Source organism: Anastrepha obliqua, chromosome 5, assembly GCF_027943255.1.
Source record: "Anastrepha obliqua isolate idAnaObli1 chromosome 5, idAnaObli1_1.0, whole genome shotgun sequence".
NCBI classification, from domain to species: domain Eukaryota; kingdom Metazoa; phylum Arthropoda; class Insecta; order Diptera; family Tephritidae; genus Anastrepha; species Anastrepha obliqua.
In genome coordinates this window covers 58,033,935-58,106,023 of record NC_072896.1, presented here as the reverse complement: position 1 = coordinate 58,106,023, position 72,089 = coordinate 58,033,935, and the positions used below count along the sequence as shown (strand labels likewise).

At 38.6% G+C, this 72,089-nt stretch overlaps 3 protein-coding genes across 3 annotated transcripts; 1 reads left to right on the top strand and 2 right to left on the bottom strand.

The window, feature by feature from the left end:
* Positions 1–47,500: 47,500 nt before the first annotated feature.
* On the top strand, positions 47,501–53,156 carry LOC129249500 (equilibrative nucleoside transporter 2). The gene is made up of 6 exons (XM_054889352.1): positions 47,501–48,006; positions 51,299–51,593; positions 51,649–52,122; positions 52,184–52,269; positions 52,337–52,536; positions 52,598–53,156. The coding sequence occupies exons 1-6, from the start codon at positions 47,689–47,691 to the stop codon at positions 52,707–52,709; spliced, it is 1,485 nt and encodes a 494-aa protein (XP_054745327.1). The 5' UTR covers positions 47,501–47,688; the 3' UTR covers positions 52,710–53,156.
* Positions 53,157–55,166: 2,010 nt separating this feature from the next.
* Positions 55,167–57,130, bottom strand: LOC129249499 (NADH dehydrogenase [ubiquinone] 1 beta subcomplex subunit 2, mitochondrial-like). The gene is made up of 3 exons (XM_054889351.1): positions 56,968–57,130; positions 56,791–56,914; positions 55,167–55,353 (listed from the first exon to the last, which is right to left on the bottom strand). Exons 1-3 carry the CDS (start codon positions 57,069–57,071, stop codon positions 55,279–55,281), a joined length of 303 nt encoding a protein of 100 aa, XP_054745326.1. The 5' UTR covers positions 57,072–57,130; the 3' UTR covers positions 55,167–55,278.
* Positions 57,131–64,627: 7,497 nt separating this feature from the next.
* Positions 64,628–67,766, bottom strand: LOC129249498 (vacuolar protein sorting-associated protein 11 homolog). Its single transcript, XM_054889350.1, has one exon. The coding sequence runs from the start codon at positions 67,575–67,577 to the stop codon at positions 65,259–65,261; it is 2,319 nt and encodes a 772-aa protein (XP_054745325.1). The 5' UTR covers positions 67,578–67,766; the 3' UTR covers positions 64,628–65,258.
* Between the last annotated feature and the right edge of the window lie 4,323 nt (positions 67,767–72,089).

Here is a 72,089-nt window from a genome sequence, read left to right as displayed (position 1 = left end):
GTTGTAATTGTCCAAAGGACACCAAAGCGAAAAATCCAGTCGTTATTCGAACCTTTCCAGTTGAACAGTGGCAGTAAACTTTCCTCAAAGTACAAAGAACAGCAAACTGTTTACCTGAGTGTGTTACCTGACAGCATCACTTGTAGTTCCATACCCTTTACTTGGCCGTCTGCTAATTTCTTATATTCGAACGGCAGACAGGCGTTTTCACTAATACATGTCATCAAATCCGTTACTGCTCCGCATTTTCCGTCCACGTTAAAAATTCGTAGAGCGACGTATAATATAGTCGAGCATATTGGCCTCCAAGGACAGACTAGTTTTTGCATATAAAACTCAAAAATTGCGATGAAAATGAAATATATTATAATTGTGATGCATGAAACGAAATTAAGAGGAGGCCTTCTATAGCAGGTATCAAAAAGCGTTTCTTCTATTTTTATTTTTTTTTGTAGGAAAATAATTAATCGAGGATTGCAAAGAGTGGAAAGAAAACAGAAAATTTCCGCTAGTCGTTTTTCTAGTCGTTCCGCCGCACTGCAACTACTTGACGCTCGTCTACTTTTTTTTTTGTATTTGCGGAAACACTAAGAATTAGACTCTGTAACTTTGTGTGTTTATTCTCAATATGCTCATATATATGTAGATACTAGGAATCGATTTAAATATAAAATATCCGGTAAAATTTACTGAAAATTGTTTTACATGTATCTATCGCTCAGCGATAAAGCGATAATCGCTGAAAATAAATTAGAATATTCAGAAAAATCCGCTGTGCTGGGCGGATGGCCTCCAATTAAAATTAAATCGCAAAACTCGCACTATGATTTTGAAATTTTCGCATCTAAGAAATTTTCGCATTCCAAAAGAATAGCGAATTTGTTCATCCTTTTTTCTGCCAATTTTTTAATTTTTTAATTAAGCTCCTGCAAGGTGATAGCGTAGGACAAAAACAACAATTTAGCAATTTGGTGGTTTGAATGTCCAAATCTGATACTTTCTACGGTCCATGAATTTCAATGAGAAAGTAAGCAAACTAGACCACTTTGACTTTATAAATGGCTTTTATTTCTAAAAACTAAGATATGATAAGATTTCCACTTGTTAAAAAACAAATTAACAGGTAACTGCAATATGCATAACAATATGGGTTTGAAGAGAGAGAAAGGTTGTACCTTGGAAATGTTTTTAAGAGGGCTGCCACATGTTTGAATAGTCGAATTCAATTAAATTATACTCAAGTTATATAATAATAAAATATAGGTGTGAAACGAAAGATTTTTACGAAACCTGCAGTCTGAATATTATAACATTTTTGAGTGTATGAATAGGGTTGAAGCCTTGCTAAGCATTTAAATTCAGAAACACGCAGACGAATATGCGTACCATCACACAAACGTACAAACTTTACTTCGCGTTGAGAATTCATTTCGAATCAAAATTTCAATGGATAGAGAACCGCATTAAAAAAAGTTATTCTAACACGCATGGCAAATCCCCATACGAATAACAATTCTCGTAACCCAAATTGCATTCAAGTCATGCCTAGTGCTTATTCGATTTCAGTATTTATACTTTTACTTATTGCTGGAGTTGGAACAAAATATCGAATACTGAGTAAATATCGGTAAAAAATATCGCGTGTGCTCAAGTGTCATGTAAGGGAGAACGCATAACACTAACTTTTTTATGTTTAGCATAACTTTTATATTAAGCATAATTGAAGTACAAAACAGTAGTTTCCCTAAATATATAATTACCTGATAGGCGGTTCCTTTTCTATGTAATAATATTTCCTGTTTTCGAAAAAAGTCTTTCCCAAGAGCGGACTACATCACCCTTTTCATACAAAACGGGTGATCAGATTGGAGGTACTTTTTCCAATAGGGTTTTTTGACAGATCACGCGGGACTATTAGCACTTTTTCAGTATTCATTGACATTTCATCATGGAAACTCTTACGTCTCAACAACGTTTACAAAACGTACAATTGCATTACAAAAATCGACGCTCTGTGAAAAGTGCTCATCGTGTGGCCTGATGCAGCCTACGAGCGATGTTTGATGCGGTCTATGAACTGCAGGAATTATCGGCCTATATTTCTTCAAAGTTCTGTAAATGGTGAATGCTCTCGCGCCATGATAAACGATTTTTTGATGCCGGCAACTTTTGGATCCAAAAAGACGGCGCTACCCGCCATATAGCCCGTGAAAGAATGGATTTACTGTTTAAAAATTAATGTTTACTATTAATAATCCGATACCCCTAAATTTATCACTCTTTATTTTACACGCTGCAAGTTTATTGGAGTCGATTTCTTCCAAGTTTTTCCAAACAGGATATGTTGGAGGTATTGCAAAACCTTTTTTAAAACAATTTAAAATCAATTACATGGTGAAACTACAAGAAAAGTAAAAAAATAATGGATAATTGAGATTTACATGGCCTAACTTTGAAAGTAATAACATGGCCGTGTTTCAAATTGGTCAACAAGCGATAAGATCACTCAGTATCTAATAGACCGTTGTGTGAGCATGCAATTATTTGGCGCATTCTTAGGTTAGGTTAAATGGCTGCCCTAGCTAAAGGGCTCACTTGGACAAATGTTAGGAAATTCGTCCGTTGTGGTGCCATACATGGGAATAAGGAGCCTTGGGATTAGAAACGATGATGACCATACATTTTTACGACGGCGCCAAGGAGGGCTGATTTGCGTTCGTAGTTAGCCGTAACAGGCTACTAATGAACTTCACCAAATTTATGATATCTACACCGGCTATATCCGCAGGCGTAGCGAAAAAGTGAGAGCCCAGATTTCTAAGTCTTTGCCAGATGAGAGGAGGGCAGCTGAGAAGAAGGTGTTGAGATGATTCCACCTCGTCCTCCAGACAGTTTCTGCAGAACGGACTTGAGGCAATCCCAAGTCTTACGGCGTGAACACCTAACGGACAATGTCCGGTAAGGATGCCCACCAAATTTGAGAGCTGGGGCTTTGTTAGCCTTAGGAGTTCCCTTGAGCGTCCCCGATCTACCCGTGGCCAGAAGGATCTCGCGACCTTGCACGTTTGCGCACTAGCCCAGCGCTCGCTGAGTTGACTCGAGGCCCATCTTTCCAGGAGCAGACCACAGGTTCTCAGGGGAACCCCAATTCTCTCATTTCGCGACGAAACCGTCTCCAAAGTTCCCTGTCTAGCCAGCTCATCAGCCCAGCAGTTTCCCTCTATGCCGCTGTGCCCGGGAACCCAAATGAGCCTGATGATGAAGTATTCGGATACAATCAAGAGAGAAGCCAGACATTCCCCGACCAATATCGAGCGCACGAACAGCGAGCCCAAGGCCCTAATTGCCGATTGGCTATCGGAGTAGATATTTACTTCCTTTACGGTAATTACCGAATTGAGCAACCAGTCCACCGCTTCCTTAATTGCGGATACCTCCGCTTGGAAAACACTACACTACTACACTTTGGCGCATTCTACGTATAATTAAATGTATATACACGAATGAGATGGAATCGCTGTCCATTTTGCAGTCCACCGCGTGTCAATTTCACGAATAAAAGTACGGCAAAAAAACTGCTCGACCGCTCGCGAGAATGTAGACTAAAACTCAGTTATAGCCAGAAGTGCCATCCGGAATACACGGAATACACGTACGAACTTTAATTTGTTATCAAAAACATTTCAACACAGCAGACAAAGCCAGCACCTGCAGGCAAATCCAATTATGTTTAAAGATATCCCTTTGGGACATACTATACACATATGTATGTACACTGTACAGCATCTACCTAACACTGAATGCTTTTGCTTGCGTTTGCTATTGATTAACGTTAAAGGTCCAATATCGTCTGCAAACTTGAGAACAGTTGATTGACGTTTGTGTGCAACTTCTCGAGAAGAGTGTCAGTCATTTTATTTACTGGAAAATTGCACATATTGGGATGATACATTGGGTGATGCATGTATTGCAGCAAGTTAACCTCAGATGTGCACGTTGTTCGCGATTGTAATTACAAAATCCAGTCATTGGACCCAACTGCATTGTGGACGTAGTACCGCAACTGCTTGGCTGAATACATTCTCAACAGGATTCGACGTACGAGTAACAATCCCGACATGTTTATCTTTCTGGAATTGTACAATGAAGTTCTCATTATTATTAAATACATTGCCCATAAGGCAGCATCAACTCAACATCAACGATTTGACCGCATTTATTAATGCCAATATGCCACAGTTCCCGATGCTCAGGAATGGCCAAAGTATTGCAACAATTGGATACTTAGTTTGGGATGAGTGCACGGCGGCACATAAAATATCTTTGGAAGCAGTGGAACGCATGATGAAAGATTTGAGCGGAAATCAACAACTAATCGGTGGTCCATTAATTTTACTGGCCGATGATTTCCATCAAACTATGCCTGTCATCCCATATTGCTGATCTGTTGAATGTATCGTCAATGATCATCGAGTTTGTGGAAAGGCGTTAAAGCTCGGCAAACTTACCATTTATGTACGCGTACAATTGAAGAATGGTACACCTGCTGAGCTATTTTCACGGCAATTCATGACGAAAAATTCCGACGTCAACGATCTCAGTTTTGCCATATAAAGTGCATTAGTTGCCTACAAATCGATCGGCATAGTCATCCAAGAAAACGATGTCGTACATTATCCAACAGAATTCTTAAATTTTTTTAATTTGCCAGGTTTAGCAAGTCAGACATAATATTCTCAGGGGTGAAATTTCACCCATTCATCGCTCAATTTAAGTATTCAAGTATTCAAATTAGTAAAAACACAAGTTTTATATATATTGTATTTGTATATACAATTTAATTGGCTCCTCCTCCTATTTATGGTGTGCGTCCTGATGTTGTTCCACAAATGGGGGGACCTACAGTTTCAAGCCGACTCCAAATGGCAGACATTTTTTATGAGGAGCTTTTTCATGGCAGAAATACACTCGGAGGTTTGCCATTGCTTGCCGAGGGGCGACCGCTATTAGAAAAAACTTTTTCTTCATTTTGGTGTTTCACGGAGATTCGAACCTACGTTCTCTCTGAATTCTGAATGGTCGACACCAACAAACCCATTCGGTTTTCATACTACTTGAACTACTAATACAATTTGGACGTTGAGAGTGGAAGTTGATCCGTGGAATCTTTAGCAAAATCAAGAATGTGGCTAAAGACATAATCCATCAATGAGAGCAAATAGCTTCCTCAAATGAAAACAATGAAATATTAGTTGAACTATACAATATCGCTAAAACTCTATTATATATGGTAAACCTATAACATATTTGTTGTTGTCTTCACCAATAAATACGAGTACATATGAATTCGAATGGAAAAATAATAATTACTGCAAACCGTGATTCAATTCTCATCAAACAAACGTATATGTTCCACTATTTTTTTGGTTTTGTATTCCAGCAATCATTAATTTCGAGCCATAAAGCATTTGCGTTAATGTCTATTGCCTGGCACTGTTATCGTTTTCGAATATTAATTAATAGTAGAATCAATAAATAGTAATCAATTGGAGAAGACATCTATATATTAATACGGAGAGCAAATTTTTTTTTGTATTTATTTTTGTATTTATAGTCAGAGAAAGAAGTTGAAACATATACCAATGGATAGCATATGTGGAGACGGTTTGCACAATGTATTAAAACAGATACATAAGTGAATAGGTTCAGGTAAAATTAATAATTATAATTCGAAGGCATGAGGTAAGCAGGTGCGTATGAGTACTGCGCAGAGGTAGACTGCAACTTGCTGAGATGTTACGTATACGACAAGGCAGATTTACATGAGCATGTTTTGGCATAAATTAATATTTGTTAATTATATCCCTGATTTCATTTTAGAATTATAATGCAAATTCTGCGCGTATTAAGATACTTACCCGCGCACTAAGAGATTTCAATGAGATATCGAGTTCTATTCCGCTTGACTTTTCGATGTGAGGAAAGGAGGTTTTGAATTTTTAGATTCACTTTTTTTAATTTATTTATATTTTAGTTAAATCTATCTTTAATAATTTAAGCTATATTACATTATTACTTAAACGAAACAAAATGAAATGAAATAAAAATGTAGACGGTGTATTTTAAGAGCTTTAGAATTTAAAATGATAATACAAAACCGAAATATTATTGAAAGTAGTATTTTTTTTTCTTATAATCTGGTTGATAATTTCATGGTGTTTATTTTTTGGATATGATATGCGGCTTGCGTCCGCCATGCAAATGAAATACACAAATATAGGATCGCTTAATACAGGTAAAATGGGATATTTTTCACATTATTTGACTACATCTATTTACATATATCATGTAAAAAGTTTCAACATAAGCTATCCATTTATATATGTTTCAACTTTTTTCTATGACTGAAAATACTAAAAAAAGCAATGACTAAATTTTGCTCTCCGTATTTATATAACGTCGAATAACGTCGAAATTTCAACGTACGGGCGATCCTAGTAGAAATATAATCATCCCTAATTATTGTCGCTGACGTTTGAAATCTACTATTTTTTCAGTAGTATCAGCATCGCTTCCTTCGTCGGAAAATGTGTCTAGCATCCAGGATCTGTGGATATTGATTTAATAACTAGACAACACAAACTGCCTTATACTGGATAAATACGAACGCAACCACAGCTTTTGTAACCATTTTATAGTCACAATGATAATTTTGAATATACATATGTAAGTAGTGTAAAAGTCATTACTTAACGTTAGTATCATCGCATTACCGAGAGATTTTAACAATTTGATATGCGTCTCATCGATGCTGTCAATTATTCTAGGGATACCAAATTCTAAGGATAAAAATGTAAATTGGACTAGCGCTCTTCACATTTCGTCCTTCCGAACTTGATCCACTTCTGGCATTATGTCCATTGTAAGATTTTTTTTTTAATTTAAGGCGCCATCATTCTATTAGGCGCGATATACAAGTATTATTGTATGATCTTTCTTCTGCATGAAATGTGAACGGTGCTGCTAATCTCAGATCAACAGGCATGGACGACGGTTTTATTAAAAGCTTATTTTTGTATCCTTTAGTTGAGAATATAGCTTTGCATATGCATTTACACAGGATGTAGAATGCCCAAAGGATTGGAGTGGTTTCTTAGACCTTGCTCAACATTCTCAAAGCCAAAAAAATAAAAAAATTAAAATTTTTTTAAATAAAAATTTCTATTGTCTAACAAGCAGCGGATTTAAATTTCATTTCATTGAAATGAATTTCACCACATCCCAAACTAATTCGTGTGAAATCGCATGATTTTCATCACATACTTGATATAGCAAAGGAAAGCGTAGTACCATGAATAATTTTTTTTTTTTTGACGGAGTAAATTCCTACTAGTAGATCTAAAATCCTTTGGTTTTATTGTAAAAATGCATCACTGCAGGTAATTTTTTTCGCCAAGTTAATTTCTTTGTCGTCATCATTGTACAAAAACAGAAGTAAAAGTGAAAATGTTAGCTCGTTGCAAAACGTGAGCTCTTTCATCAGAAGGAAAGGTTTCTAAATTCTTCATTGATGAGTAGATTAAGCCAAGCCACTTGGTTTCATCACGAGTCGTATTAAAACAAATACAATTGATTCAACAGTTCGTAAAAAAGTATATGAAGCTTATACTGTAACAAGCTCTGAAATGGGTGAAAAATCACCCGAAGACCGCTTCTAATTACTATCATCAGGGCGCCGAAAGAATCATTGACAGTATGCGGATTCAATTTGGAGTCACCATGCTTTTTTCACGGTCAACTTTACGCTGCGTGCCTGCGCGTTGGGAGGCCTTCGGTACTGTATATATTATATATTTACACAGTCACTGATAGGCAAACAAAACCGTGTACAGCAACGCACTCGAATAATATTAATATTTCAAAACCGGTCTTTCATTTTTAAAGTAGAACTTCTTTATTGCCTGTTTGAAAGCAAATAGCATGATACATATTTTATTAAATCACATAGTCCAGGCGGCGCAGCATCGTTAGCAGCATATTTCATAAAAAGCGTAAAACGCAGAAATTGCATACACTCAGCGAAGCAGATGTGGGCGACCTAGTAAATAAAACAAAAGTCATGAAAAATACTGAATTTATAGAATATCTCAAAAGAAACCAGGTAATCGTTGCACGAAATGCAAATTTTTGACTGTTTGTTGTCCAGAAACTTATCTCATTAAATGAAAATTTGTAAAAATACATATCCACATTCACATCGGTTTTTATTATACTTGCCAGCTCAAACGAAGCAATAAATTTTAATATGCATATTAAGCGCTTGAAGGAATAACCAACTTTTCTAATTGGTGCTGCTAATTCGTTTAATTCATGTAAATCGAAAAATTCAAAACCTCATTCCCCTTAAAACTCTGGCCTTGGCAATATTCCTCCCTGCATATTTAGTTAAACTAACAATAAGTTAACTTTTAATGATGAATTTCAGACTTCAAGAGAATATTTTATTTGAACGATGCTCTACTGCTTCACCACACCAATGTGAGCAACGTACTGTTAATATGTATATTATACATGTAGGTATGAAAATATCTACTATGGAGCAGCATCCACAACTTTTTCTTTAACAGAGCAGTGAAACTTTTAAATATTCATGAGTTGGCACCGGAATTCAACAACTAGATGTGACTTCAGAAGAGGGTTAGAAGAGTTAAATGAAATTCCCAACAAAACTTGGAACTTCAAAAATCCTACGAAAATAGACTGACTTACAACTACGGCGTTAATGCGTAACACTGCCTGCCATAGCCTGCTCTACTGGCGTATAAGTATGCACTAAAGTATCCACACATTGGCATAGGAAGGCGGTTTGGTGTATTGTGATGTAAATATTGAAGCGAAGAGTACATTTTTTCGGGTTTGTTTATTGAAATAGTCCAAGTATTCATCCGGCAAAACTCAAATTTCCATTAAAACTTTGTGCTTTTTGCTTTTTGTCAAACTGAATCTCGGTGCTGAATGCAACAGCCATACATTTAGTATTACATAAATATGCATGTACTTATGTAATATACTACATGTATGCACGTACAATTGACCGCATTTCGCAAACCGTACATTACGTTTCACATGCCTTATTGTCCCATTAGTTAATTTCAAAAATTTGCAAAACTACAATGCTAGACAAATAGTAGATTGGTTTCGCCCATTGCGGCAAGCCGGTGTAATTTTCGATCTAATTTCCAAATACCAGCAACTCATTGTTGCGGAAATCAGCAAACTAAAGGAAAGCAATGCATTGTGAGCAACGTGTCTGACATTGATGTGTGGCATTGCTTGCTCGGATTCGCAAGCTATTGGCACACGAGGCCAGGAATACAGGATATGGCCATGATCATGGTTTGTATGACAGCGATGTCGAGTATTTACTTAACGTGCCCCAGCTGCTAATTATTGGCTCAATTGTAAGTGACGAATTGCGGCAGTAATGCATGCACGCTGCAACACCAGACACACACACCTTTACCGATCTCTCGCTCATTCTCAAAATGAAATGTGTTCTATTGCGGTCGGGTGCTGCAGCGACGCCGATTTTCGAATGCGAATATGCAAAATATTTGCACATTGTTCAATTTCATGTTTAATTAGGCTAATGAGAATTTACGTAATTCGAAATTTGTTATGTACACATACACGTACATACATATATTCCCCTTTGAAGTTCTCATCACGGCTGAATGCCAGCCAGTTATGAAAATGAACCCATCTACTTGCCTATGTATGCTCGTGATATGAAGTTGAGTGTTATTTGGAATATTGCCAATTGTTAATTAATACGCCTACATTTGTGTGGCAATGTCCGTTGCAAGTCCGTATAATTTCCAGTTGCCATGATTGTAATTTGTGGTATACGAATTTGTAAATTACATATGTACGTATATGCAAATACTGCATCACTTCACTTGCATATTACACCGTAATTTTCACATTTAATATCATTAAAATGTCTGCTTACCTGTGAAGATATTTGTGCATCTAAAAGTTCATACATATGTACATTGTAAATATGAACTAGTGGATCGACTTGCTAAATCCCAGATTTTGTCATATTAAGTTAAAAAAATGAAGCGGGGAAACTTTAAACGAACTTTTACGTTTGCAATAAATTACTAAACCAAACTGATATTTTTATGCCCGACGCAGTACTTGAATATGTGCGATGCAAAGATTGAAGCGGGCCGTAAACAGCTTGGAGCCGTTAAAATCAGCTGGTGTTGATGGTATACATTTATGGACTTCATTTATAGAATAAGTCAGGCCCGTGCGCACGGGGCGGGTTTGCATATAACACAAAAATGGGGAATGTGCACCACAAATACCCCGATGGATCTACACAGCTATAATCAGACCTATGATTTCCCCAGGCGCAGTAGTCTGGAAGAATCGCACGACAAAACAAACAGTGAGAAACACACTAACAAATTTGGGAAGACTTGCTTGTGTGTACATAAAAGAAGCCATGTGTATATGTCGCACGGCATCAGGGGATGTTGTTCTAGAGCCCACACCTATTCGCGTTCATATCCAATCCCAAGCGAAGAAGGCTATCTTACGAACAACCAAAGCTAGAATTGCCAGGCTTTCATGAAAATTGCAGAAAGCTTGATATTCTTGCTGAACGAACCCCTGAGATGCCAATGCCGTGGGCCACGATACCACCGATATTTAGTTTTATGAAATCATCGCCATTCATCATTCGATAAAATACAGAGAAAAACTGTCCCTGGCTAAGGAAGAAGCACGATACTTGGCATTTGAAACTAACTTATTTATTTATTTGAAGTTAGTCAAAAAACACAAGTGTTCTTACTGATTATTGTCTTAGTGCTAATATAAACAATTTATTGATATAACAACAAATAACCTCATCATGTTGGTATCCTTGGCGCGGGGATGAGGCTTAAGTGGTGATTTAACCCCCATATCATGAGGGCTAACTCACCACGAACTAAGAGGGAAGCTCCATACGGGGTTTGGCTAACCATTCCTCGGCCGAACGGCGCAATTGGCAATCCAATCCCCATGAGGAGATCACCGTACCGACGATAGTCTTCTCATTGTTCCTAACCCTGGCGTCCCATCATATCCTTCCCTTACTCCCCCCTAATCCAGGGTTCTATGCGTTACCCTGCCCAGTGGATGGTTTGCAGCCAGGGCTATCCGGCTGTATTTTAACGGCGCTCTCCTGAAACCAAGTCACCTCAAGAGGTAGAATGACATTGCCATGGTAGAGGGGACTGTCATGGTCGACGTTTCCCCTTTCCCCCCCTAAAAAGTTTAGTCCGCCACGCTTGCCATGTCGAGCAACGCGGACGATTATGAATTGATCATGCATAAAAAAACCGTAGCCTCGGATAAAGGCACAATCAATACAAGATCCAATCATACGGGAAGGTCAGGCCTTTCGACAGGAAAGACCACACACACGAGTGGTGCCAAGCCTGTGGCTAAGGCAGGGCCTGGCTCTCACTCCGTCCCTTCAGTGACTGCCTCCACGGCAGCAAGGCCTACTACTGGTCAGCACCCCAACCCTGTCTCAAGACAAGTTGGTGACGACATTCCTCCAACGTCTCGTGCCAGAAGTAGACCCCCTTCGCAACGAAACTTTCGGGAAGCATCTACGGAGGAGACGACGGTTGCGGTAGACAACCAAACGGACGACGAGGTGGCATCCAGTTCCGGTATGGTAGGCGAACTCTTCCGTAGGGTCACCCTAGAGGATATGGGAGAATAGTCCGAGCTCTCAGATGCTTTGGAGGATGAGAAGTGTATTTCCACTTCTTCCGACGAGGAGATCGCTGACCAAACCGTGGTTGGCTGTCATCCAACAACGTATACCAGCGATGGTGGGGATTGTACAGATCAACCTCCACCACAGTAAGGCGGCTTCAGCCGCACTCATCCTCCGTCTCGCTGAAAGAGAAGAGGAAATCGCGCTCTTCCAAGACCAAGGTACGTAAAAGATCGGGTTTGCGGGTTGAGCAACAAAGAGTTTAAGCTGGTCTATGTTACCAACAAAGGTAAAGCCAGGTCGTGTATACTAGTGAAAAAACATATGAATGTATTCTTATTGATGCAATTTAGCGATGCGGACAACGCAATACAATGTACAATGTGGCTTGCCTCGTCATACATGGCACATGATGCAGTGCAACCAGTGCAACCGCGAGACGTGGTATTCCATTCATACTGGGCGCAGATGCTAATGCTCATCATCATGTCTGGGGTAGTACAGACACCAACGAACGCGGTGAGTTCATTTTTGAATTCATCATGTGTAACAATCTTCATATTAGTAATATAGGCGATACCCCTACCTTTGTAACAGCTCCTAGGAGGGAAGTTCAGGACATTACATGTGTCAACGAACGGGGGGCACAAATTATAAAAGACTGGACAGTGTCTAAAGACAGCTCCTTCTCAGACCACAGGTACTAAACGTACAGCATTGTGAACAGCAGACGCACAAACTGGGGAATGTTTGAAAACATAATAGGAAGTAACCTCCCTGGCTTGACACACCAAATTTACTCCGAGTTACAACTCGAGTCTTCTGTTGATGAACTGACTTCAGCATTTCAACGCGCTGCGATGCTGCTTTCGCCGAGGACGAAAACAGGAAAACCGAAACCTCCGTGGTGGTCCACTGACATAGCAGACCTAAGAATGGAATGCAGAACGAAGTATAATGAAGCGAGAAGAACCAAATCGTGGGTCGGATACAAAGACTGCCAACGCAGATTTAAGTATGCCATTAGGGCAGCAAAAACTGCGTCTTTGAGAGACTTCTGTCAAAAGATTGAAAGCACTTCTGAGACCAGCAGACTCAGGAAAGACGTATCAATGAGCCACAACAACCTTAGTTACCTCATGAAAGAGGACGGCAGTTGGACAACTAACAGTGAAGAAACACTAGAATTATTACTGCAGACACACTTTCCAGGCTGTCTCTGCAATGAAGACGGTAGAACTCATCCTATAGTTCACAATGAGGGTCCATAGATTTTATAACGGAGGACAATATAAAATTTGCAATTGGCAGTTTCAGACCTTATAAATCACCGGGACCAGATGGAATCATCCCTGCTGACCTGCAACACACAATTAGTATGATTGACTCGCCTCAATTTTTGAGGCAGCAGTACGACTTAATTATACCCCCAAGAAATGGGCTGAAGTAAAAGCGGTCTTCATTCCCAAAGCAGGAAAAATCACACATACGAAACCAAAGGACTACAGGTCGATTAGCCTATCATCCTTCCTGTTAAAAACGTTAGAGCGATTACTAGATGGGCACATCAAAAGAAAGATTTGCAACAAATTATGACCCTCTCAACATGCATACAGCAAAGGAAAATCAGTAGAGACAGCACCTCACTCGCTAGTCGACACGATTGAGAAATCACTTCACTATAAGAAATACACTCTTGCTGTCTTTCTGGACATCGAGGGTGCTTTCGATAACATACACCCGGAAGCAATTACCAAATCTCTAACGAAAATGGGAGTAAACAGAACGCTCGTTTCGCTCATAGAACGAATGCTAGTCGGGCGGACGATACGCGCAGATTTGGGTGAAACATCCATTAAGAAATTTCCGATCAGGGGTACACTTCAGGGTGGGGTAATTTCCCCACTTCTGTGGAACCTGACCGTCAATAATCTTCTTCAGGAACTGGAAAAAATAGGGAGCAAGATAATTGCATTTGCTGACGATATTGTAAAAGCAATCTCTGGCAAACACCTTCCAACTATGTGTGATCTTCAACAAAGAGCTCTCAACAGACTATCACTATGGTGCAAAAGTCGAGGACTACAAGTAAATCGGAAAAAAACGGAAGTGATACTGTTCAGCAGAAAACATCAAATACCTGCTCTTCAACAAATACTTCTAGGAGGAAAACCCCTCAGGGTAACAGAAAACGCTAAATATCTAGGACTTGTACTAGATAGGAAGGTAAATTGGGGGCTCACAGTCGCAGATAGAGTACGCAAAGCTACGACGGCGCTTTACTCCTGCGGAAGGGTCATTGGGAAAAATGGGGTTTGGAACCCAGAACGATACACTGGTTGTACACAGCAGTAATTAGACCAATTCTCTACTACGGTATTGCAATATGGTGGAATGCCCTGCAGAAGGGCGTGAACATTAAAAAAGTTGACAGGGTCCAAAAACTTGTATCCGTTCTTATAACCGGTGCAATGTCAACCACACCATCGAAAGCACTATGTGTGATATTAAACTTCCTTCCAGTAGACCTGGACTATGGCTACGGCAAAATCCTGGATAGCACGTTGGGGCTTCCCAGACAGGTGGACTAATTAAGAATCTTGTGATATTTTCAAATAGTACACATTGGTTTCAGGAGGGATAGGGGCTAATTCCTAACGCGGCACCACAATGGGCCATGAGCCTGAGTGTGTCCTACAATGGACAACCGCTTCAACTTAACCTAACCTAACAACAAATAAACGAACTAAAACTAAAATATAACTTAATTAAAAATAATACGATTATATTATCGAATTAAGAGTTATTGTAAAATTTTGCGATATGGAATTCGAGATTTCATTAAGTTCGCGAAGAATCCGAACAATAGGTGCATTGGACTCAAAATTCGTTTTGAATATTTTGAGACAAAAAGGGTAAGAGCTTCGTAAAGTTCTCGCCGGATTAAGAAAGTTAATGCGCTGCAACAAAACGCGCTATCAATGTCACCTTGAATTGAATTGACTTTAATCCAATTTATAACAAGCAGAATGTGGAACAGAGACCTTTAGAGATCTTAGGGCATATTTAAGAAATATCTTTTGTACACAGCATGTAAATTGTTAACGTGTACTAGGCGTAGCTAATAAATAACAAGACTGATGCTATAAAACCTTATAGTTTGACATATTTAGGTACGTACATTACATTCAAAATATACGTCTCCTCTATCCTGTAATGTAAGTCATCTTCTGTCAGCTACTTAGAGTTGCGCGCTGATCTTCCTTTTACAGCTTCAACGAACTCAAACTTATTCCTTTATTCCATATTAACTAAATAAATTTACACACGATGTACAGGTTGCAAAAGCGGCGTCCATCTCATGCCGCTTTCCGCTCTGAGGAAATTTGACGGAATCGCCATGTGTAAAGAGAAACCAATGCACAACTTACTTTATAATTATACAAGCCAGATCACTCTGTAGCGGCCGCCGTAGCCGAATGGGTTGGTGCGTGATTACCATTCGGAATTCACAGAGAGGTCGTTGGTTCGAATCTCGGTGAAAGCAAAATTAATAAAAACATTTTTCTAATAGCGGTCGCCCCTCGGCAGGCAATGGCAAACCTCCGAGTGTATTTCTGCCATGAAAAGGCTCCTCATAAAATATCTGCCGTTCTGAGTCGGCTTGAAACTGTAGGTCCCTCCATTTGTGGAACAACATCAAGACGCAGACCACAAATAGGAGGAGGAGCTCGGCCAAACACCTAACAAAAGTGTATGCGCCAATTACACACACACACTAGATCACTCTGTAACTGACCAGTGTGAGTACAAGTACGAAAATTTTCCGGCAACCGATTTAGAAAGCGGTTCCCGTCAAATCCCTTTTAAAGAATCAGTCGATGTCAGCTCCTTGGAGATTCCGCACGCCCAAGGCACTAAAATCATGTCTTAAATCTCGATTTGATTTCATGTTCGACCAAATGTTAAAACTATATATGTATGTATGTGTATGTAATATACATATAGCGAGAATGAAAAGTCCCTGAAATCGCAAGCTATCAAATGGTTGACACATTTATGAATTCTAAAATTGTTAATACCCTACCGCTTTACAGCACCTCAGAGACTACAGAGACTCACATTCAATAAAAAGAAATCTTAAGAAATACTGAGTCCACAAATAAAAAAGTAAGCGTAAATTATTTACATGAGGCAACATTACTTAGAAATAGGCCAATTATACTTGAGTTACAGTCTGCTCAAATTTATCGTTGATCAATAAGCTCAAAGCGATCACCATAAATTACCACCATATTCAATATTAATCAAACTATGCTAATCATAAAATAGCAGCGACCAACAAAATTCAAATTAGAGTTCCGTTATAAAATGCTGCTTAATAGGTGCATCATTTTCGCAATACGCGTTGTGCAATTTGTTAGTTTTGTGAGAAATTTAGAAAGCGTACGTTGTATTTAGGAAATGAGTTCCGTGTATGAAAAACCATTTGAGCACTATTCCTATACACCATACACACCCCAAAGCTAAAACATGGCACGTGCAGCTGCAGGAAAATATTTGAAGAAGTTCAAGACGTTCATAAATAAATGGGTGCAATGATATACCGAAGTTAAAAGCGTTGGCGATTTCTCCGGAAGAGGCCAAAAAACATCAGAAGATCATTGATTTGCTTGTGATAAAGACGAACTTATCGTTGCGTGAAGCGGAAGTATATTAGTTTTAAAAATACGTCGTTCGCTGCATACGTTAACCTCTCTTGGATTTTGCAAGAAGACAACAAACATCCAACAGCATGGAAGCCGAAGGTATGTGGAGTGGACCCAGAAAAATGGGATTGAAATGTTGGATTGGTCTTCACAGTCGCCTGACGCCAACCCTATTCAAGTTTATTAAACAAAAGCTCAAAGGAAAACAAATATGGCACTCAAACAGTTATCAAGGCAAATTCGGCTGATTTGGAGCCGATTGTTTCCACAATGTGCGCAAAAATCAAGAGCTAATTTACACAATGACTTTTCACCCTGGCATATCCTCTTTTTATGAAGTCTGCGTGCATTTACACGATGACTTTTTTGTGGCTTTCTTTGCGTGTTTCTGACGTTTAAGTGGACAATTTTCATTGGTCATTCACTTGAATATTGATGCACTTGAATAAAAATACGAAAATGTTAATACGATGAAAGTGAAATATAAAAACAAACCCTCTATTTCGCTGACCGTGCGTGCAAGCCTAGCTCATTGACTTTTCTACATTTTTTGCCAAAGCTCTGCATGCATGATTTTCCACCCTGGGCGTAAAGTCATCGTGTAACTTGGCTCTAATAGGGGTGACTATACAAAGATTTTATTGAATATATTGCGTATAATAAATATTATAAGCCCATACAATGCAGTTTGTTAGAATTGAATTGGTCAAATAGTTTCTAGGTAATGTCGGTCACGCTTTCATTAGACAGATTGTAAAATGCTATGCCATATTAATAAAACTCGATGGTAAGCCACCATTAGCAGTAACAGCCACAATACCAACAAACGACAATAGCGACAGCTGTCCGGCAGTATTCATCTTGGGCTAAAGATTTATTGGTCAGAGGGAATGATAACACAGAAGTATGTTATTAATCGTACTGAAAATAATCAAGAAGTTGAATTATTATAACGTGCAAGTTTCAAAATACCCAAATTTGGTCATTTTCAGATAAAATAAAGCGCATGAAATTATCCTTTAGGAACTAAATAGTGGAAATATGTCTTTCTCTGATCTGATCAGATTCACATTTAAAGATCCCAAAAGCCACCTACACCACTTTACTCTTTATTATATTGCATGTGTATCTATTTCACTTCAGTGCACTAAAAGCTGTGTTAACCAAGGATTAAACTTCTCTTAATTTTCATAGGAACTTAGAGATTGCTACTCAGCACATCATTACGGTTGCACGACCCATATTAATTTCTCATAGTAAAGGCTAACAATATTTTGTTTTTGTTTCCTTGTCTTTATTTTCGACAGTTTGTTTTGGCGCCATATGTGCCATATGCACTACATTTTTACGATAAATCCATAATCAGTCAAAATAGGTGAAAAATACGGTCACGGCTCTCTTTGCACTTAGAAGTTTCTAAGGACTCTAAGAGGAATTGTCCCTTACATCCTTTACTGAGTGATTGAACGAGTTCCTCCTCCCATTAATGGTGAGCTTGTTCACAAATGGGTGTATCTACAGTTTCGCGCCGGCTACGAACGGCTTTTGTTTTTTGTTATAAGGAGCCTTTTTATGGTAGAAGTATTCTCGGAGGTTTGCCATTGCCTGCCATTCGGCTACAGGGACAGATTTTACATAGCGTAGGTTTCACGTGAGTTGGCCCAAGTTAAGTAAGATTATGTCTAAGGCCAAAATAGCTTTAAGATATTCCGCTGTAATGAGAATGACATTGAAAATGTCAAACTTTAATGGAAAAATATATAGAACCATGATTGGCGATAAATATTGATACAGATATTTATTGTGAAATAGAAGTAAGAAGTAATAGAAACTTAAATACTAATTGCTTTACTGTTGCATAAAAATGCAAACTTTTTGCATACTTATAGTGCTTATAAGCAACAACTACTTGTACCTTAATTTAAAAAAAAAATACTTTCATTTACAAAATGTAAAAGTTTATAGGTACTTCTTTAGCCAAACCAGAGCTTTTTCTGAAGCTGGCTATCAAAGTTTTCAGCGACGACACAACTTTATATGAACTGTGTTTAACTAGAAATCAAAAATTAAATTGAATAATAATGATTGACAATTATAAAACCAAATTAAATATTCTCAATTTGAATTTAAATTTTTGTAAATAAGGAGCACATAAACAAAGTTTCCAAAAGGGTGGCATATGTATATGGTAGTCCTGCAACCACATAAATATTCCTATGCCGCGAGTTCTTCGCAGCCCTATTCGCCGCAATTCGTGCCCATTCTCATCGCAGAATTGATGCTGTCAGTTATCTTTGCAATGCATATCATGTATGCTGCAAATATGAACATACACATGGCCATATGTATGTTGTTTTTGTGCACCTTCCTGCCACTCAGATGCCAATCTTATGCAAATTTTTCATGTGTCTAATTTGCTTAAGTGGTAATTTTCCAGCGATCGTTAAGATTGCCGCTCGGCACTAACAAATTGACTTAAAATATGGCACCTTGAGTGCTTTCTTGCATTACATATGTATATACATACAATAAGTTTATACATATGTATATTTTACAGTATATTTATATAGATAAGCGAATGTACCTCTCCAAGTGATTGATTCAATACACTGATAGACTTAGCTATTGCTAATATAATTTTGGAATGGAATGAATTTCTGATGAATGGTACTTAGCGTTGAGTTATTGCAAATACTGCACAAACGTTCCAAACTTGAAAAGGCATGGTAAACAAACAAGCGAAACAACAACACAAACGCAGATCATTTTTACAGTAAAACCGCCAAATCGGAAGAAAAAAAGAAATTAGCTATTCTACTACCTTGTACGTATGCGCCTTGATTTTATTTATGTAGAAAATATATAAGGTGGCACCATCGCAAAACCAGTTCTTTATTTTTGGCCAATTCCACAAATGAGTGTCGTCCGTATAGAAAATAAACAAACCTTTGTGTGGAAATGCATATTCTGGTACACGATTTATCCTATGTGCATATATTCTTGCCTTTTCACTCACTTTTTCTTACCCTTTCCTCTTCTTCTTGTTTGTTAATTTTTGTACTGACGTCATGGCACCTGGGAAGGCGCAAGCTTGTCATTCATGCGTCCAGCAATTTGGCGTTTAGCAGGAATTTCTCAGATACTTGCAAGCTTACCATACGCAATGGTATCTTCTGTTTTACTTTACAATACTATTAATCGGGCGCTTTCACCTCCTCAAACTGGTTATATCAACTCAAGTAAGATATTTTGCATTCTTTTAACATGTAATTCGCTAGATCTTTTGAAGGTCAGATGTAAAGAATAGTAGCAGTAATGCCAGTAATCTAATAAAAACACAATCCTGGCTGAATTTGTGAAAAAGGAACACGCAGAACTCAAAACCTGGGCTACTTCCTCTTTTACCTTGGATATTACATAGCGAAAGATTGATATCCAAAGCATAAATTCACTCATTTCAATAAAGAATAAAAAACTGTCGAGAGATTACCGACCGATTTCATCTGTAGTATAAGTCAACTTAACTTGAACCAAAATTACCTTATGTATCAAATTTCGATAAATCATCTCAATTTCTACTCGAGCTAATTAAATGGGTTAAAAACTTTAGAAGATCCGTGATTTCCGCACAGCTGAGATCTTCCAATTCATTGAAGAATTGTCTACCCAAAGTGGTGAGTCTTCGTCTGGAATGCCGTAGCTAAGGCATGATAACGGTGTTGTTTTTGGCCCAATAATCTCTCACAAGTAAAGATCAGTAAGCAGGTGAATTATCATGATGTAAAGCCATGTATTTTTTCCACAATTCCGAGAGTTTCTTTCGTATTGCTTTACGCTAACTGGCCATAACTTCAGGTTAATACTCCTTTTTCTTCGCTGCCACACGCTTCATGTCCAAAGTTTCCGAAAAGATTGCAAGGCATGAGCTAACTGATATGCCTATATGCCGACATCCTCAGAAACTTCTCTAATTGTAATTCGACGATTCTCCATAACAATTTTCTTCACTTTCTCAACCTTTTCATCGGTTGTTGATGTGCTGGAGTGTCCAGAGGGAGCGTCGTCATTCACATCTTCTCGACCTTCTCTGAAAAGCTTATACCACTTGTAAACATTTTTTTGACTCAGAGTTCTCTCACCATATGCCACTGTCAGCATTTCAAGTGTTTTTGAGTACGTAATTCCATTTTTTACACAATCTGCATCTTCTTCGATCCATTTATTTCGATAACAGAAAATCGCCGAACACGCAAAACTCTTGTCTTATTTACGCCTAAACATGCTATACAAACAAACTAAACATACTATATTGCTAAAACCGTGAACACATCTTCGAGACGAGTGTACCAACATAAAAGAATAAAGTCGAATGTACGTAGCCCGAGAAATTTGAAAATTCACCTTATTTTTCGAACCTCCTATGTAAGTGTATACCTATATCATTGGAGCTGAGTTCGCTAATCCATCTGAGACTATGTGAAAATCGTCGGTTAACCGAAAGCTGAATGGACTCGTCCTATTACCAACATTTCGTTCCCACTACTTCCTTGAGACAAAGAGGGTCGTGAACGTTTGAATAGTAGTTGTGAGCGAGAGCGTATAGTCCTCCAGTCCGGAAGCTCCTAATTAGAGTTTTACCATGACTGTAGCTCGTCTTTTACCACTATCTTTAAGTGTTCAATCCTATTACCACATTGACAGCGACATATTTTGCCCGCAGATTTCTTAATTGTGTCAACCAGCGTTGTCTTCACTAATTTTCCTTTACCGTATACATGATATTGATACCAGAATGATGTTAAGCTAATCGGCCAGAAGTCATGCAATCTAGTATGTGTGGTTTTCGCTCCTTTGCTACAATATATTTGTTGGACTCCTATTGTGATCCATTACACGTTTTCGTCTTTACAAAAGCAGCCTGGAAAATGAGTTTGCTTTAGTAATTCTAGTGTTTCTTCACAGTTATCTGACCCATTACCATCCTCTTTTAAGAAAAAAGATAAGGTCGTTAAGACTTTTTGATAATTCTTTACGGAGCCTGCTAGCCTCCGAAATGCTTTTTATCTCTTGGCAGAAGACTTTCCATGGCGAAGTTTCCGCCGCCCCTATGGCATACTAGAATCTTCGTTGGGGAAAAACTGCTGGGAGGCACTCAAAATTTTTGACATTTGCAAACCATTTAGTCTCACACTCTCCTTTCCGTTGTTTCTTTTGAGTTTGTATTTTCACATAATCTGGAAATCAAAAACATTTTTATAAAACTTCAATTCTTCAATACTATGATAGTATTTAGATTTTAGACCTTAAATTTTAATATCATATAAATGCAAGTACCATTAAATTATTTTGTCAGATGCTCTAACCTAAAACCAGCGCAATACTTTAATAGTAGCCCCAAATTTTTCGGTCACATCTTATCTTCTGTGCACTTATTTTAGGATATATTTGCACATAAAGAATCTTAAGTATACTACATATAGAATACATTTTTTGTGATAATTTTCGTAATTTGGATATTGCATTTGGTATTTTTAGAAATGTATTATTTTATTAGATATGTATTATTTATAAGTAGATTCAAAATTATTTATATTTATATTTAGATATAGATAATTTGTTTTTACGTGACATTTGTATATTCTTTGGTGAAAAACCTAATATCATCGCCGACGAATTGAGACAACGGTTCTACTTTACTATATTTTTATCATGGTGCCAACACTCATCCAATACTGAAGTCAGCTTTTGAGTTGATTTAGTATGTCGCGCCAGAGAGATTGCTGACTAAAATTCTTTTCACAGGGGAAGTTAAAGTCTCTATACTTATAATGACGTGTTGACCCATTCACTACTCTTGTGAAATCGCATATCTTAAATACACTCACTCTAATTTGATTAAGGCCAAATATTTGATTTTGTTTTTTATCAAATTTCATTTCAGAGTCATCGAAAACATTTTCTCCGCCATTAATTTAATTAAGCTCTATGCTCCCTCAATCCGAGATAATACGTGTCCACCAGATCAGGAAAAGATACCAAAGTAGATGATAAAATTGGATTGGTACGGACAGAAACTACAAACTGGACGGAAAAATATGGAAGGAAAGTGCAAGACAGCTGTGTTCCAGGGATGGTTCAACAAAGAAGAGAACTATCCCATAGCCAAGCACGAGTTCTGGAAAGGCATGAAAGGTAAGTTCTGTACAAACTCCAAGCTTCGGAGGGGCAGGAAACTAAATAGTCTGAGTGGCGCAGGCACCAAATACAGGGTGGACCATATAGCGTTTGCTTTTTGAACCACCTATTTTTTTGAGAATGGTAACACAAATGACATGTCAAATGTAATCATAATTTACTTAAAGATTTGATATTTACGAAATGGGACGCTATACGCTTGAACAAAATTGTGAAATATTGAAAACCTATTTCCAAAGGGGTGAGTCTTCTTCTTCTTTTCTAATTTTCACATCGGTGGCTACGTCAATAAGCAAAATTTTTGGATTTGGGGCTCAGAAAATCCACACGTTACTGTAGAGAAGCAAATGCATCCACATCGAGTCACTGTTTGGTGCGGTTTTTGGTCTGGCGGCATCATCGGGCAACGAGTTGTTTCCAAAAATTGAAGAGGATGACATGGACGACATTTTGTTTCAAGAGGACGGTGCAACTTGTCACACTGCCAAAGTTACACTCGAACTTTTGGCTACCGTTTTTGAAAACCGAATAATCAGCCGAAATTCCGATATCGATTGGCCGCCTCGGAGCTGTGATTTAAGCCCGTTGGACTATTTTTTGTGGGGGGCCGTTAAGGACAAAAGCTATACGAACCATCCAGAGACGATTGATGCTTTAAAACACGAAATCGAAGTTGCCATTCATGAAATTGGGGCCAAAACAATCGAAAATGTGCTTTAAAATTGAATTGATCGAATGGCCTACTGTAAAGCCAGTCGTGGCAGTCATTTGAACGATATTATTTTTCATTCATAAATGACAATGTTCAATCTTCCAAATAAAAAAAAAACTTTGAAAAAATATTGATTAGTTTTTTTTTATAGCCGATTCAAAAAGCAAATTTTATATCGCCTACACTATAGCATCTACGCTACCTTAAAGAAGCCTTAATGCCGGACATCCCGAAGCAGAAGGTGCCCAGCCAACGAATCCGCTCATTGTTCCACCATCTACGATATTCGCCGCCACCAACGTGCAAAGGACCAAAAATCTTCCTCAGAATCTTTCTCTCAAACACTCCAAGGGACGCTTCATCGGATATTGTCATCGTCCAAGCTTCTACGTGGAGATTCCCAGGCTGTATAAATTGCTTCGAGCTACTAATAGCATTGCTCCGAGAAGGTATAGATTTTTAAAGCTCGTATCGCACTTGGGTACATACCAAAGTTATGGAGGAAGGCAAAAATGGTATTTATAACGAAAGTGGGAAAGAAAGACCCATTTCATACTAAATCCTTCAGTCCAATTTGTCTTGCGTAATTTACAGAAAATTTTGTAGCCAACTACATCATGACCATGATTCTTACAGATGGACAACTACACCCATATCAATATGCATTTAAGGCGATCAACAGAGACTACTCCGTATAAACTAAGCAATTTTCTTCGAGACAGTATAGAAAAGAAAGTGTAATACATATGTGCCTTCTTCAGATTTCTCTTTAAGAATGATTTCTGCCAATCTTCGCTATCTTGTATTCGCTGGTAGGTAGTTCGCGTTTGCCCAATTACATCAACTTCGGGACTCATATGGAAGTCTGCTATTCAGGCTCTGAACCTTATTCGGCTAAGGCTATCTTCCCGGAGAACTACGTTCTGAAAAGAACTCCAGAGCTCGCCTACTAGATTGATGTCCTAAGTAAATAGTTCAACGGAATCAGTAAACCCCCTGGTACGACATTTTTCCGCTATTTCTACGAAAGACCTCTTTGTTCGCTCTCTCGTAGGTCATCTGGAAGGGCGACCTCGTGGCACCCCGATGCCTCTTCACGCGATAGTTTCTGTTTTACTTACACATTTGAATCTGACTGTTTCTTGAATGGTGGGGGCGACAAGGTTTACTTGTCTTTTGACAGGGCTGCCTTTACCTCCCTAGTGCTCAAATGCGTGGAAGGGTCAGTTACTTATACCAGATATGGATGGAATACCATTACTAACTTTTCTTATGACAGCGTTAGATTGTTGACTTAGGTTTGGTCACAGGCGTCTCACCGCTGGTATTAGTGGTTTTGTTTTTTGTGTTTAAATTTAATCTCCCCTTAATAGTCCCCTCGGCCTTGGCAAGGTTTCACAACGTTCTGAGGTGTCTAGAGAGTGCCGTTAAAATACAGCAGGATACCCTTATCTGGAAACCATCCAATGGGCATTGTGACGCATAACATCCTAGATTAGGGGGGAAAAGAAAGGACGTGATGGGATGCCAAGAGAGAGAGTACTGGGGATATGATTGAAACGGTGCTCTCCGCATGGACGATGAAATGGGAACTATATCCGCCGTTCTGTGGATGGGTGATCGACCAATCCTCGTGCGGAGGCCACCAGGATGAGGTTCGAGTAACAAACTTTTAAATGATCGTATGTATAACTTTTTTTGTAAACCAAAGTTGAGCACTTTTCCATCAACAATTAAAAAAATCTCGCTCGTTTTGACAATCAACAACATGACAGGTGTCGTGGACATTCACACGAGTAAAGATACCGTCAGAGGTGAAAACCAAAATGATTTCAGAAAGTCTGTAAAACTAAAAAACAAAGATTAGTAAATATGCAATTTGTATCGCCTATAGATGTTTTGTGGAAACATTGTGCAAATGTTATTTTCACCCTCGCCGATCCTCATGAACCGTTCAACCATTTACATGAGAAACTCTATAAACAAAAAATATATTACTTTAATTTTACAAATTTGATGGAATTTAGAATGTAGAAAAAAGTGTTATCATACATAGTACACAAAGCATCGTAATGCCTTGTTAAAATCCACTTTGCCTGCAGCGCTGATGGGAGCGCAGTCAGGAACGGCATTCATTCATAAGCATTACCGAACACACCATGCATCTCTAGTAGCATCCATTCCAAAAGTAAACATTAACCCATTCTCTATTCCTTGTCCTTCTGGTAAAAAAAGCAAATTTATGTTATCGTCTTTGTTTTTAATACCACATCATAACGTCAATCATTCGCATATCAAGCATATCAAATTGACTACACCCGCATTTACCCTGTCGCACTCATTTTTCGTCTAGAAAGATGCATATACTCGTGCAACCGGATCATGGTATTCGCCAAGTCATGTTGCATGCATCACCATGCAATGGCTTTTCGTTCGTTGGCTGTTTTGCATAATGTATAAGTTTTCAAACTTTTAGGTTTTGCTTCATTCTACTTGGCCATATTTTTTCTTTATACCACTTCACATGTCTGCTTGGCTAGTCAGATACAATACAAATGTGCAGTACTGGAAAAATTACTAGAGCCTTTTAGCTAAAGTTCTAATGCAATTTTTTATGTTTGATCAGCTGCAACTTTTCCAGAATACATACATATTTTTCTTTGTGCCTTTCAGTAAAACATAAAACCTACTTTTCAAATTTCACAAAAAAATTAAAAAAATCTGTGTAGAAATTTTAAAAATTTGAACAGCAAAAAATCATAGTGACAAAATAGTATTAAAAAACTAAGTTGAAGGTTGTCTGATTGCTTATTCACATAATCGGTACATTTAATAAACCGAGATAGTACAAGAAACGTTCTTAATGGCACGCCAGTTATTTTAATTTTGCTCCTGTTATGCTTCAATAAACCATATTAGGATTTTAAATGAGTTGCTATAGTTAAACACATTAACAATAGCGTCGCTATATTAGCCATGATGTAATTAATTCAAAATTTCAGGATAAACCGTTTCAATGATTTTTTCCATCACTGTATAAATACGTAACAAAGTATGCTTGTTGTCTTTATACATGACTGCGTTGCAGTCTGCAGCTTTATTGTGGAAAAGAATATGAAATATGTACTTATATACTTATATATATGTATATCAGCCAAAACTGTTTCAAGCTCCCTTTCCAATGCCTTCCCCAATGCAATACCACTTCAGCTTTCATCAAAATTGTCCTGAAAAGAGTACCGAGTGCGTTTGTCGCTTTAATAATAAAAATTCTGTAACAATATGTAGAGCGCTCCACAATTACATAAATTTTAGGAAAACTAGTAGGTATTTCTCCCCCTCTTACCCATTTTCCTCACTTTTCTCAAACATGTGATTGTTTGCCAGCTGGCGTTTATTAAAAATATTTTTCGACATTAGCTTTGCCGGTAGGTCATAGAAAATGGCTTACGACAGCAAAGATGGATGTGAAATCACTTGAGAATAAGTTAGAGATCCTAAAGAGAAAATAATCAGAGTGTGTATATGCGAATAAACAATGCATACATATACGCGCATCCATATGTGCACTAGATGACTCAAAATTTTTTTTCAATTTGCATAAAGCAACCGGTGGTAACAGATTTGGATTTCTAAAAAAAATGTTCCTTACGTATACCGAAATTTCTATGACCTTTGGCAGAGTATCCCCCAAGATCCTAATAAATAAGATTGCTTGCCTACTCTTTCAATTATCTCTTCTGAAATAGATCAAAATGGCTCAAAATTAATCACACTATCAAAAGATTTATAATTTTTGCAAATGCATCGTACGTCAATCATATTTGATACTTCTGAACTAGACAGCTAAATTAAATAGCCGAGGGATCAAGGTCGAATGAAACGAAGAGATTGCTCCACTCGGAGAGTGTTATATCAATCGGGGTGTTAAAGCTATACATATTTATACTTAGGCTTGCCGTAAATTCTGTGAGAAATTTTATAATGCGAATGGCGAGAACAAATTCGCAGAAAAAAGTTCCGTTATTTTTGTTTTTGGTCGTATGTATTGTCTACTCATAAATTATACTCAATTTCGTGGCAAATTTCGCTTGTTAATAATGGAGGGGGAAGCTAAGAAAAATCGGATATGTAAGTGTAGTAAAAGTGCAAGTGAGATTTACGAAATGCTGACAAAACTTAATATTTCGAGAAAGTTTATTTACCGCATTATCAATCGTTTTTCCCAAATGTCTAATGAGACAGACAGGAGAAGAAGTGGTCGTCCTCGCGTGGCTCGAACCAGTGCAGCCATAAAAGCCATTAGAGAAAGAATTCGCAGAAAATCCCTCAGAAAGCAGAAAAGCATGTCCAGGGAAATGATTGTATCGACCAGATCCATACCGAGACCAATTAGAGACGATTTTTTGACAATATACTTGAAGAAGATCAAACTCGACAGATGCAAGCAGCTTTTCAGAGGCACGCGGTCAACGGCCATGAAAATATTATTTTCACAGATAAGAAAATGTTCACTGTTGAAAAAGTTTTTAAGAAGCAAAACGACAAAATCTATGCTAAAACTTCTAAAGACACAAAAATTGTTGTTCCAAGGGTTCAGCGTGGCCACCATCCAGCCTCCGTAATGATTTGGTGGGGTAGTGTCTTGTAAATGCGTTACATCTCTTGATCTCTGCGAAAAATATTCCTGGGTTTATAGCCGCAGAAGATTGGCCGCCTTGAAGTACAGATCTGAATCCATTTCACAACAGTTTGTGGGCAGAATTTGAGAATATGGCCTGTCGAAGACCTTACAGATATTTTGAGAGTCTCAAACCATATTTGGTTTGAGCAGCGACGTCAAAACCTTGCGTGCTGCAATGGTCTAAGATGCTTTCCATTTCAATTCAACCGGGCTATTCGGGTCATGTTCTTCGATTTCGATGTAACTCAAATATGTTGCTCTCTGGTCAAAATAATGAGACACGTATTTTTTTGTTCACCCGAAAAAATTTTTTCTCAAGAGTTATCGGCATTTTTGTTTTTCGGCTCAAACTCGATTTTTTTTAATTATGTAAGAAAATTTTTTTTTTAAATGCTCATAACTTAGTCAAAAATGAACCGATTTTAATAATTCTGGGTTCAAAATGATCGTAATTACTTACACGAGCGACTTCATGTAGAAACAATTGCAAAAAAGTAGTTGAAAATTTTTTATTTAGCAAAAAAGAAAAAAAATTAAATTTTTTCGAAATTCAATATTTCAAAAAGTGTATTTTTGTTTTTTTTATAACTTTTTCCAAATCAAAAGGACATCTCAAACTTTAATTGAGCTGAATGCCTAGTAGCTAAAATGCGTTGTTTTTGAGTAATGAATTTTTGAGTAAAAAACCTGTTTCGCACTTTTTGTTTTTTGCAAAATAAAAAATTTTCAACTACCTTTATGCAACTGTTTCTACATGAAATCGCTCGTATAAGTAATGACAATCATTTTGAACCCAAAATTATTAAAATCGGTTCATTTTTGACTAAGTTATGAGCATTTAAAAAAAAAAATTTCTTATATTATTAAAAAAAAATCGATTTTGAGCCGAAAAACAAAATTGCCGATAAAGCTTGAAAAAAAAATTTTTCGGGCGAAAAAAAAATACGTGTCTCATTATTTTGACCAGAGAGCAACATATTTGAGTTACATCGAAATCGAAGAACATGTCCCGAATAGCCCTTTTGAATTGAAATGGAAAGAATCTATATAAGAAATTTTTTTTATATTAATTATGAGTAACTTAGTCAAAAATAAGCCGATTTGAATGATTCTGGGTTCAAAATAATCGTAATTACTTACACAAGCGACTTCATGCAGAAACAATTGCAAAAAAGAAGTTGAAAATGTTTTATTTTGCAAAAAACAAAAAGTGCGAAACAGAGTTTTTACTCAAAAGTTCATTACTCAAAAACAACGCATTTTAGCTACTAGGCATTCAGCTCAATTAAAGTTTGAGATGTCCTTTTGATTTGGAAAAAGTTATAAAAAAAACAAAAATACACTTTTTGAAATATTGAATTTCGAAAAAATTTAAATTTTTTTTCTTTTTTGCTAAATAAAAAATTTTCAACTACTTTTTTGCAATTGTTTCTACATGAAGTCGCTTGTGTAAGTAATTACGATCATTTTGAACCCAGAATTATTAAAATCGGTTCATTTTTGACTAAGTTATGGGCATTTAAAAAAAAAAATTTCTTATATAATTAAAAAAAATCGAGTTTGAGCCGAAAAACAAAATTGCCGATAACTCTTGAAAAAAAATTTTTTCGGGCGAACAAAAAAATACGTGTCTCATTATTTTGACCAGAGAGCAACATATTTGAGTTACATCGAAATCGAAGAACATGACCCGAAATGCCCGGTTGAATTGAAGTGGAAAGCATCCTAAATGTTTGAAGGCTTGTGTAAAAGCAAAAGGTGGCCAATTGGAATGAAAATTTTAAATTTTTTTTGTTAATATTTACATGATTAAAAAAGTATTATAATTGCATATCTAAAACGTATTTAACTTGTAGCAGGACTTATGACAGGACTAAGTACAGTTTTGATAGTGGCAGCGTGAAACTGGAAAAAATGTCGCAAAACCTTACAAGGCACATTTAATCCAACAGAAAGGTACAATCAACGGAGCTGAAGACTAAATCAAATAAGATAGAGACTGATAATGAAATTCTTCTTTTATGCAGTTAGATTAGTCAATTGGCATCGAGAATCATCAACAGGCAAATGTTTGGAGAAATGTAGAGAGCGCAACGCAAATAACGGACATAAATTGAGTCCAATAACCTTAGATATATGGATCTGAGAAAGAAGAATTATTTCGTCATACGAAAGCTACCACTGCATGTAGACGAAATACATTATGAAGCACGAATTGAGTTATGAGATATTTTATGCACCATAGGTTTTACAAGTTGTCAAGTTCAGCTTGAAATATCCTCGCGTCGCGTATATTTCTAATCAAAGAGTAAATTTTTATATCATCAGCATACATTAGAAACTTAACTGGTGAGAAGCAAGCACTTACACAGACGGATAAAATTATTCACCCAGCCACTAATTTTTCATTCGATAAGCTGTATCTTCAGAAAAAATTAATGTAATTAAAAATGTTATTCTAGAAAAAATACACAAATTTATTTTTTATTTAAAACTAATATAAACTTAACAAAGCTTTACTCCATGAATGAAAAATTAACAAACATCACAGAATTCTTCATATTTTTAAGAGACAAAATTATACACAAAACTCAAATACAAATTTTACACAAATAAAATATTAAGTTCAATGAAATTTTAATATTTAGTAGGCATTCCTTTTTGCCTGATGACTTTATTAAGTCTATTTGGCATATAGTTAATTAATTTTTTAGTCACATTTGGACACTCAGGGTTGACATTCTGTACTTCAATAGGGCAGGGCAATCACAGAGAAAATGGAAGAATGTTGTGAGGGTGGCACACTTTGGCTGCTTGTTCCCCGACTGACCAAAAGACAGTTATGACTGCCGTGTGTCTCCAAGCGTCCTGCCGTTTCATGTTTATCAATAATGACGTTTGTTTGAGGTTATAGATGGGCCGTAACGTTCTGCTAATTTTGCAAATCGTCCGGTCTCTCCATGTACAATCCGAGATTCGGAGGAAATTGTATTCTTGATTGCACCCAGTGGTGTGAATACCGATACTGCAAGAACGTCATTCATGGCAGATCCCCCTCTGACCGAGATTAAGGTAACGTTGAGGTTTTCACTCAAGGTCATAGGGCTATTCCCACTTTGTTCCACCATTTTAGAGTATGTATGTAGGTATTCGTCTCAATTATCCAATATACACTTGCCAGATAAAGTATCCGTACACAAAGAAATGAAAGTAACATATTAAGAAATCCATTGTAAAAAAAACTAACTGTAAATCCATTGTAAAAAACTGGTCAGTAATTTTTGTATAATATAATTTCTATACATTTTTTCCTAAGTAAATCTTGAAAAATTAAATTTCACAAAACAAAAAAAATTAATTCAACAAAGCAGAAAAAGTATTCGTACATTGGAATGTACGGTTAAAATATTATTTTTTTACAAAAACATAAGGTTTTAGTAACTTGTGGGATAACCTTTCCGCTTGAGGGCCTTTGCAAGTCTTCGGTAATTTTGCTCCATACATTAATTATTACGTTTTTAAGCATTTAAAAAAAAAATAAATAATTGGCGCGTACACTTCTGTTAGGTGTTTGGCCGAGCTCTTCCTCCTATTTGTGGTGTGCGTCTTGATGTTGTTCCACAAATGGAGGGACCTACAGTTTCAAGCCGACTCCGAACGGCAGATATTTTTATGAGGAGCTTTTTCATGGCAGAAATACACGCGGAGGTTTGCCATTGCCTGCCGAGGGGCGACCGCTATTAGAAAAATGTTTTTATTAATTTTGCTTTCACCGAGATTCGAACCAACGACCTCTCTGTGAATTCCGAATGGTAATCACGCACCAACCCATTCGGCTACGGCGGTCGCATTGGGAGTTATACTGTGCTAACGGTTCCTGCGCTCCGGTAAATCCCACAAATGCTAAATGGGATTGAGGTCTGGAGATTGGGGCGGCATGCGCAATTGTTGATTTGTGTTATACAGCAACCATAGCTTAACATTATATGCTGATAATGATCCCTATCATGCTGAAATCAGAAATCATCACCAAGCTCCAACTGTTGAACGCGTTGCATCAACGCTTTAAAATATGTAAATAAGAAAATTGATCCATTGTTAACTCTATAAAAACAAGTTTGCCAAGTCCTTGCGCCGCCATACACCTCCAGCCCATCACACCTCCCCTTGCCGTGCTTCACAGTTGGTACAAGATTTACTTTTCGAGCACAGTACCGCTCTTACGTCATACTAGTTTTCTTCCTTTAATGCCAAATATGCAATATTTGCTTTCATCCGAAAACAGAACACAATCCCAAAATTCTGGAGGCTTGTTAACATACTACTGTGGGCAAAAAGGAAGGTGAATTTGGTGGTACCAAAATGAAAAATCTTTATTTATTCCTGTAAATCAATTTCATCCCCTTCAAAAGAGTCCTAGTCCAACGATTTTTCCAATCCCCGAAACATGCCAAACAGTCCATTTCCGGTATAGCCATCAGCACCTTCTTCGATTCAGCTTTTATCTCCTCAATCGACTCGAAACGCGTTCCCCGGAGTGGTCTCTTGAGTTTTGGGAATAGCCAGAAGTCACACGGAGCCAAATCAGGCGAATACGGTGGTTGCGGAACGATATGCGTGGATTTTTTGGCGAAATGGTCACGAAGAACGAGTGCAATGTGAGACGGTGCATTATCGTGATGCAAAAACCAAGAGTTGTTGGCCCATAATTCTGGTCTGTTTAGACGAATTGCTTCACGTAAATGAAGCATAACGCTCAAATAATGTTCCTTATTAACAGTTTGGCCAGGTGGAAGAAATTTATAGTGCACCACACCACGAAAATCGAAAAAAACTGTCATCATGACCTTTATTTCGGTCTGGCCTCGCCTTTAGCACGATATTCGCTTGATTGGTCGGTTGTTTCAGGGTCGTAAGCATAAATCCAAGTCTCATCTCCCGTAATAATGCATTTGAGCTTGTCCTGATAGTCTGAAAGCATTGTTTCACACACATCAACGCGACGACATTTTTCCAAGAAATTGAGAGTTTTCGGTACCAAACGAGATTTGACTTTTCGTAGGCCCAAATGGTCTTTCAAATGGTTTTCACAGATCCTTCTGATATTCCGATCATATCAGTAAGGTCTTTAACAGTCAACCGACGATTTATGAGCACTAACTCCTTCGCTTTATTGACGTGTTGGTCATCTGTTGACGTCGATGGTCGTCCGGAGCGCTCCAAGTCATCAACACGTTCTCGACCCTCTTTGAAGTCTTTGTACCACTTATAAACATTTTTCTGCGGCATGGTCAAATCACCAAATGCCTTCTGCAACATGCTAAACGTTTCCGCAGCCGAAATTTCATTCCGCAAACAAAATTTGATGGCACTTCACTGCTCAATCAAATCAGACATTGTAAAAATCGAAAAATGCATCTTGGTCGTTTGGTAAACACAAGCGTAAATATATTACTGATAATGGCATTCACATGAAAGTTAGCCCAGATGTTATTAACAGTGCTGCCAACTCATGAAAATAAGTAGAGCAAAATTTTAAACCCGCGAAGTTTGATAAATAAATTCACCTTACTTTTTGCCCACAGTATTACATATTTGTTTGTAAAATCCATGCGTTTTCTTCTGTTGATTTCGGACATTTAAGGTTTTCTACGTGCCACACGTCTGTGATACCCATCTTTTTTAAGTATTTTACGTTCAGTATCGTCAACTACCATTCGCAATTCACAGAGAGAACGTCGGTTCGAATCTCGGTGAAACACCAAAATTAAGGAAAACATTTTTCTAATAGGGGTCGGCCCTCGGCAGGCAATGGCAAACCTCCGAGTGTATTTCTGCCATGAAAAAGCTCATCATAAAAATATCTGCCGTTCGGAGTCGTCTTAAAACTGTAGGTCCTTCCATTTGTGGAACAATATCAAGACGCGCACACCACAAATAGGAGGAGGAGCTCGGCCAAACACCCAAAAAAGGGTGTACGCGCCAATTATATTTATATATCGTCGTGCACATGCTTGCCAAAGTAATTTGAATTGTTTTTACATAATTTGAGAAGCAGTAATTCGAGGATTATTTTTCACTGATTGCAATATGGTTCGTTTTTCAATTACGTTCAGCTTGCTAGGTCGACCAGAACGTGGCTTTGGCACAATTGAACCAGTTGTATTGTATGTTTGTACGACATACTACGCAGAAGAGTGATTTGCCTTCATTTCTAAGTTTCAGGATAATTTTTTTCTCGCCATTACTAATTTCCTTAGTTTTGATGGCCATCGCTATTTCTTGTACAAAAACTTGAAAATAACTCGAAACGTAGTCACAGCAAAATCATTACAAACTGAAATAAAACCGTTATTGGGTATGAATACGAGGTGTCTTCAAAAAGTATCGCGAATTTCGATTTTTTGCAGATTACGTATATTCGAATTTCGATTTTTTTGTGGCGATATGTTGATGCTCATGCCGACGAGTTCGGCCATTTTGAATGTTCAGTTAATTGTTGACATCTGCTTTACTTCCACGTGTTTCGGCTCGTCTTCGATTTTTACCTATTCAAAAAGATGGATCAAAGAACCTGTATCATATTTTGTGTGAAAAACGAACTTAAGAGCGCGGGTGCATTCCGCTGTGTCATACGGAGAAGCTACTTTCGACCAAAGCAACGTTTATCGGTGGTACAAAATGTTCTCAGAAGGCCGAGAAGATGTGAACAACGAAAAGCGTGCCGGACGTCCGAGCACTTCAACAACAGACGAAAAAATTGATGAAGTGAAGAAAATGGTACTGGCCAATCATCGAATCACCGTTAGAGAAGTTGCTGAGGACCTAGACAAATCGATTGGCTCGTGCTATTCGATTTTTTTCAATGCTTTGGACGTGAGACGAGTCTTCACAAAATTCATACCAAAACTGCTCAATTTACTAAAAGCTCAATCATCTCAATGGAATTGTCGCACGAACCAAGACCGAAAAAAGCGCGACAAGTCCCGTCGAATGTAAATGGTTTGCTTACAGTTTTCTTCGATTGCAGAGGCGTTGTGCATTATGAGTTCTGGCCACAGGATAAAACGCTCAATAAGGAGTATTACCTGCAAGTTATGCGCAATTTGCGCTAAGCAATCCGACAGAAACGCCCGGATTTGTGGAAGAAGAAGAATTGGCTCTTGAATCACGATAACGCCCCTGCTCACACATCGTTACTTATATGCGACTTTTTGGCCAAAAACAAAACACTAATGACGCCACAGCCACCGTATTTCCATATTTTCCGTATTCCCCAGATCTGGCCCCCTGTGACTTTTTCTTGTTCCCGAAACTGAAGGGGCCCATGAAAGGACGACGCTGCGCTACGATTGACGAGATAAAGATGGCATCGAAGGGAAAATTCATTCACACAACTGCATAATATCTCATGGGGATTACTTTGATGGGGACTAAATAGATATTAATGAATAAATTAATAATGTTTGACAAAAAAACAAAATTCGCGATACTTTTTGAACACACCTCGTATACCACTGCATACTGCGGGGAATCCCTGTTTTCATGTGTACGGAAGCTTTTTCTGCTTCGTTGAAGTGAAGTTTTTTTGTTTTTGTTTTGTAAATATTAATTTTTAAAGATGTACTAGGAAAAAATGTATAGAAATTGTAAAACAAATTACTGACTAAGCACATAAAAGTGTAAAATGTTTTAGTTTTCTTACAATGATTTCTTAATGTGTGGCTTTAATTTCTTTGTGTATGGATACTTTTCCAATTAGAAATAATCTTATTTTGCAACACTTAAATTTCTAGATAGGTTCATAGCCATGGCAGCTTATAAATTACAACGCAATCATCACAATTATAATTTCTAAGATACAATTCTATTTCTAAAATACACTTTCTGAATGCGAAATGTTAAATTAAGCTCCATTTTATGTAAATTTTATTACACAATATTTTTAAACCTATTTTTGTGCGCCTTTCTTGAATGTTGCATTTATGTAAGTATAACCGTTTCCCAAACATTTTCTTTAAAAGGCAAACATGTTTATTTCTTAAATGACAGGTTCAAATTAGAGAAGATATGTACAGTTACACTATCTCAAATTTTCTCTGATTCGGCACTTTACTTGAGTCCAATTCGCTCACGACAAAACCAAACAGAATATGAAAAGTCCAAAGTCATCAAAGTCCTCGTTAATGTGAGAGAGCAATCCAGTCACCGCCTCACAAATTGCATGTGGGAAAATAGCAATAATAGTTTGAATAGAATCGAAGCATACACTTCTTCATACATATCTTTGAACGTATGGATGTATGGATTTGCAGCACCTCACTTCGGAATGGCTGAAAGCAATTCATTTTTACGTAACTGCAATGCCCACAAACCTCACAATGATGGATGATTGCACAGTGAACGTGAAAATGATAGCGACGTGCATTGTGGAGAGTGAATGTGGCACTAAAATTTTTTTTTGCTCCTAGTAGGTGAAAATTTATGCAGAATTTCTAATGTCATCACTGTCGACGAATAACGATGAGTATATGATGGCGAAACTAATCACTGCCACCGCAATTTTATTCAAGAGCCCTTATGCCGAAAGAAATTCGGCTCGTTTATTATTCTTTTGGCGTTTGACTTCGTTTGTGGCAGAGAGCGAGTTAGCTTTCCTAAAGGGTTACCGTTTACTTTTCACTACATTTTACGCCACCAACTTTCTCTTATGCGTTATTTATTCCACTTTTTATTGCTGCGCTTCCTGTGGCATCTGTGCAAAATTTGTATGCATCCTCATGCCAATCCTTTGAGGCACAGTTAGAATTGTGGCCTAACGCGCTTACCACCTACAAAAGAAACTTATAAAATATGTATTTATGTATGTGTGTATATTATACAAATAGCATTTTGTGTCCGGCAGTTTTTGGCATCTGCTGGTGTCATATTTTTTTCTCCCTTTCTTCTCTTAAATTCAGTGTTTTTGGTTACTATCTTTGACCTCCTGTTTTTTATGTTTTTCCTAACGACCATAAAGTGGCAATTCCCTAACAATTTATGACGCTGGCGCTTCTGTGAAGGATTCGTAAGAAATTCGGTAATATACATATATGTACGTATTTACTAAATACAGCAACTAAAAACTAAAGGAATGCAACACCCCAACATCTTAAATAGTTTAAATCTAAACTAAAAGCTGTGCTGTGAACAAAGCACAATAATTATTAAACTGAATGATGCTCTAATCGTTAAAGAGAAATATAAGCAAAATTTTTTCGATAAGTAGTAGCTATTTTATTATAGAATTAATTAAATTAATTAATTTTGAGCAATAAATTAAAAATTTATATTTCCACAACTTTTGTATCAAGCATATGATACAAAATTATAAATAATACGTTCTCGCTCCCATTATTTTTTATATAGAATTGATTCCTCTTTTATGGAATAATTCTTACATTCTGAACCGATGTTCAATGTAAATCTAAGATAATATTGTATTAACGTTAAAGAACGAATATCACAGGCCGAAGCCTTGACCGGTTGGGCTTCACTCAATGCTCGACCGAAACCGCACCGCACATTTTCAAGGGATCAGGCAATGATAATTGAAAACGTTAGTGTTTTTTATTAATAAGACAGAGTAATAGTTCACATTAATTCCAGATTAACTTTAAGTACACACGATAACACACCAAAAAAAATTTAACGTAGCTATTCGTCTGTTATCATCACATATCACCTGCGCCGACATCGGTAGCGGCTTCCAACGGCGGACCGACTAATGCTAACTCTACCGTTACTATTTCCATCACAACATTCACGTTTGCTTCTACTGTCGATTTCGCCTCCGACGCTGCTCTTCTTTCATCCATTGCCACACTCCCATCTTTCTAAAACTACTCCCACTTTGAGCTCGGACAATACTGCTGCTGCTTCTAATATTTTAATAAAAATATAAACAAATTTAGTAGGACTAGTACATCCTTCAAGAAGTTGATGTTTTTTTTTCAAAATATGAGTGGCACTCTTACTAAGTCGGAGACTACTCGCAGTAGCCTAACGGGTTGCTGCGTGACTACCATTCGGGAGTGCATAGTTTCGAATCTCCGTGCCCGAAACAGCAAAATGATAGGAGAAGTCGAATAGCGCTTGCTCCTCAGCAGACATTGGCAAACCTCCGGGCGTATCATATTTCTGCCATGAAAAGCTCCTCATAAAAACCATTTGCATTCGGAGACGGCTTAAAACTATAGGTTTCTCTATTTGTGGAGCAACATCGAGACGCACGCCACATATCAGAGGAGGAGCTCGGCCAAACATCTAACGGAAATGTACGCGAAGTGCGAACATGAAGACTTATGTAAATAAATAGGGTTGCTGATAACCATATTTATGTTTTTGGGAATTTTTAACTTCCCTTATATATGTTTATATATATAATTATCGCGTACACTCTTTTTGGGTGTTTGGCCGAGCTCCTCCTCCTATTGGTGGTGTTCGTCTTGATATTGTTCCACAAATGGAGGAACCTACAGTTTCAAGCCCACTCGGAACGACAGATACTTTTTTACGAAGAGCGAGCTGTTTCATTGTATATTTTTCTAATAGCGGTCGCCCCTCGCCAGGCAATGGCAAACCTTCGAGTGTATTTCTGCCATGAAAAAGCTGTTCATGTGATATGAGTCAATTATTTCTAAATGCATATATTAGTTTGCATATAGGTATGAATGTGAAATGTTTAGTATCTAATTAGCTGAATTGTATTTTTTAATTATTTGAATAGCCACACTTCCTCACAACACAGCTCATTTGCGTACCTAGATAAAGGGTTTTTAATAAGAGGTGTTATTTTGATATTCAAAGAAAAATGCTATTTTTTAATATAAATGATCGGATGTTTATTTCATTATAAAGAGGAAGGTATGCCGTTGATAGTGGATAATAACATCAGGCAAATGACCACGACCACGCTTACAGGACAATATCCTTTTCATGAAATTTTCCATAACCGAATTGCAAAGTGGATGCCCTATGTCCTTGATAGCCTCACGAATTCCATCTTTGAGGTCTTGAATCGACCCTGGGCTGTTGGCGTAGACCTTCTCTTTCACGTGGCCCAAAAGAAGAAAGTCACAAGGTGTTAAATCACAAGATCTCGGTGGCCAATTGTGATCACCTCTTCGAGAAATAACACGGTGTGGAAACTTTTCCCATAAAAGATAAATGGTTTCGTTGCTTGTGTGGCACGTAGCGCCGTCTTGTTGAAAATAAACGTTGTCTAGATCAATACCATCCAATTCCGGCCATAAAAATATCGTTAATTATCTCTCGATAGCGCATTCCAATCACCTGTACACCTGTTATTGGAAAACTCTTTACATAGAAGAATTCAAAAGTAAATAGGCAAATGATCGAATTACTTCCTAACAAAAGCACACTTTATTCCTCTACATGCGTATGGGTCCAAAGCTAAAATTCCCTGACTTGCAACTACAAAAAGAAAACACATTTATAGGCGCAGCCGGATGGGCATTATTCTTTTAGTCGTGACGGATCTTCGCTCGATTAACTTGACGAAAAATGTGCATGCGAAAGCAATTAAAGACTTATCGAGTAAGATCCGCCGCTAGCGAGTATGATTATACCTCCTAAAACTTGTATAACTCTCTATTTTCCAAACAAATTTTAATTTTAGGCAGCTCTATTCCAGCGCCAATTTTCCTCAACGAGACAAAAATTCTATCTATATCTAAGATTCAAGAAATCACAAACGGCCATTCGAAAATAGTCAATATTGGAAAATTTCTTGCAGAACTATTTGCCAATATTTGGTGAATCGTGAATTGTTATGTCGAGTGGCCGCGTCTATGTAAATAGGTAGAAAACAGCAACAAGTGGTTTATAAAAAATGTCTGTCCCGGTCATTTCGGTACTAGAGAAAATTGGGAAAAATGAGTTTTTGTTCACGGATAGTAGGTAAATACCTTACATATGTGGTTCTCTAAATGATAAAAACTTACTCCCACACAGGGCTGGTACTGTACATATGTAATTACAGCCTTCGGATGAAAACCGAAGTGCCAAACACTTAATATTGAAGAATTCACTGAAGCTTGTGTGAGTTGTATACATGTGCATGCAAAGCCGCAAATTATTAAATTACAATTTTTCATTTACTTTTTATTTCAAAGTTTTAATAAAGGGTTTTTCATTAAGGGCGGGTAGATGTTGAAATGGAATAAAATGGCGTTTGCTGTGTGGCACGTAGTGCCGTCCTGCTGAAACCACATGTCGTCTAGGGCCATATAGTTCAATATGGGACATAAGAAATTGGAAGGACCACAACGTCTACCGAAAAATGGGCGCAATGCGCGCAACGTTTGCGTTAATGAACACTCATTTTGATAATAAAGTTTTATCATTTGAACGGGCTGTTCAGTCGTGTAACTTACCACGATGATTTGGCATAAACAACTGAATAATAAACAAAAGATTTGACAGATGTCACCAAAACAAAATGGCTGCCACAGGGCGCCAATTGAAAAACCCTTTACATAGTTTTCGTCTTTAATATAAATAAATAGTTACCAAGTATCAAGTATCAGTGGTTGAGATTCAGCTGTAAAACCCTCATTGGATAGCATCTCTTCGCGCCTTTTTAGCTAACAGACATTTGTAGCTACATGATTCCCCTTGCACAGTACACATTGCTCAGGGTTTTTGCACCTAAGTGCCTTATGGCCTTCCTGACCACATTTTCTACGAAGTCCCGATCTATCTGTTTGGTCCTTGCAATTTTGGGCTGCATGATTGTACCCCCAGCACTTGAAGCAATGCTTAGGAGAATTGACTATCCATACCCGGCATGACACCCAACCAATTTGCACCCGTTGAACCCCTAACACCTTTTCCGTTGTACATCGTTATTAAGCTCCTTACTGCCGTTATATCTGGACGATTAATGTTGCTTTGGGCATGAAGCGCGTCACACAATTCTTCCAAAGTGGTTACCTCATCCAAATCTCTGCACTGTACTGTTACAGTGTGAGGTTTAGCCACACTTTTCCTGTGGTTTTCAGAAAATCTTCAATCGTTGCTTAATATTCTGATGTTTTTCCGTACAGTGCCCCTTTAAACTCTGTGATCAATTCCTGTTCAGCCGTTCTGAGGATTGCTTTTATATCTTCTCCAAGAGTCTTGAGGGAGTCCAATGTTTTTACCTTATGCACAATGTCAGCATACGTACCATTTTTAGAATTGGATATGAGTATAGCATCAGGTCTGGTCCTCATCGACCGTATGTCTTCGGCACTTATTAGCTCTCTGGTGATGCATTTTGCTAACGACGTGCATCTCTTTCATTTCTTCAGCAATCGCTGTTAGAAGACTGCTACGTGCCAATTGTACCTCCTCCGGGGATCTCCGAATAAACGAGCTCCTCCTAAAACCCTAAAACTTTCGATGCCACCTACTGTTACTATTGCTTCGTTTTTATTTAAAAGTTTATATATTTTGTCCATGACCTAAGGGTCCCAACTTATGACCGCTATCTCGCTAGTATACATAGTGTCCGTAAGTCCCATGATTATCTATGAATTCAGGGAGGCCATGCGAGTGTTGACACTGCCCTTTATAAAGTAAAGTGTTCAGAGTCAGACTTCAGACGAGAACTAATGGGGAGTCATCTCAACCCAACCTACGCGGCCACCAAAGATGGCAACAGGCATTAAACGTATCGTGAGTCTTACCAAGTTTTAGTAGGACGGAGACGCAGCGAACCAGTCTGTGAGTCGTTTCAGTTGAACTGCACTCCACTTACTCAGATCACAGAGATTCACTACCTCAGCCCAATCGCGATCTGCTTCAGCTCCAGTATCATTCTGAAATCAATCCTTATGGCTCTCAAGCCACTCCACGTCATTAAAAAAGATAGCCTCTTCTAGCATGGAAAACAAACGGTGACCATGTAGCCGCCCTCTATGAGTCAATCGCTCCGGGATTCTTATGTTGTTCACCATGCTTATACATGGCGATGGGGACATTTACTTTTATTGAAGGCGGCGTCGAATTGCCTTTAACACAGAACCCTCATCGAAATATCCAGCTTTTGTACACTAGCAGTTGAGCATCCACACCGCTCAGATTTTAGTAGCCTTTCAGGACAGACATACCTTACCTCAGGCAAATACTAGCCCCTGACCCGCTGTGAGAAATTGTCTCCTGGGTTGAGCGGATCGACATTTTTTTTTGATGTGGTAGGCTCTATAGTCTGAACTCCCACCTCATGTGAGACCATTGCATAATCAAACAATTCGGAGACATATTCCAATTTTAATGCCATTTTGTGGGTTCTAACAAGTTTTAGAGCCTACATCTTCTTCGGGAATACTTTCAAAACATGGACTACTTCGTAAACATTATCAGAACTGAGTATACTCAACAATGTTTTTGAGAGCGGTTCTTTTGAAATGGGAGTGCTTTCAGTCAATAAACGTCAAATAATAAATGCCAATATCCAAAGTTGGCACAAAATTGAGGTTAACGACGCACATCTTTACCTTTTCCGATTTTTCTAACGAATCTTGTCGCTTTGTTTATGAAAATAGCACACCCGTTACTGCAATCTAAAATCGTAAACATTCAGCGTCGCTCGGCTCACGTCATAAGTTGGAACAATGCACAACAAACAAAAGGTTGTAACTGTAATTGTTTGTAAATATTCCCTGAATGGCTTGTAAAAAAGCTCGTGAACCAACTGACAGAAAAAACTGAGCGAGTGAGAAACTAAAACAAAACCATTATTCGCCTTGACACCAGGTGACAAGACAGAACAAGGCGAGACAGAGGTCATCAAGAGATACGAGTTGCCACATCTGGAAATTACGATAGTTATAAAGCACATGCATATAAGCAGAGGGGCACGTCCATAGGGTATTCAGGAGTAAGTTAAACTTTGGAACGCGTAAACGTAAAGTAGTGCGGTTAAGTATTGATTTTATTCTAAGCGAAGACTTGGTTATTTGTAATAGAGGTAAGGAGGACTTTCGTTACTGCGGCCAGGGAGGAGGTGCTTCACCTCACCCTAGCCTCTTCTTCTCTGATGTGTCGGATATCTGAGTGAGGGGTGCTTAACGCTCACTCCTTTCCCGATCATAGGTACATTTAGTTTTGTCTGAAGGAAACCAAACCTCCTAGATCATCCTACAGAAACCTTAGGAGCACGGACTGGGACTTATATTGCAGAAATGTGCGGGACCTTTTTCCGGTAGCACCACAAGAAAATAAAGATCTGTCGGAAGAATCGATAGATGAACTCTGCGTGTAACTGGGCTCTCGAGAGCTCTTGTCCACTAAGACCACCCCCAAAAATGAAAAGACACCTTGGTGGACAACTGAGCTCTCTGAAATTAGGGATTCGTGTATACGAAAGGAAGAATCTACAAGTCCGAAATTAGTAAAGCGAAGCGAGACTCATGGAGGAGATTCTGTGAAGGTGTGGAAGACTATCATGTGTCCGCGAGGCTCAGACGTATTCTCTCGAGGGACTCCACACCCATGGGGTACCTGAGGGATGGAACGGGATTGGTGGACTACGAGCAGCGAGGGCCGCTCAAATTGCTTCTCAACGCCCATTTTCCCGCAAACCCAAGTTCAAGTAATAAGTTTGCTGAATAAGCGCCACCTTGTTTAGGCGATTGACTCTTCCAAGCCCTTTAAGGCACTTGGACCCATTGCTTTATGCCTGCTCAACTGCAGAAATCTGCGGAGGTATCTTGTCATTGACTTCTCCCTATCTACGCGAGTTGCATAGATAGAAGCTACATACCCAGATCTTTGAAAGTTACATTCATACCCAGGTAGGTAGGTGAAATACTTGACGTGCCAGTCTGGCACTCCTCAAGTAGCACTAAAGCGTCGTTTTGAGACCTCCAACAGGCAGATATCTACAGCCAGCTAGAGCTGTTGATATAACGGAGAAGATTGATGGGATTTAGGTTGGCGCACTGCCCCAGGCTGTCGAAGAAAGGAGCACCCGGGAGCACTACGAGCTTGGAAATTGAATGGCGAGGAGTCCAAAAGACTTTCTGAGTCCTTCGTATATTGTACTGGGGCCAAAGGGTTTTCGAAATAGCACATGATGAAATGGAAGTCCATCTCTTCTGCGCTTTCCTGAGTAATTTGGGAGCGTTTATCGCACGCTCAACTTGCCTATTGTAAAGGCAGATCGGTAGAGTCTGCCTTGCATATTGTTGTTAAAGATATCGAGCTGTCCCTCTCTCAGAAAGAGTTCACGGTGGGCTCCTCGACATTGAGGGGGCTTTTAACAATGTCCTTCCGGAGGCAATCATCAGGTCTCTGGATAAAATATTGGCCGGAACCGACCTTACTAGTCTAATACTTAAAATGCTTAGCGATAGAACGGTCGCAGCAGAGTGGGGTGGCATCTCTCTTCGCTAGCAGGTGAGCAGAGGCACACCGCAAGGAGATGTTCTCTCGCCGTTTCTCTGACCTGTGGTGATCAACGACTTGCTAGAAGAGCTGGAGAGGAGAGCCTGTAAGTTAATGCCTACGCGGATGACATGGCACTTATTGTTAGAGGAATATGTTTAGATACTCTGATGGAACTGATGCAGGGTTATCTGAATCTAGTTGTGAAATGGACCGCAAATTGGCCGCTGGGTAAATCCTCTAAAGACAGAGCTCGTCTTATTTACGAGGAAATATAAAATTCCTAGATGCTTTCTCCCCTCAATAGCAAGCACCCGGTTGGCGCTCTCTGACAGAGTTAAGTACCTGGGGTTTGTCCTTGACAGAGGGTTAACGTGGAAGCCCAACATTGAGGAGAGAATTAGGAAGGCAACCGTTGCGTTGTATGGTTGTAGGGGGCTATCGGCAAAAGATGGTGCCTTTCGCCTAAAGCTACTTTTTGGCTTCATAAAACTTCGAAATTAGTAGAGAAATTAGTGACTTCGCTCTCGATTGCATCGGAATACTTCGATATTAGGCTCATTTGGGTTCCCGGTTACGGCGGCATAGAGAGGAAACTGCTGGGACGACGAGTTGGCCAGACAGGGGACCCTTGAGATGGCTTCATTGCAATATGAGAGGATAGGAGTTCCCTTACGAACCTGTGGTCTGCTACTAGAAAAATGGGCCTCGTGTCAACTCAGTGAACGCTGGGCTAGTATGCAAATGTGCAAAGTCGCGAGATCCTTCTGGTCGTGGGTAGATCGGGGGCGCTCGAGAGAATTTATAAAGCTAACAAAGCTACAGCTATCGAATTTCTTAGGTATCCTCTCCGGATATTGTCCGTTAGGTGGCCATGCGGTGAGGCTTGGCATTGCTTCAAGCCCGTTCTGCAAAAGCTGTCGGGAGGACGAGGTGAAATAATCTCAAGACCTTCTTCTCAGTGCTCTGCTCTCGTCGGACTAAGGTTTGAACTCACTCACTTTTTCGCTAAACCAGCGGATTTTGCGGATTTAAATATCACATATCTGGTGAAAATCATCAGCAGCTTGAAGCGGTTAACACAAACATAAATCGCCACTCGTTGGTCGTCATCCTCTAATCCAAGCCCAGGATCCTTCTGTCTGATTCCTGTTCCCCTCCCCCTGAATTTTATCGCAACGGACACAATTTTTGTCCAAGTGGGCGGCTCGTAAGGGCAGCCATTTAACCTAAGTGTTGAAATTAAATAAAGTAAATTGTGTTTCCATTATTTCTGGATTTTAAATGAAAGTTGGGTATTCCCTTGCTTGCCTACATTTACATACACATCACCACAACGCAAACAAAAATCCTACATTGACCAAAGAAATTTGTTATCAATGTTGTCGACTTGAAAGTAAAAGCAATTTGCTTGGATAAAAGTCAGACCAACAAATGAACCACATTGAAACAAATAGGCCACACTGTACTCCCTGTCAGTTGTTGCTGATTGGCGTATACAATTTGAGTCCATGAGATATGAATAAAACACAAAATGCATTCTTATACCTATATCCGCGAAAATAAAATTTACCTGAGCCATATACATATAATATAAATACTAGTTGTAAAGTATAGAAAACAATTGAAAAGCGGAAAAATTATCATTCGTCGAGAGAGATGAGCATATCGAAATAATATCATCATATTTCGTCAAAAAGTATTTTCGTTTTACTCTGTTATCACTTTTTGAAAATGAATCACTCGTACTTGAATTCTGTTTTTTCACCCAGTTGCACAAAAGTGAGGCTATTTCGAAATTCCATAAAATCATAAACAATTCTTTTTGCGTTTTATTATTGCGAAATATATATTTCACGCGTTATAATAGTCGGAATTTTTTTAAATGTGAAGCTTGAAATCCTTTATATACATTTCTATTTTTTTTTTTTGCTCTAGCAAGCACATTGAAAACAAACAGCTGATTTTGACATCATAGAATTCAAAAAGCAAAGAAGAAATTATATGCGGATGTATTATATATTGTAATAATACTGATTCGTCTTAATTCTTGTTTTGCTATCAAATTAAATTTCTGTTCGACTACTTGCAAGAAATTATATACACACATCCACTTTCTTGCCACTGCGTCATTTCCATAAAAACGCAGAAAAACTGCATTTGAAGATTTTTTATTCATGTTGTTCTTCACAATTTAACACGCGGCGCTTCGTTTTTTGAGTTTAAGTGACCACATCACAATATTACCAAGCCATTCACTGAATTTTTATAAGCAATAATTTCCTTTGTGTTAGTTTTTTTTTATATATTATTATGATACCAGACGTGACTCTACTCAAAATCACGAAAATAAAGTAACGGGTTTCGGAAGGCGCCACCTTCTGTATTCATCTCACGCTCTTTTTTTCGTTATTCCTAATGATGTTGGCGCAGAAGCTTGGACGATGACAACATCCGATGAAGCGACGCTTGGAGTGTTCGAGAGAAAGATTCTGCGTAAGATTTTTGGACCTTTGCACGTTGGCAACGGCGAATATCGCAGACGATGGAACGATGAGCTGTATGAGCTTTACGACGACATAGACATAGCGCAGCGAATAAAGATCCAGCGGCTACGTTGGCTGGGTCATGTCGTCCGAATGGATACAAACGCTCCGGCTTTGAAAGTATTCGATGCGGTACCAGCTGGTGGTAGCAGAGGAAGAGGGCGGCCTCCACTGCGTTGGAAAGATCAGGTGGAGAAGGACTTGGCTTCACTTGGTGTGTCCAACTGGCGCCGGTTAGCACGAGAAAGAAACGACTGGCGCGCTTTGTTAAACTCGGCCAAAATCGCGTAAGCGGTTATAGCGCCAATTAAGAAGAAGAGAAGAATGATGTTGTTAGCTGTAGACGAAAAGCTTAAACAATTGCAAGAAAAAAATTTCTCGTATGAACGCGGTGTAAGAGCAATGTTCATTTTTTATACATTCGTTACTTGAGATTTCTTCTGTTATTCTCTTTGTTTATAATCAAAGTGGCGCAGTAAATATTTCATAGATGACAAATATTTAGCAGAAGTGATGGTATTGTAAACCAAACGCAATTGCTTTCGCTTGTAAAAGAGACTGAGCTAAGTTATAAATGAATTAGTGAAAAAGTGAACGATATTTTCAACTACGGGGATACTATGGCATTCAGGCGAAGGGACAAAAGAACGGATCGACAGGTGCTTGTGGAAAACGAGGACGTTCCACATCGCGATAATGCTATTGACAACGGCTTTGGTGATGATAGATTCGGAACAAACGCTGACAATAGCGATGAAGATGATATGAAATGTATGCCAACAATAGATAACGAACTAAACATTTCGGAAATACGCAATCACAGACAAGTAGTCGACTCGGATGCACCACCAGATCGCTTCAATTTCACATATGTCGTGTTCTATTTACTGGGGACAGCTACAATGACACCATGGAATTTTTTCGTGACAGCAGAGGACGTAAGTTTAGAATAATCTCTTAGCAGTTAGAAAAATTTCCATACATCAACTGATAAAAAAAGAACAAAGAATGCAGTAACGTAATGTTATGCAGTATCCACTTACAATGAAACACGATTCAAAATGTCTAGATAAAGAAATGTTCTTTGCTTGTTAAATTGATAAATTCGTAGTGGTAGTCTGTCCTCTAGGATCAGTGTTTAATATTTTATATTTCATTACTATTATAATATTGCCGCCATAAAAAAAGGGTCAAATTAACTTACGTTTTCGTTGTTTCAGGTAAAATAAGGCCTTTATTTTAATGAAAACAAATGAAACCCTTGATATTTATCTAAAATTTATAATTTAATTTACTTAAACAAACTGAAACTCAATGCCACTTCGTAAAATTTGATAAAAAAAATTTAAAATCGTTTAAGACGTTACAGTGTCTGATAACCCAACGAGCAATTAATGGTACTTCAGAAATTTTTATAAAATTTATGCCAGCAGCGTTATTTTTGATTTCGTGTAGAATTCTCTTCCGTGTAGGTATCACTATTTTTACGCAAGTTTTTTCGCGTGAGAGACTTTCGGCTACACTGTCCCCAATATTTTCGTGTGGGTGTTCCAAAAATATTTCTTAAATTCGCTCTTTAAACTTTAGGAAATCCGTCATATCCCTCTCATCTATTTCTCATAATCCTTAAATCTGAAATTCGTAGGTCTAGCTAAAACCTTTCTTTTGTTTATAAAATCATCAATTTTGTTAATAACATCAAGTCGTCCTTGCTGGAACGAATCAGATTTATTGCTCAACGTCCTCTTCCTTCTATGGAGATTGTCTGAGAACTGACTTTTCTTCTAATGTTCCTATAGCTCGATATATTCGTTAATTTAATGTTATTAGTCATGCCGTCTTCCTTGACTTATGTTTCAAGAGCATTTTTTTTTAATCTTTTGATTCCCGCTTTATAGCTTTTGTTTTTAATTATTTCAGCCCTCCTATTCCGACGTATTGACCGAATAAAAATCGGCCATAAATGAAAGCTAACCTATAAAATCTAGCTGCGATAGCATTCTTAACCTACTTTTCGTCACTTTCATCTTCGTAATGGAAAACTCACTTTATTGTACTTTACAATCATAGCGCCTCGTTGCATTGCACTTCTGCACAGTCGAGTAAGATTGGCAGACTTCCTAAATTGAGCACTGCGAAGCAATTCTTTAAGACCACTGCGATGATTCGACTCATCAACTTCTGTGATGACCAATTTGCGTTTCATGAAAAACCTTTCGCCATTCTGAAGCGGCATAAAATTCTTGATCCCTCCCTTTGTGAAACAATACCCACACACCTACCAAAAATAGTGAGCCAATTACATACATATATATACATAGAAATACTTACCATCGTTTGGCGCTACAGCTCCTTGTTAGCGATGAACGACTTTTCGCCATTCTTGATGTTCTTGCTGTCTCTTCAGCTTTCCACCGTAATCTGTGTCTGCCTTGGTCTCTTAAGCCTGCATCCTTCGTCTTGAGTAATCTATTCTGCACTTTAACCACCTGCATGCACGACCTACCATCTGACCCTTTGGGATTTAAGAAATCTCAGTACGTCCTCCCTTATATTAACTCATTAATCTCGTCATTGCTTCTTATTCTCTACTCGTCTTTTTCTTTTACGGGTCCATGCACTTCCTTCTCTTTATTTTATTTATTTATTTATTAACTGTTTATTATTAACAATTTTCAATATCTGTATACTTATATATACTATTTTTAGAGTATTTTTTTCACATATCCCATATACTAATTTTACAAAAGATTTTAAAAATTATTTATGCTGTTACATTTTCTTATATCTACCGGCAATTGATTATACATTTTTATTCCTTAATGAAACAGATATTGACGTTAAAGATCTTATTATGTTTTCCGAATTCCGTTCTGCATTTGCTTAAGTCCCTGCAAGTGTTTTCTTCAATCTGTGATAATGAGAACAGCGGTTTTATCAATATGCTCTGGAATTAGAAGTCTTCTGTACGTAACCGTCCTTGAATCGTGTTTTTGGATACATTAACACCACTTTTTCTTAAAACTGCTTCAGCTTCACGCAACGATAAATTCGGCTTTGTCACAAACAAATCAATGATCTGATCTTCACCCGACATGCGTATATGTAGAGATGGCAAGCCCAGCGGTAGCCGAAATGTAACTAATCCGACGGGATGATGATAATATCTACTAAAGCAATAATATAAAAATGTTACAATAGCGTTTCGTTGATTGTGCCGAATGGGTTGGTGCGTGACTACCATTCGGAATTCACAGAGAGAACGTTGGTTCGAATCTCGGTGAAACACCAAAATTAAGAAAAACACTTCTAATAGCGGTCGCCCCTCGGCAGGCAATGGCAAACCTCCGAGTGTATTTCTGCCATGAAAAACCTCCTCATAAAAATATCTGCCGTTCGGAGTCGGCTTGAAACTGTAGGTCCCTCCATTTGTGGAACAATATCAAGACGCACACCACAAATAGGAGGAAGAGCTCGACCAAACACCCAAAAAGGGTGTACGCGCCAATTATATATATATATATATATATATATATATATATACATAGATCAGCCTGTACAAGTAGCTTCAAAATACGCGAGGTTATCCTTCAGGTTGATTTAGCCAAGATCGTTAAAATGTGTGGGCTGTCGTAGCAATGACAACTACTAATATAAATTTTCCAATAATAGGTTTTATTGATGAATGGATTGCGCTATCGAGAGATGATTAACGATTTTTTATGGCCGGAATTGGATGGTATTGATCTGGACAACGTTTATTTTCAACAAGACGGCGCTACGTGCCACACAAGCAACGAAACCATTGATCTTTTACGGGAAAAGTTTCCGCACCGTGTTATTTCTCGAAGAGGTGATCACAAGTGGACAACGAGATCTTGTGATTTAACACCTTGTGACTTTTTTCTTTAGGGCTACGTGAAAGAAGGTCTTCGCCAACAGCCGAAGGTCGATTCAAGACCTCAAAGATGGAATTCCTGAGACTATCGAGGTCATAGGGCAGCCACTTTGCAATTCGGTCATGATAAGGATATTTTCCTGTAAGCGTGGTCGTGGTAGTCATTTGCCTGATGTTATTTTCCACTATTAACGGCATACCGTCCTCTTTATAATTAAATAAACATCCGATCATTTATATTAAAAAATAGCATTTTTCTTTAAATATCAAAATAAAACCTCTTATTGGAAAACTCTTTACAATGAATATTGTTTTTTTTTTTTAATTTATAGTATTGGATGTACAAATTCAGAAACACCAGTATCAACGGTACTACCACTGTCTTGACGCCAATGCAAAAAAGCTTTTCCAGTGACCTTACACTCGCTGCATCTATTTCGGGCACAACATTTCTCATTCTCAACGCTGTTTATGGGCACCTTGTCACTCTTAAAATAAAAATGCTCACAACTCTAATAATTATTTTAGGAATTTTTATAGTAACGACAAGTTTAGTGGAAGTAAATACAGACGATTGGCAAGAACAATTTTTTCTTATCACCCTGTTTACTGTAGTCATTATAAATGGTAAGTACGGTAGCTTCAATTGATTGTATATGTAATTAATTTTATGTTTCCCCAGTGTCATCGGCCATAATGTCAGGCGGAATATTCGGAGTAGCTGGACTCTTCCCATCGCATTACACAACTGCTCTAGTAAGTGGCCAAGCTTTAGGCGGTATTGTATCCGCGCTTGCTTTTATTTTAGTATTAGCATTCGGTGCTCCACCCAACGTTACGGCTTTGATATATTTTGTCATTGGCAGTTCATTGGTTTTACTGTCCATAATATGTTATGTGATAATGTCGCGCCAGCCATTTTTCATATATTACTGTGAGGGTCGGGACAAGTACAAAATTTTGGCCGATACTCCTTCTCATAGTCGCAGTGTTAATATAGGTGTACAATTAGAGCCTAATATTAGGGAAGTATTTGGAAAAATTTACGTTGAAGCAGTCAACATATGTATTCTTTTCGCGACGACATTATCGGTATATCCAGCGGTCACAGTTCTAATGCAATCGGAAAGTTATGGCAAAGGATACGCTTGGAACGGTGAGTTTTTGCTCCTTGCCATAATAACATTACTAATTATTATTAACATTGCCACTTGCAGATATTTACTACATGCCAGTGGTTAATTATCTCTTTTTCAATTCCGGGGACTACTTCGGTCGCATACTGGCCGGATTGTGGGAAATTGTAAGTGGATAAATGAGATAAAGTAAATTAAATTGTTAATAACTCTTTTTATTTTGAACCACTTCAGCCGCGCGATAACCCACATACGGTGCTCTTATTAACTGTGATACGTCTGCTCTACGTGCCCCTTTTTCTCTGTGCAAATACTAGTATACATTATTTTTTACCTACTCTTGTGCACACAGATGCCGCCTTCATTATAATGATTATTACATTTGGTATAACTAACGGTTATCTGGCAAATATCAATTTAATAATGGCACCCAGGTAAAAGGGAGTTGATTGAAATATATAAACAATAGACTGATCGAAATGTCAATATTTTCAGATCTGTCATGCAGCACGAAAAGGAAATGGCTTCATCGATCATGGTCGCAAGCTTGAGTTTGGGGTTGGCGATAGGATCGTTACTAAGTATGGCTTTCGTACAAATGCTTTAAATGAATAACCTGCCAAAAGTGAAACTTAAATCTTAGTGCCTTTATTAATATAAATATGACTAATGATGAATGCTATATATTTAAATAGTAATTAGATTAGATCGGCGAAACATGCCGAATTGAAGCGTTTGCTGTATATAAAATCTGTTGTTATCTCGCAAATCTTTTTTATTAACCGGTTTAAAATTCTTTCATATCCGAAACTGTGTTTAGAAAACGTCCGTAAATACACATTTATCGCCGGCGTCATGCAAATATATTTTGTTTATGAATTTTGAATGAAATGTAAATTATGGAAATTATTTTTAATTAAGTGAAAATTAAGAAACTATTTTAAAATATGATGTAAGAGTTTAAAATAACAGGTTAAGTTTTATTCAAATTTATAATACCTTATTAGATAAATTTTAATAAATCGATTAATAACAAGACTAATAAACAAAGCAACTTACGGGCATTTATTTAATGCCAAATCAAATCGGTTATGATAATATTTATAATAGGAAGGTTTCTTTGGCCGTCAGCGAGGGTCTTATATAACTTGATAGTTATATTGAGAGAATCACTTGTTTATCTCACTTGCTCGAAAACTCCTAGATTTTTCTTGTTTATGCCCATTTACACACGGAAACATTTGGAAGAGAAACATTTTGTTCCCTGGAGAAGGATGGCCTCGGAAGAGAGAAGGGAATTTGTTTCCTGTACTGGCGACACGCTTTGCTCTTTTTATTCGTATTTCCAATCTTAAACAATTTTTGACAGTTGCTTCATTTGTTTTCTTCTTTTGTGTGAGAAGGCTCTGAGTTATGTATTGGTTTTCAATCAAACGGAAGATAACAACGAAGACAAACTTCCGAACGCTGCTTGGGAAATTCACGATTATTTTTGCTAGTAAAGTAGATAGGTACAATTTAAAATAGTTATGGGGCATGTTTATGTTGAATTTTAATTTTTCCCCGCATTTCTAGATTCTCAAGTTAATTTTAAGTTAATTATTCATATATGAAGTATTTTTAAATTAACTTTGTTTTATTCAAGTACAACAATTTATAAATATATTTATGTCCTTGTCCTTCTGGGTACAGAAAAAAATGCTGACTCTTCACAATTAAAGATATTGGTTGGCCCTTCTAATATCGAGATGGTTTTATCTTTCATATATGTATGTACTGACTCTCTCGAACTAAGCCGTATTTAAGATTCCGTGCCCAAATTTCGAGTAACTGTTAGGCATTGCGATTTTTTCTGATTCAAAGAAGGACTTCTTTGTAAAAAGCCATGAAATCGCTTTCGTGCTGGAATACATTTGTAAAATAGTTGGGTCGGATTAGCTCTTTAACTAAATTTTCGACGCAACTTGTAAGTTGGCTTCTGGCTATTGAAAAGCTCATGTACGCCAATGATGAATCCATTCAACAATATTATTTTCTTCTATCGAAAGTAATGGAATAGATCCTGAGGATGGCTTTTTCGTATACTTCTTCGTGATATTGTCCAATAATGTCGGACTAGGAATTTCGGCATGTTAAAAGTAAATTACGTCGTGTTTTGCTACGTGTTTTTTATATATATATATGTATGTAGATTTTTGTCTATGATCCATTTGGCATCACTTTTCAAAAAATATCAAATTACTAAATTAATAATAAAAAATGGGCAAAAATTAGAAAGGGAATGGAGTAAGCTGAAATCGAAAATCAAATTTGTTTTTTCACAGCTTTTATATTTTCCATGAAGCATGTGTAAACAGAGCGATACAACGAAATGATCTTTGCCATCAAATATCATTGTTTGATTTGGTCATTGGATTGTTAAATAAAAGTCTCAATCTAATGGCAACATAACTTGTTTGCTTTATTTAATTTCACTTTACGTTTACACGTTTAACTTAAGACTGAATACGCTATGCGTGGGCACCTCTGCTATGTAGTACATGTGTTTAATAGCTATCGTAATTTTTAAATTTGGAAACTCGTATCTTCTGGCAACTTCTGCCGCGCCTTGTTCTGATCGTGTGCGGGCGGATATAAAAATAGTACAAGGTTTAAATCTGTATTTAATTAAGTTGCAGTATAACTGAGTACATTTAACACTTTATCGACCGGTAGCCTATTTATAGGCTTTTCGATTGCCAGCGCTTATTGACCGGTAGCCTATTAATCGGCTTTTGGTTATCGACGGTTTTTGTCAGTGGGTTGCTCTTTTTATAACTACGCAGCGCCAACGTCGTTAATTATTTGCAGCTTTGTACTTTGCAATAAATTGTAAAATCAAATACAAAATAAAGTATAAATATCAATAAAATTCCATTACTTTAAAACAAAAGGAATAAGCACAACACAATGCATAGTGAAAATTCAGCCGGTACTTACTGAGTGGCAGCCTCAAACACAACCGGTCGATAAAGTGTTAATTTAGAGATATCTATTTTAAAACGTAAATAATTTTTCTAGAAAGTACTGGTTTTTACACAAACATTGTGAGTGGTTTATTGGTAAGATTTACAGTATACGATTAAAACCATTCAGGAAATTGCCTCGTGCGTTTGTTATGGTTGTTTTGTTCAAAATTAATCTTCTTTTGTAGGCGGTATGCCCAATTCAGCATTAGTCCAAGAAGAACTAGAAGGGTATGGGAATTCACCCTGCAAGAAAAAATAAGAATAAAACATTTTTAGTATATCCGTATTTTAAAATAAAAATAAAAAAGACATATTCTAAACCATATTATATAAGTTGAAAGGCATCTCTATAAGATGCTACTGCTACCGACTGGCAGCAATAGCGAACAAGAGGCCAAAACAAAAACATGAATTAGCCTTGAAGGCGACACCAGATAGCGAGACAGTGCACGGTTTCTGGGTCTATCGCTAGATGAGTTAGACGCAGACGACAGGTGATTAATAAGCTGCTTCTTCAACAGAACTCACCAGAAAATACGAACTGACAGATCTAGAAATTACGATAGTTATAAGCACATGTATGTATATAAGTCGAGGTGTATGCAAATGAGGCATTCAGTTGGAAATTAAACTTGTGAGCCAATACACGAAAGGTAATAGAGTGATTCAGTCTTAAGGTGAACGGGTACCTTTAGAAGTAGAGTGTTGGAAATGAAGTAAAGAAAGTGTGCTGCCATTAATTTGTGTTTTATTCGACAATTCAGTGATCGAACTCGGAGAGTTTTTGTAAGAGATTTATGTGAATTTTAAAGTAAGAATATTCGTAACAATATTATGAATTATAAAACCATGGTTAATTGCTTGCTGGGTTAAGAATTGCGTTATATGAGGTTTTTTTTAACTGCATGATTACTATCGATAATTATGGTTTGGGAGCATTTCTGTTCAGTAAGATGTTATCTATGGTAAGGTCTAGCAAGTCATCATTAATGGTTAACCCCAGAACACCACTCCCAAATTGTGGAAATTTACTGTGAAACAAAAAATGTATCTGTTCGCGAAGTTCGTAGATCACTTCGTGCATTTTACGCACGCTTTACACGTTGGCGGGATCATCGGTTCTTATTTCTTTCCAAATGAAGGAGCTGCTGTAACAGTAATGATACGCGCAATGGCGCCAAAGTGACTGCATTTTTCCACACACTTAGACATTATAAACAACTTTACCGTGGTACAAATGGAAAGCCAAGCGCTATTATTAACTGAATAGTTGTTGTTGTTGCTGCTGTAGCAGCATAAACATTCCCCATACTTACATACGGGGAATGCTGCTGAAGTGACAGTCCTTGGCCAGATATAAATCCGGGTCGTTTCGGTAACGTAGAACCGACTGTCGTGGAAACGTAACTGAATAGTGTTGGTGCTGGTTTAATCAAAATAAAGACTACACCAACGATTCCTGTGCGTTTCATTAGAAAAGTCCTAATGTTTCTAAGAGAAAACCCTAGCCTAACCTTTTTGACCAATTTACCATTTACACTGCAAAGGATATATCCTTTGTTTCGCGCATTTCGACGTTATAAGCGAAACTTGTATTGCCATAAGGAGAAGCCAAGCAAACAAAGTAATAAGCAGAGTCCATAGAAAATCATTAGTAAGGTTTTTGCAGCTTCAACCTACCGTAATGTGTTCATACTCATGCCACAAATGCCATAATATCCACCACCACATTGCCGCTCCAACGATTTCAGCACCTACAGTAGTTATTTTCGAATGACTGCTTGGAACTGTTCGATACGAAACTCTGAAAAACTTTTACGTAATGTAACAGCATATTGGAAAGCACAAAACACTCACACATGGCTATTTCTTATGCTTTGTTTATTGATTGCTTTCAGAACTCCAGGTCCATTTCGAGAGCATAAAATAACGTTGCGGGCAGAAAGTATTGCACGAAGCATTTTTATTTCAAAATAACTCTTATGGAAAAATTCTGCTAAATAGCGAACACAAAAAAAAATCGATACATCATCAAACATCGATATAATTAATATATGTATCAGCGATATTTAATCGATACATCGAAAAACTGTCGAGAAATGGATGGCTATTTTGAATAGTTGGGTTTTGTGAAACAATTTTCTTTTTCTTTCAATACAATATCATTCAAAAAAATAAGCTTCACAGTTTCATGAAAGCTTCATAATTTTTATATTACAAACATCTTGAATTTAACGAAATTGAACTGAATCACCCAAAAAAGATTCAGCTTCTTTAATAAAACCAAAAGATATAATAAGACCAAAGGCAATGTTACCATAATATACCAAATAAAAAAGCATTCGGTTGTGAAAATATCATAGAAGACATTACCGAGGACAAAAAGATTTTCTAACATAACACTGCTATCCCACAGATCCCACTCATTTACAAAGAGGGTCGAATCTTCACATCCGTGCAACCATCAACAACCATACGAAAGAAAATTATATCACACATCAATCGTATAAGCTGAATCGCAGTCAAATCAGCCAAAGCAATCGTATCGTAACTTTTTTTCAATTCACAATCGTTTTCAAGTTCGACAATGTTTTGGATCGTATTTTTAGGTCACAAAAACGTGGAACTGTCAAACTACTTTTCTAATTTTCTCTATCACTTATTTCATTAATGTCACTTGTTGCATAAATCACATAAAAATGTTTCGTCAGTTATAAATACTTAAATACTAAAGAGTACAAAAGTAAATAAAATAAAATCCAAAACAACTTATAAAATCTAAAATTCTCCACTGATACTTTACACTAAAATTCAAAATTGCAGGGCTCTAATTGCAGTTTTTGTTGGCCATATACTCCACCATTACATCTTTTTGAGTGGGCTTGAGTTTATTTAAATTCGTCATAAAATAAATTTATTACAAAAATCATATGCAGTGCTCGAATGACAGTTTGATCAAACTCGTTTGATCAAAGAACGTGATATAAAATCTACGATACTACGATACGGTAGGAAGTGATTTTTCATTTACATGGCGTTCTCATTAGTTTGATCGTAACAGCTGACAGGGGACTGCGTTTATGTCGGTCACTGTTTTCAGCATCACACGTTGTGGATAGAGAGGCTTTTCAACAATAACACTTGGATTTTCTGAGCCCCAGATCCGACAATTTTGCTTGTTGACCGAGGTGGAAATGGGCCTCATCACTCAAGATGATTTTTCGATGGAATTCCGGATCATTTTCATGCATTTCAACGACCCAATCAGCAAAGACTCAACGTTGTTGATGATCGACCGGCTTGAGTTCTTATGTTAACTGGACTTTATAAGCCTTAATACCCAAATCCTTATGCAAAATACGGTATAATGACGTTTGTGGAATGCCTAATTCCAAAGAACGACGAGGAATAGACAAACATGGGTTGTCTTCAACACTTTCGGCTACAACAGCAGAATTTTCTCTGTTCGCGAGGGACGTGCACGGGTTTTATTATTCACACCACTAACTTGTCCTAACAGCTTGAATTTTTTCACCAATATCTGTATTGCAGTCTGACAAGGTGCTTCACGATGACCCAAAATTGTTCGAGTTCTACGAACCATCTCTGCCAAATTTTCGCCATTTTTAAAGAGAATTTTAAAAATTTCAATGCGTTGTTTAAGCATGGATCGTTCCAGTTTTATTAATGGCGTAGTTTCTACTTGTCAAATATCAAAAAATGACAGGTTCAAAAGTGACATCTACGGAAATAGCGAGCCATTCAAAATACTACTTGTTATTGGAAAACCCTTTATGTGAACGTATTATTAGATTGCGTGAATCCAAAATATCAATTGTAATTAAACAAAAACTCACTTTAAATAACGCGCAATAAAATCACTCATTTTCGCACATTTGTATTGTATGGGCATTGCTTGCATTCATTCCAAGTCACATCAGCTCATCAGCTAATTCGTTCTGAGCCGAATAACAGTCTGTTGTCTAGCACACCTCTAAACATCTTTTCACCATGTTCAGAACCATTCAAAGCGATAGACGACGATAAAAGTCTTTTTTATATCCGTAAAATTTACTTTTGTCCTTCGATATCTTCTATTTTTAATGAGCTCATAAAAATTTTAGTACCTGTATAGTCAATATAAGATGTCCTATCGAACCAAATTCTTTGTTTTTCGAAACCGTGCAAATTTTGTTGTTCTCTGTTTTTCCTCTGAATCCTTTTTCTTTCTTGCGCAATATTTCGTTCAATGCAATCGCAAAAAAAAGTAACTGAAATTGCAGAACCTGATTATCTTTGATTAACGAATCCATACATATATATATATGAATATTCATATTTATAATAAAACATGTAAAGAAGTGCTGAATTCAGTCATTACCGGTCGTCTTCGTCTAGCTCATCTAACGGTAAGCCCAGGAAACTAGCTGTTTCGACAGATTGGGTTTGATGGGGCATGTGGAAAAGTGGTTAGTGTCGTGCGGGGTGCCTTCACATGCCGGACGTATGTTTAGTATGTCGGGGTCGATTCTGGATAGTAGGAGTTCCACCTGCTACAGTATCGAGAACGTAATTGTGCCAAGGTTATGCAAGACTCTCGGGGCAGTTGGAGCTCTTCGTCTGCGGTTGGTGGTGGTTGGACTCCGATAACGGCATTCGGAAGGTGGTAATGGTCTCCCGATGAATGTCGTTTATGGTCTGTCTGTACACTGTCCTATAGCACTGTCCGAGTAGCTCCCTGTCTGTTTTGTTTTGGATCTTGTCCGCGTATTTCAGAAAATGCATCCTGACGTGCCTATGAGGTCGCTCAGGCTCAAGCAGGTGTCTCCATGGGTGTGGCCTGCGGTAACACCCTAGCAGAAACTGCTTACAGAGCAGTTTGTTGTGCTCCTTAACAGGCAGCATTTGGGCCTCGTTATGCAGATGTTGTAGAGGTGGCATCAGAAGGCATCCTGTCGCGGTCTTTAAGGAGTGTTTTGGCAGGTCTGAAGCTTTGTCCACTGCGAATCACTGGTTCCAGGCGACCTGACAGGCGCAGCATAGTTTAGAACCGGTCGGCCTATTGCTTTTAAAGTCGACAGCAACATTTCCTTGTCTTTGCCCCAAGTGCTGCCGGCGAGCGACTTGAGAATCTTATTGCGATTCTGTACTTTAGTTGCAATAGCGGTTGTATGCGCTGAGAAGGAGAGCAAGCTGTCGAAGGTAACTCCCAATATTTTGGGGTTGTTAACCGTCGGAATTGGTGTGTCGTCGACTTTTTCCTTAAGTTGCATCTTGACCTCCTTTGGCCAGGTGGTGAAGAGGGTCGCCGTGGATTTAGTAGGGAAAGTTGTAAGTTCCTCACAGTGAAGAAGCGAGAAAGCCAGGCGAGGTTTACCTAGGCCATCAATGTCATAGCCCGACGCCATTATCGTGCAGTCGTTGGCGTAGGAGACCAGGGAGACTCCCTCTGGTGGCTGGGGGAGTTTCGAGATATAGAAATTGAAAAGCAAGGGTGAAAGGACACCACCCGGCGGAACTCTTTGCTTGAAATAACACCGACGATTGACCACTCAGGTAGTTCGCGGACCACCTCTTCAGCCCTGGCGGGAGTGACGAGTGTAAAATGGCATCTAGTAGCGTGGCGTAGCAGACTGTATCGAAAGCCTTTTTTAGATCCAACTCTACAAGGGCAGTCCTCTCGCAGGGGCGGTTTTGGTTAAGTCCGCGGTTCACCTGGGTGTTAATGACGGTGAGTGGTGCTATGCACTCTTCGGAAACCATGCTGGTGTGAGGCTGGGGTCAGGTGTTTCGTAAAGAGTGGGAGTAGAGTCTTCAAGAGTCTTCATTACTTGGGAAAGGAGAGTTATCGGACGATAGGACTCCCCTTGGTTGGCGGGTTTCCCAGGCTTCAGTAGTGGGACTACCCTCCCTGATTTCCACTCATCAGGAATAATGGGAGTGGCCATAGAAAAATTGAAGATGTTGGTGAGGTACTCTACTCGCGATGGAACCTGCTTTTTCACCATCAGCATGTTTAGTCCGTCAGGGCCAATGGCTTTTGATGGTTTCATGTGGTTTATGGCCCCCTGAACTTCATCGCTGGAGAAAGCAAGTGGCGCACTGTTGTATGTCAGTTTGTGCAGCCGTCTGGTAGCAATACATTTGGATCTGTCGGCCGGAGAATGCAGAATAAATTGCCGGCTAAAGAAGCTCGCACATCTCTTTGAATCCGACGAAATACGAGCGTTAAAGGTGATATCCACCTTGCCGCTGTGCTTCGTCGGGTTCGACAGGGACCTTATGGTGACCCAAAGCTTGCTCACACCAGAGCATAAGTCGCCAGGTTATGCTTTTTATCAGACCTGCGCTAGCAATTGTCATGTCAGGCGAGCTGCTGCAATTGCCCACTGCCCTAGTGAGCGCGTCGTTGTTTACAGTGCTGAATCGTCGAACCTATGCATCAGTGGTCTGGATGAGTAGACTCTCTGTAGTGGGAGTCAGGAGGACCTTATCGAGACTACAACGCACTGTGACCATCTGTTGTACCGGAGCTTTTCCGACTACTTCGGGCCCGGTACTAGATGCTCTGATTGGTCTACCACAACTTGATGCTTTCATCCAAGGAGAGGCCTTGAAGGCCATCTGCAGACTGAAACACAGTGGGAACTGGTACGGCCCTTGTCCGGCATTGAAACACAGAGAAGCCATGGACATCAATCCAACGATTCTCTCCATGCCCCTTGACTCCATGCCATCAAGAGTCGTACTTGAAAAGAGATACAGTGTAGTGCTACCAGAGGCTCAGTTGTGGGGAGACTCAGAAAATGAGCCTATTTTCGCATTTTTACGGATGGCTCCAGGACCGAGCATGGCTCCAGCTCTGGGGTCTATGTGGAATCCAGCGGGACAAAACTGCACTTTGCTCTTGGAATGCATGCATCTGTGTTTCAAGCGGAGGTGTATGCAGTTCAAGAAGCGATGAACTTTGTTGTGGAGAAACGATGGAGAGGTAGATCTATATGTGTCTGCAGCGATAGCCAAGCTGCGCTTATGGCCTTAGACAGCCCTCTACCACATCAGGGGTAGTGAAGTCCTGTAAATGCATGCTGAACTATGTCGGTAGACATAATAGCCTGATGCTAACATGGGTCCCGGGACACGTGGGTATCGCGGGTAACGAGATCTCTGACTCCTTAGCTAAGATGGGCTCTGAGGCCTACTTCTTTGACCCAGAGCCCGTTTTGCCACTCCCCTCTGCGGCCATCACAGCCACGGTTAGCAAATGGGTAACTACCACCCACAAGCGAGCTTGGCAGGCTGAGAGAGGCTGCAGATGGACAAAACTGATGTTACCTGTCATGTCCGATCGACTGTCGCAAACACCTCTGTCATTAGGCAGAGGGGAGTGTCGACGGCTGGTTGGACTGATGACGGGCCACTTTCTGTGGGCGAAGCACATGGAAAGGTTGGGCATCTCAGACAGTGTACTCTGCCCACCTTGTGAAGAGGAGGATGAGACGGCGGACCACTTCCTGTGTGTCTGCCCCGCCTTCACTCGAATCAGGTTTGAGGTCTTTGGCACTGATGTGTTAAGAAGCGACCATCTTGGCTCCTTGGCAACACAAGATCTACTCAGATTTCTTCGGAGATCGGGTAGATTTAAGAAAATTAAAAGGGAATCCAAGTGTAGTACAATGGACTCAATTAATGTCTGAGTGCTGCACTTGCTAGTTGTCCCGACAAAAAAAAAAAACACTTTTTCACATGCCCCATCAAACCCAGTCATCTAACACTCCTCTCTCCCCAACCCGTCGAAGCCGCTAGTTTCCTGGGCCTACCGTTAGATGAGCTAGACGAAGACGATCGGTGATTGCACTTCACTGACAAGGCAAAGTTACTGCTACAATAACAACAAGAAGTATTTTGAGCAAGCCTGCTGCAAGGGATTGCTCCTGTGACGAAAGATGGGGGGTGGGGTACGGTACACTAGACAGAGTTAGTTTACTGGGGTGGCAGCCCTTGGTCGGGTAAACCCTGAGTCATTCCGGTAACGTAGAACTGGCTGCCATGGTCCGCACCGGTCTTTATATGTAGTATGTTTATCAGCGCTCATTTTGCGAAGTCAAACAAGTGATTGGGTTTGAGAGGACATGTGATTAGGTCGTTAATATATTGCGATGTGCCTTTACATGCCGGATATATATTGAGTATGTCGGGGTGGATTTTGTATAAGTAGGAATTTAACCTGCTACAATATCCAGATCGTAATTGAACCATAGGAACGCGGGTGTTATGAGGCAGCAAAAGCTCTTTGTCTGCAATAGGGGCTCCTTGTCTGATTGGGCTCCGACAACGGAATTCAGGGTTTGGGAGTTTAGGAAGGTGGTAAGAGTTTCCCTATGTCTGTCTATACTTATATACTGTCCGGACCAGTAGCTGCAGTTGTGTTTTGTCCTCGACCTCGTCGGTATAGTTGAAGAGATATCTCCTGATTCGCCTGAGAAGTGGCTCAAGCTGCAGCAAATGCCTGCATGGTTGTTGTTGTTGTAGCAGCATAAACATTCCCCATACTTACATACGGGGAATGCTGCTGGAGTGACAATCCTTGGCCGGATATAAATCCGGGTTGTTTCGATAACGTAGAACCGACTGTCGTGGAAACGGCCTGCATGGTTGATTCGCGTCGCAATTTCCTATGAAGAGTTGCTTGCTGAGCATTTTGTTGTGCTCCTTAATAGGAAGCCTTGATGCCTCATTATGTGGGTGTTGCAGGGGATGTCGTGATAACAGTATTTTGACAGCTTCATCGACTGCGAATCACTAGTACCAGGTGACCAGACGGGCCCAGAGTAATTTAGCACCGACTGGCCAATTGCTTTGAATGTCGACAGCAAGATTCCTTTGTCTTTGCTCCAAGTGCTGCCGGTTAGCGATTTGAAGACCTTGAGGTTTTGGATTTTGGTAGCCATTGCGATTGCACCAACTTCAGGGTAATAACCAGCCGGGCAGGAGATGACAGGGGATAAAAATATTAAAAATTTCGATCTCGACATCAGCAGGTGCAATATATTGTCACAAACCGTGTGGACCACTCCCAATGTGTCTAAAGGCCTGAGCAGGTCTTAAGGTGGTCGGGAAAAATCCGAGTCATTCCGGTATGAAGACCCAGCTGCCATGGTTCAGTCATCAGCTGAGCTTGTGTAAAAAAGCAAACTTTGTTCAAACCAATTTGTGTTGAAGAACAGTTCTTCTTTATTCTTAATGCGAAAAACTTTAATAAAAAATTGCATAGCTACTATAAATCAATTAGTTTAACTTTTTTAATTTCAATACAAAATAAACTGTTTATTTGACTCTAAATAAAATTAAATTATTCTTCGTTTCGTACTCAAAAAGGGAAGTATCTTTGAAATTCTGCATAGTTCTCCACAAATAAATACAAGAATACATTTTGTGTAAGGCAGTGTTGAGTCGTACTCTCGTGTAAAGATCTACTTACGCCATTTCTAATTACACCATGCTATTGAATCACATATTTGGTTTTTTCATACACATTCATATGTACATATGTAGCTAAACGGTTGGTTTATTGACTTGCTCCAATTTCATAGGTATTAATATATTTAATTTATGTTAAAACTTAAAATTATTCACAAAATTATACCTCAATAGATAACAAATCGAAAACGGACGCGTTCAATTTAATAAAAATTGATTGTCATGTTCGTAGAAAAACTAAAATATTATGTTAATTAATGTATACATATATATGTATATATATATATATATATATAACATAAAAAAGGGACGTTTTATAGAATTAGAATACAGCGGCGTAATTTTCAGCTTGCTTTGCTAAATGTGCATTGCAATTTTAAGTCCAGATAATATTCCATATTTTTTGTGACGCCTGTTGCCTGATTTTACAGTTCACATCAGTTCAAGTAGTTATGCCACTACTAAACATAACTCCTTGGCTTATTAAATTATGTACATATAAACCAATTGTATTATCTATAAATCTTTGTGAGGGACTTAGATGTTATCTAAAGCAGGAACATTTGATATATGTACATATTCTGAAGGCTTTCACTTGTTTAATTCTGTAGAATATCGACTTATGAGTCAATAAACCAAATATCTTTATTATTCATACGTAGGTACGTTCACTGATTATCTTCTTGCGGTAGGCAGAAGGGACATGTATTGCCATATAAATTATGTTCAACACATCCTACGTGAAAAGCGTGCTGACACATGAAATAAATTGCAGGTAGGGTCAAACTGCATTTGCAAATAACACAGATATTCTCCCTAAATTCAACGGGACACGTTCTAAACTTTAAAAGATAAGCATTTAAAGACTTCAAACAGAAGACCAAAGGCTTTATTTTATACTTAGATTTATTATCATTTTCGGATTTATTGGTACAAAATAGTTTCTTTATGTGAACTACCTTGTAATTTTTTCGAATGGAAATTCCTTGAGCTACTTGCAGCATTGCTTGGTTTCTCTCACTCAACATCGTCCCAATTATTTTATCAACAAAATCAATTTTAATTTGGGAACTGCAGTTTATGACATCGAATGCCTGCATCATCATATTTGGACCAATAGTGTACGACTCTTTCTCGAATTTAAAAGGTATATCGAAATCACAGTACTTAACACAGTATTTTAAAGACAATTGCATCTTCTTGTATTTCTCATGCAAGTATATAATACCAGGCCAGAATGAATAGTTCACAAATGAAATCACAATTTGCTCGGAATAACCAGTACCATAGTTTTCTAATAATTTTATTATATCTGGGGCACTCCTTTTTCCTTTTTGCCATTCAAATAGATGCACTTCCAATAAAAGATTAAACACCAAGGTACTTTGATTAGACAAAGAAAGTAAATGTTCTAAAAATTTCGTACAGTTTTCGTTTGAAGCTATCAAAAGCGATATATAGCGCTCAGGAGTCTTAACCATCTTTAGCGCTTTAAAAATCTTCTGCCAATACGTCGAGTTTATTCGAGGACAATTCCCTATTAGCTGATCATCAAAAGTATTATTAAAAGAATGATCCGAAGACTGGTTTAAGATCGCATCAACATTATTTAAAAATGTTAACAAAGTCTTAGGAAGTTTATTATCACAACAGATTTCATTTGCCGCATTATTACATTTAAGACTTATGTTTATTCTTTTTTTGCAATTCTCGAACAGTTCTCTTTGCGTGGCCGACGCTGTGTCAGTGGTTACGAAATTACTAATATACTGCAATAATTGACTATTGTACTTTAAATCTACGAGTTTTTTTATAATAAAATAAGAATTCATTAATCCTATTGTTTGCTTATATTTGTTAACCGCTGAAGATACATCTCCTTTACGCAATAAATAATCACCATATTTTAACAAGACACTTCCTGTAAGGCTGCGTCTTCTATTATTAATTTCGTTCAAAGCAAGTTCATAAAGATTACTATTCATTAATATCTGCAATTTGCATTGAATGCTCTTCTCTATGGTAATATAAATGTTGTTATCGTTCAATATATAGCAGAACAATTCATTCGTTACTAGCATATTATTGTTTGACTTTTCAATATCTTTTTGGAAGACAATTGTTTTTTTGTAAATATCAATTATAATAATATAACTTAACGGTTTTTCCTCCGATTCCATTAATATTACAATGTTACTTTTTAAACAAGCAATAACTTTTTTCCTTCCGCTTATGGCGTAACATGGCCCCCTGCCATCTATTGTAAAGCAATAAACTGCATCATCTCGCCCGATCAAGAAATATGAATTTTCAGCATTATGTTGAAAAGTACAACAACTAATAGCAGTTGTTGACGATTCCATAATTGTTTCGGTGTTTATAATATTACTGTTGATAATATGATACAAACGAACATTATACTCCGAGCATACAAACATGTACAGAACATCCATTTTTTGCTGAAATTCAATCCCTATAATGCGACTTTTGCAAGAAGGAAAAGTTATGAAATTTGATGTCATATCTGAATTTATAACAGATAGGTGAAATAGTAGTTCACCCGTATCTAATCCAATTGAAATGCATAACAATCCACCTATTGACACGCACGCTTTAAGAGATGTTACACATCCATGTGTGGTTAATTGTGCTGAACCAACAAGGGCAGCTCCTGTACGTTTACTGATACCAGCCAAGTTTAAGACATGCACATTTACACTGGTAGCTGATTCCCCTTCAGCTACGAGAACGAGGAATTCGTTCTTGGTTGTAAGTGCACAGAATCGTAGTTTAGAGCAAGGACACCGAAAGTTGATTGCCCAGGAATTTCTAAAACATACGTGAATTATTCCCAGAGCCTCGCAGAAAATATATAAACTTCCATTGGTGCAGTGTGCAACTATTTCCGACTGTTTATCAACTTTGCAAAAATTTGAAAATAGCGCCAGTTCATAAAATTCACAACTCCTCCATTCAAGAACACTCATTTCTTCTATATTTTTCAAATCCAAAATTAGACGTAATTAATCCAAATGTAACAATAGAACGATTAAAGTTCCAAGAGTATAATGTTGATATTTTTTAAACTACCAAATAATATCGCGAAGCCGATACTTTGTAAGCTGACTGCTACACGTTCAAAAAATATTCCGATATTTGGATTGACCAACAAAATTACATTCACGCTCCACTCGCGATATGCTTTACACGTTCAATATTTATCGCGTCGACGTTACATACTTGTTGTGCTGTTTGGCTCAAGGCTTGAGAAATGGGTATGAGTAAGGGCCCCCGCACATGGGTCGTATCGTCAGCGGCACTATATTTTTTTTTTGTTATGTAGCGACGATGACGATACAATTGGTTGTCCGCACACACTGCAACTAGCTATCGTACAAGTACGAGTTGTCAAAACGTCGAGCGGGGAAGAGAAATTTATTTGATTGTCTTTTCCATCGTAGGAAAAATAAAAGAAAAAGGAGGTATTGTATGCATGCGTACATTAGGAATAATTCAATGAGAATTTCATTCATTGCCACAAGGGCGTTACAAGAGGACGAATGCAAATTTCAGACTTTTGCTTACATAAATGATTATAATGATTATAAATTTCAAACATTTTACAGAATGTCTAAAAATGCTTTTAACGAGCTTGTAAAATATTTGAAGCCGACTATTCAAAAACAAAATACTAACACTGAAAATCAAAAACACACCACTATAAGTGTACAGGTTCGCCATTTGAATACAATTGTGCGACAACGAAGCAGATGCCTCGCATACATTTTGTCGCATTCGCTACGAAAATGCAACACGCTTAAAAAAAGGTTGTAAAGGTAGTATTATTATTTATCAAAGACACAACCATAAATTATTTTACAGTGTTTGAGCTTAATTGTCTTCTTCTTCTTAATTGGCGCGATAGCCGCTTACGCGATTTTGGCCGAGTTTAACAAAGCGCGCAAATCGTTTCTTTTTCGTGCTATCCGGCGCCAATTAGACACACCAAGTGAAGCCAAGTCCTTTTCCACCTGATCTTTCCAACGCAGAGGAGGCCGCCCTCTTCCTCTGCTACCACCAGCTGGTACCGCATCGAATACTTTCAAAGCCGGAGCGTTTGTATCCATCCGGACTACATGACCCAGCCAACGTAGCCACTGGATCTTTACTCGCTGCGCTATGTCTATGTCGTCGTAAAGCTCATACAGCTCATCGCTCCATCGTCTGCGGTAATCGCCGTTGCCAACGTGCAAAGGTCCAAAAATCTTACGCAGAATCTTTCTCTCGAACACTCCAAGCGTCGCTTCATCGGATGTTGTCATCGTCCAAGCTTCTGCGCCATACGTTAGGACGGGCATGATGAGAGTCTTGTAGAGTGTTAGTTTTGTTCGTCAAGAGAGGACCTTACTGCTCAGTTGCCTACTTAGTCCAAAGTAGCACTTGTTGGCAAGAGAGATTCTACGTTGGATTTCAAGGCTGACATTATTATCGATGTTAATGCTCGTTCCTAAATAAACGAAGTCTTTTACAACCTCGAAATTATAGCTGTCAACAGCGACGTCCTGTTACGCGAGTGCATCGATTAACGGGGCATACGCCAACAATTGTACACTCTTATAAAATATTGTGCCTGAGCGATTGTGGGGGATACCAAATTCAGACATCGCGGCATACAGATGACTCTTTTTCGTACTGTCGAATGCAGCTTTGAAATCGACGAAAACATGGTGTATGTCTCGTTTCGCTCGCTAGAACCTTATAGGCGATATTTAGAAGACTAATCCCGGGGTAATTGGCACAGATTGCAGGTTCGCCCTTCTTATGGATTTGGCAGAATACACTTAAATGCCAATCGGCAGGCATACTTTCATCCGACCATATTTTGCATAGAAGTTGATGCATGCACCAGCTCCTCGCCGCCATGTTTGAATAGCTTAGCCGACAGTCCGTCGGCGCCCGCGACTTTGTTGTTCTTAAGCCGCGTTATCGCTATTCTCATCTCGTCATGGTGGGGTAGCCGAACGTCAACTCCGTCGTCGACGATTGGGGTATCGGGATCTTCACATTCTCTGTGGCATGCGCAACTATCACTATTTAACAGGTTCGAGAAGTGTTCCCTCCATAATTTAAGTATGCTGTGGATGTCAGTCACCAGATCGCCGTCTTTGTTCTTAAAGAAAACTCCCCGGTCTTAAAACCTTCTGTAAGCCGCCGCACTTTCTGGTAGAATTTTCGGGTAATGTTCCTGTTGGCCAGCATCTCAAGCTCCTCGCACTCACTCATTTCGGCCTCTCGTTTCTTCTTTCTGATAATACGTCTCTCTTCCTTGCTTAGCTCTCTGTAGCGATTGTAGCGTGGCTCTATAGGCAGCATCTTTTCTTTCGGCAGCAGCATGACATTCCTCGTCGTACCAACTGTTTTTTCGGGCTCGCCGGAATCCGATTTCTTCTTCGGCGGCGGTATGGAGGGAGCGAGAAATGTTGCTCCATTGCTCGTGCATGCCGGTTTGTTGGGCAGTGCTCTCTGAGAGCAAGAGTGAGAGTCGAGTGGCGAATCTTCTGGCTGTCTGTTGTGATTGCAGCTTTTCGATGTTGAACATTGTTTGCGTAGGTAGATGTATGTTTTTTGCTACACAGAGGCGTGTGCGCAGTTTGGCTGCAACAAGGTAATGTTCCGAGTCGATGTTGGGTCCTCGGATCGTACGTACATCTAATACACTAGAAGCGTGTCTTCCATCTATCACAATATGATCGATATGGTTTCGCGTTTTTCGATCAGGAGACAGCCAGATAGCTTGGTGTATATTTTTATGCTGGAATCTGATGCTGCAGACTACCATGTTTCGGGCCCCGGCGAAGTCGATCAGCCTCTGCCCGTTGCCGGATGTTTCGTCGTGCAGGCTGAATTTTCCGATTGTGGGACCAACAATTCCCTCCTTGCCCACACTGGCGTTGAAGTCGCCAAGCACGATTTTTATGTCGTGGCGGGGGCAGCGCTCATAGGAACGTTCCAAGCGCTCATAGAAGGAATCTTTGGTCGCATCGTCCTTCTCTTCCGTCGGGGCGTGGGCGCAAATTAGCGAGATGTTAAAAAACGGGCTTTGATGCGGATTATTGCGAGACGCTCGTCGACCGGAGTGAACGACAGTACTTGGTGACGAAGTCTCTCTCCCACAACAAATCCGACCCCGAATTTGTGCTCCTTTACATGGCAGCTGTAGTAGACGTCGGAAGGTCCTATGTTTTTCTTGCCTATCTCTGTCCATCGCATTTCTTGAATGGCAGTGATGTCAGCCTTTACTCTCACGAGGACATGAACCAGCCGGGCAGAGGCACCTTCCCCATTAACGGACCGGACATTCCAGGTGCATGCCCTCAAATCATTATCCTTATTTCGTTTGCAGGGTTCGTCATCAGTAAAGGTAGTTCTCATCCGAGGCTTTGTAAGTATTTTCATTGGGGGGGATTTTTAAGTGGTGGGTCCCAAACCCAGCGCACAACCAGCTTTACTGGAATGCTTCGCCTTCTCACGTTAGCTCACTCCCGAACGGGTGTTCGGAAGCTACCCAGAGGATACGTGGGCTAATCCCGGACGTTGTGAGCGGCTTTAACCATATGCAGAAGAATCGTCCTGGCCACTCCCAAATGAATGGCAGTCAGTAACTTTCCCCACATGGAACCATCCTCCTGATTATAACAAATAGTATCACAAATAACGCCGGCTGGGCGGGTGCAAGCCGGTAACAACTGAATGTTCGAATGGGGGTGCAATATGATTATATGTCGAAGAATAAAATTGGATTTAGATTTTTGTGTCCCTAAAAACGAGAGGGACGCATTTTGCCATGGTGCTAGTTTTAACGACTCAGTAATTTATTGCGTGCTATAAAAGATTTATAGGAAGACACAGTTGATGTCAGTGATAACGCGATGGCATTTGTTGGCGCGAGTAAGGTGGTTAAGAGAGCACATGATTATTGGAGGGAGCAAGATGTCCTATAACATCTGAACCTGAGAGATTCACTGAATTGCACATCATGATTCCAACAGCCCCATATCAGGGTGTAATTTATGAAATCCGCTGTAGAGTCAATGATATTTCATTTGGCGCAAGTTGTGGGTCAGCCGTTGGCTTTGTTATTGGTCGATATTGAAGCAAACTCTAGATCATTATATGCTTTATCGGATGACCTATAGTTTCTTCTTGATAGATTGCAAGTGTAGCCAAGAACGGAAGGAAGTAAGGTTTGGAAGCAGGGAAAAGCAATGGTGTAACAGTTTTGGTCTACATGCCAAGTAGACTATTTGAATAGTCTGCAGGAGAGTAAGGAGAAATTGCGCTTGGAGCGTGACATTTTGAAAATTGAAGTGTGAGAATCTTTCACCCGCGCAGTGAGCGTTTGGTCGAATATGTGAGCTTATCTGGAGCAAGGACTAGTTGGTGGGATCTGTGAGACCAGAAATGCAAATGAGCAGATTAGTTTGTCCAGTGAAGAAGTT

Bases quoted from the DNA above. Each gene is read 5' to 3' on its own strand.
- LOC129249498 (XM_054889350.1), bottom strand. From the start codon at position 67,577: ATGAGTGTTCTTGAATGGAGGAGTTGTGAATTTTATGAACTGGCGCTA.
- LOC129249500 (XM_054889352.1), top strand. From the start codon at position 47,689: ATGGCATTCAGGCGAAGGGACAAAAGAACGGATCGACAGGTGCTTGTG. The intron at 48,007-51,298 runs GTAAGTTTAGAA...TTTAATTTATAG, and splicing joins TTTTCGTGACAGCAGAGGAC to TATTGGATGTACAAATTCAG. The intron at 51,594-51,648 runs GTAAGTACGGTA...ATGTTTCCCCAG, and splicing joins TACTGTAGTCATTATAAATG to TGTCATCGGCCATAATGTCA.
- LOC129249499 (XM_054889351.1), bottom strand. From the start codon at position 57,071: ATGCTTCGTGCAATACTTTCTGCCCGCAACGTTATTTTATGCTCTCGA. The intron at 56,915-56,967 runs GTGAGTGTTTTG...AAAGTTTTTCAG, and splicing joins AGCATAAGAAATAGCCATGT to AGTTTCGTATCGAACAGTTC. The intron at 55,354-56,790 runs GTAGGTTGAAGC...TTTTTCTTGCAG, and splicing joins ATGAGTATGAACACATTACG to GGTGAATTCCCATACCCTTC.